Source organism: Schistocerca gregaria, chromosome 8 (assembly GCF_023897955.1).
Source record: "Schistocerca gregaria isolate iqSchGreg1 chromosome 8, iqSchGreg1.2, whole genome shotgun sequence".
Lineage (NCBI taxonomy): Eukaryota > Metazoa > Arthropoda > Insecta > Orthoptera > Acrididae > Schistocerca > Schistocerca gregaria.
Genome location: NC_064927.1, coordinates 302,940,296 through 303,012,384, shown reverse-complemented (window position 1 = coordinate 303,012,384; position 72,089 = coordinate 302,940,296).

Here is a 72,089-nt window from a genome sequence, read left to right as displayed (position 1 = left end):
AGCACTATGGGACTCAACATCTGCAGTCATCAGTCCCATAGAACTTAAAACTACTTAAACCTAACTAACCTAAGGACATCACACACATCCATGCCCGAGGCAGGATTCGAACCTGTGACCGTAGTAGTCGCGCGGTTCCGGACTGAGCGCCTGAACCGCTGGAACACCGCGGCCGGCATTAGTTACGTGGTCTACCCATCTAATCTTCAGCATTCTTCTGTAACACCACATTTCGAAAACTTGTATTTTCTTCTTGTCTAAACTGTTTATCGTCCATGTGTCACTTCCATACACGACAAGACTCCACAAAAAATCTTTCACAAAAGATTTCTTGACACTTCAATCTGTACTCCATGTTAACCGATTTCTCTTCTTCAGAAACGCTTTCCTTGCCATTGCTAGTCTACATTTCACATCCTCGACCATCGTCAGTTATCTTGCTCCTCAAATAACAGAACCCATCTATTACTTTAATTGTCTCATTTCCTAATATAATTCCCTCAGCATCACCTGATTTAATTAGACTACATTCCATTATCCTCGTTTTGCTTTTCTTGATTTTGATCTTATATTCTCCTTTCAAGACACTGTCCATTCCGTTCAACTGCCCTTCTCCATTATCATTCGTTATTTGGTATTGGTGCCGATCCGCAGTTGGGATCGGATCTGTTGTTCATTTGATGAGTGTACTATTGTCTCGTTTTGGTGAGTCCAATAAATTGTTTACGGACTAGCATTTTCGAATTTCTACTCTGCTAGCGCAAATACTTCTTGTTTACCTTTTTTAAATCATTCTTGGATTATTACGTAATTATTATTCTAAGTGGCCTTGTACGCAGCTTCTTTGTATCGCTGGGAAGGTTAACTTCCAATGTTATCTACGGGCTGCTCCCATATTGAAGTTTCAATATTTCAATTTTTAATTGCCCGTATAAATATTACAGTGTATGTTAATAGAATGAAATTTTCACTCTACAGTGGAGCGTGCGCTGATATGAAGCTTCCTGGCAGATTAAAACTGTGTGCCGGACGGAGACTCGAACTCATGACCTTTGCCTTTCGCAGGCAAGTGCTCTACCAACTGAGCTACCCAAGCACGACCCACGTCCCCCCCTCACAGCTTTACTTCTTCCAGTACCTCGTCTCCTACATTCCAAACTTTACAGAAGGTCTCCTGCGAACCTGCAGAACTAGCTCTCCTGAAAGAAAGGATATTGCGGAGAGATGGCTTAGCCACAGCCTGGGGGATGTTTCTAGAATGATTTTTTTTTAATCTGCCAGGAAGTTTCATATCAGCACACACTCCGCTGTAGAGTGTAAATTTCATTATAGAAACATCCCCCAGGTTGTGGCTAACCCATGTCTCAGCAATGCCCTATTTTTTAGAAGTGCTATTTCTGCAGGTTCGCGGGAGATCTTCTGTAAAGTTTGGAAGGTAGGAGACGAGGTACTAGCAGAAGTAAAGCTGTGAGGGCGGGGCGTGAGTCGTGCTTGGGTAGTCAGTTGGTAGAACACTTGCCCACGAAAGGCAAAGGTCCCGAGTTCGAGTCTTGGTCCGGCACACAGTTTTAGTCTACCAGGAAGTTTGAGTGTATGATAACTTCTGTCAAACATGTTTGGCTGTTTGTTGTTTGGTACTGTATATAATGACAGCCTTGTATCGGCAGTGTTTGATGAGTTGCTGTTCTGTGGTCCGCTGCAGGGGTGCGTTTTCCTTCTGCTTCGGCGGGTTCCGATCATCGCAGGAGGCCTAAGTGTTTGCATGTCACACGTGATTCTGCGGATACCCTGTTCCATCCTGGAGCTGAGTAGTTTTCTGTTATTCCTTTGGTGACGTGTCACGGCGGGGATGTCACCAGATTAGGATGTTATTGACTCAGTATATCTGTTATTATAAGGCCCTTGTTGACGTGTGATGTAATTCATGGGGTAAATTGAGCACTGAGTTGGTTGTTTTCTTTAAAAAATTAATAGTTTAATTGTGATTACCATTTCAGTTGTGTTTTAGGGGCCCAGTAGTTTGTGTATGTACTGAAAGTGCTATATGTGGATGAAGCTTGTGGCCAAACAATGAAGTACTACTGTTGCTTCGGTTTTACATGTGGGCAGCCTTTAGGCAGCTTGGTCGTATCTTCTCTATATCAAACCAGAATAGACATTGGATATATTTGCATTTTAATGTTTTTTATTTAATGTTAGTTGAATCTATATTAAAGTCCTAAATTAGATTATCCGACATTTCTGATGTAGTTGCGGGAACAGAGTGCTGCCACAGGTTTATTTGATTAATTAACTAAGAGGTTGTAAAAACCGCTTCAGTTGTAAATTTTTCTTTTATTAACACGACCGGTTTAGGGCTTTCATAAGCGCATCGTCAGGTTTCGCACTGGAAATAACAAGAGGCGGGAGGTAATTTTAACACGCTGTAACACACATAAAAAAAAATATTCATAAAAAAGTTTTAAAAGGACTTTTAAAAAATTATGTCGAAATCGCTGGTCGGGCTAGGTGCTGTGAAACGTATGTCAACGCGAAAGTGACGCCAGACAGGACTACCTGGGTAGGGAAATGTAGCCGGCCAGTGTGGCCGGGCGGCTATAGGCGCTTCAGCCTGGAACCGCGCGACCGCTATGACCGCAGATTCGAATCCTGCCTCGGGCATTGATATGTGTGGGGTCCTTAGGCTAGTTAGGTTTAAGTAGTTCTATGTTGTAGGGGATTGGTGACCTCAGATCTTAAGTCCTATAGTGCTAAGACCCATTTGACCCATTTAGGGAAATATAAAAGCAATAGCAGGACACTTACACTAGGCTGTGGCCCCCGAGCATCGCGGTGGACGTGTACTGGGCGCAGTGTGCTACCTATGAGTGCAGAACAGGGAGTAGAGGATGCGAACGGGGTAGAATATTGGTAAACCAGAGTGGCAAAAGTGCGGCCATCCATCAACGAAGAGAAGAACGCTGGTCCACTAGCCGGACCATTCACAATTTGCGTCATTGGTTTACATTCACACACCAAATAAGTTAAAAAGCGCACATGTTTGCCACTCATGTAAAGGAAAAGTTTCATTGCGCTTTATGTTTTATGTAATAATCTTATATCGCAGCTTCCACTCAGTTTTACCACAGTTCTGTACCGACCTGTTCAATCCGCTCCTTTACTAGACACAATGCACTTTGAACTTATTTCATGTAGTGTTTTTTCTTCATTTTAAATGTAAACTACTTATTCAAACTGTGAACGGTTGAACTCATGGCCCTGCTTTCTTCTCTCCGTCAATAGATGGCAGCACTTTTGCCACTCTGGTCTACCAGTTCGCTACTACCTCTTTCGCATCCGCTACTCCCTGTTCTCCGCTGACAGGTAGTACACCGCGCGTTGTACCCATCTCCACCGCTGTGCTCGGGGGCCACAGCACAGTGTAAGTGTCCTGATATTATTTGTGTATTTCCCGACCCAGGCAGTCGTCCGTAGTACTGTCTGGTGTCACTTTCACATTGACATACGTTTCACAGCACTGAGCCCGACGGGCGGTTTCAAAACGTTTTTGAAAGTTTTTCAAAACATTTTAATGAATTTTTTTTATATGTGTTACGGCGTGTGAAAATTATCTCACGACTCTTGCTGTTTCCAGTGCGACACCCGAGGGTGGGCTAATGAGAGCCCGAAACTGGTCGTGATAGTAAAAGAAATTTCCAACCGAAGCGATATTTTCAAGCTGTGATAATGCTCAGTAGAAGATGTTCTTCCAACAGGATTGTTTGAACTAATTAACTGTTTGTAGTCTGACCTACATTATGTTGCATGGTTGACTTTGTTGACCACTGATCGTAATTTTATGTGTAATACGTACATCTTAATACACTGCCATTTTATTTTAAAGACCTTGATCATTTCTATGCGTTTCGCAAGAACGTTGGTAACTATCAGTTCACTCATGATGAATTGTTGTTGAATATGAATAGTTGTTTGAAAATTAGCCGAGCGGTCTCAGGCGCTGCAGTCATGGACTGTGTTGCTGATCCCAGCGGAGGTTCCAGTCCTCCCTCGGGCATGGGTGTGTGTGTTTGTCCTTAGCATAATTTAGGTAAAGTAGTGTGTAAGCTTAGGGACTGATGATCTTAGCAGTTAAGTCCCATAAGATTTCACACACATTTTACATTTTTTGGTTGGAAATGATAAATCACTCATCAAGCTAAGCCACTCTCCCAAATGTTTTCTTTAAATTGATCACGATCTTTGTTCTTGGTCTCAGATATGTCTTCAGTCGAGCACATATGGGACATCATCGGATGACGACTCCAGAATTGTCCACATATGGCATTAATTTTTCGTGTAGTCACCGACCAGGTGCAGCAGACATGGAACTTGTAATGGTACTTGAATTATGTAACCATTATGGTACCTCACATGAACCTCTGGATACCAGTAATATTCTACTGTATTTCTGTTAAGTAGTTAACATATTTCTGAGACAAAGTTCAGATTTGATTTCACTTTTGATACATCGATATGTTCATATTGCAATGATATTATTCTTATGTGTATTATTTCTTTTGTCACTATGATCTTTGACGTACTTGTAACTCTGATTTTTGGGCGCGTAAGCTATTGTTAGTTAGTTGTTGAGTTGTTAGGGAGTCGGACCTTGAGAAGGTGAAGTCTTGGACGTCATGTTGTAAAGAGGCGTATTGTAGTCCGCTTATAAAATGTGAACTTTAACAGTGACTGTGATAAAGATGTTTTCAAGTATGTTTTGTACTGTGAAGTGATGTTTTGTGTTTACGTGATATTGCAATAAAAACAATTAAAAGGAAGTGTAAATTAACTTCGGAGTGGTGATTATTTTTTTACATCACCATTGTCCAGCAAAAGTGTAATCTTCAAGGATGGTTTGTGAGGCGCATCTACATAACTTTTGAATATAACAAAATAAAACCTAGGCCCTTTAGCATCCGTGCTTGGAATCATAACCACCTAGATTTTCAACGATTGATCCATGATTCTACGACGAGACCAGCGTGGGAAACACAAAAAGATGAGTGCCTAGTTTTTTAATTATTACATGAAATGACTATTAACAGTGCTCTAATGACATTTGCCACATAATATGACTAATGTTGCGCGAAAATACAGTATTTATAAGCGTGAGCAACGCCACAATCGTTATTAAAATTTTGACCTTTGTTGTGGTATCCCACAAACTGACATCCGGCACCTGTACAACACAACAGATTCACGTCAGCACGCTTGCATTCAAAATTCTGATGGTTATACCTGCTAATCACTTAAATATGTTACCTCTACAAATGTATACGTGAAATTTCATTGCTATACATTATGTATTTGTTGGCATTGCGCTTTTTTCCTTCACTGTATTTTAATTACTACTCGTATTGTCTGGGGGTCATCCATTCATAATGTAATATTATTTTTTATGTTCTGTGATAAATCGTACGTCACTTCCCGGTTTTATTAACTTTTCCCGTCAAGAATTCCCGTCTTGGTTAAATGTTTCATAAATTATTAAAGTCAGTCTTACATGCCCCAACAGACTATTAACGCATTGTAGTATGGTGCTGAATGCGTTCCAGGAAAGTGCATACACGGATTAGCTCTTTCTGTCTCTGTCAATAACAGGCCAAATATCCCGTCTGGAAACCACAGATGGAGAAAGCTTCCTACATACGGCCTGACTTGCGCGTAAGGCTTCCTTCTCCGTGTTCAGTATGCTGTAGCCAACAGACATTATTAATGTTGTTCTATCATTATGTGATTCACTTCTTAGTTACGTGAGAAATTCAAAAGAACTTTAAGCAAAGTAGGGAGACTATTTTCACATCATATTCTGTCTCAAACCTGACAGGAATTCATGTCTGATTACTACTACTGGGAATGATAATTTATCTAATTTTCATCTGAAAATTTGTGCAGTGGCTCAAACGTCGAATCTTATATCAATCTCAAAAAGCGAATAAAGTTTTTAAAGACTATTTAGTAGCTCCCGTTTATGTTTAAGATTCTCTGCTCCCGCAACTAAATAATCCAAAACTGATGGTATGGATTATAGATCGTTTCGTTCCACTAAGCGATTTTACATACAATAAAAATTTTATACGTTTAGCTCAAGGAAGGTGTGCTTATGAAAGAGCTACGGGCTTCATGAAAGCAAGTTTTCGTAATTTTAATGCAATCTGTTACCACTCGGTCTCTTAGGAGTCAATTCCGTACCGAGTGATGTATAACCATTAATTACTTATTTCGTAATACTATCGACACAGTACTTCATAGTATGTGGTAGACTACGAGTTTAAAAATTAATGTTCTATAATTCTCCTATGCAGATCGAATTCGAAATAAATGTTCTAGTATTCAGTTAGCATATTAGTGACTGATTATCTGCTTCATAAAACCAAGAATGTTTGCCTTGCTTCTTGTAAGATTTTGTTGACTGTTTATGAGCAATATGGGTACCACGATTTCATGGACGCAAACGCGTATCTGGTAGCTGAAAACGCGTATCAACTAACGTTTGTTAGTTATTTGCTATTTCTCCTAGAGCTTCTCCAGTCAGCAATTTGAAAATCACCGTCTGCCCCTCGCTTTAATTAACACTGAATGTGTTCTATTCTACGACATCAAAACTCCAATAATTAAACAGCGGAATGTCCACATTTCATATTAAATTATTTCAAAGTTACTTTTGACTAATTTGTTTCAATGTGTCACTGACAAAGAGGACTGAGAGCTGCAGGTTTAGTTCACAATTTCACAGAATTTTACTTACTGTATCCATAGGGGTGGGCAACAAAGGAGACTTAACGAATTAACTACCGTATAGAAAGCTTTTATTAACAATTCTAAAATATCTCTGAATCCATTTCATAGGTGTTCGGTGCTATAACCCAATTCATCTATGAAAAAATATGAAAAGTATATTTTATTGTTCCATCACATATGGAATGTCGTGCCTTTTACAATTATGGAAAGTCCATATACGAGAATCCCTTGATTGTAAACATTTAATCCTGTGTAAAAGTAAACACAATTTGACTTAATAAAGTTTTCACAATGTTTAAAATGTTTGGAATTGACTCGTTTAAATGACCGTAGCAGATATAGAGCTAACAGTTTATAAAGCGACTCTTCGTGTCGAAGAGGTTGCATAACATCTAATGTTGATGATTTGTTTAACTATGAAGATTTAACTCTGACTGCCGTAACGCAAATATCCTTTTGTACAAAACTTATTGTAGATGCTTGTAGGAAATCATTTACATTCGGTTTTAACACCACTGTTACACAATCTCCATAGCAGTAATACTTGATTGCAGCAAGCATAACTTCATTTTTCACAGTTCGTAACATTGATCTAAATTAAATGAAGTGCTTCTGTGAAAAGACACGACACTGTCATCGAAAAACTTTTATTTTTCTCATAGCCGTATACCCTAATTTGAAGAAAACGTTGTAAGAATAGTCTTATATGTCATCTTCAATAAGTCAGGGAGAAAAGTGTCTACAGTTAATGTGCATGTTAACATTGATAATAGTGCATTCAGCAAAGAACGTAGGGTCTTTCCGAATAACACAGCAGAAGAATTGGTGACTGTGGAATGTTGAAAGAGGCAAATTCACATTACCACCGATGTTAAATAGTTTCTCTGCAGACACTGAAGTTTTAGATGATGGGCTTCGCTAATCTTTATCACTTTGTACAAACGATCGACTGGCGTGTGGTGCATCATTTTTATTTTTTCAAAAATCATCTGAACCAACCATGCAAATGTTTTCTGTTCAACTTTTCTGTTTTTTCGCAATTTTATGTACATTGCATTGGTTTCTAACGTAGTTTTCGTAGTATGTAATCAATCTTGAAAGTAAATAGTTTCTACATGACACTATAACACGACATATTCATTCCGTCGAACTGACCTCGGGAAAAAGAAATCTGCAGCTCATCAGTATCTTACTTCATTGGCATTCTTGTGTGCCCTTTCCAGTTAGTCTATATCAAATGTTATGCACACATTAGCGATAAGAAATCGATACTATCAACAAATATTGTGGTGATAACGTGTCTTCAAGCTGAGAAAAATCGATTTCCATTGTGAATACTGACTAAGTACTTAGTTTGGGGAAGGTGTATCCAAATATAACTCATAGAAATACGACTATTGGTTTTGCAAGCGCTGTACTTCTCCTCGATATTGAAATATAACGGAACTGTTTCTTTGGCTCAAGAAGAACGTACTTTTCTTATTCAAACTAAATACTTTCAGGTATATTTTAACTACAGCGCAATGCGACATAATAGAAATAATTATAACATTGATGGTTATTCCAACCTACTTACATTAAGGCTGTTAAAGTAGTACGTCCAAGTTTTAGATTAAGTCCCATCGGATCCTATAGTTCTCGCGACTATCACATTTATTATCAAATAATGTTAAATACGATCACCACTCGATCAACCAACAATATTAATTACGGTCACCACTCGATAAAAAAAAGTAAGTTTAGTCGGAATAGTTAAACTTAGTTACATTTTCTTTATGTTCAAACTCAGATCAATATATTTCCCAATCGCAGTTTTCAAGAATGTATAATATCGACGCTGTAATTAAAACAACGCAGGTATTAACTTTCATTAAGGTAACTTAGAATTTTCAAATTTCATACAATCTTAACGAAATTAATCCTTTGCTAGAGCACTGATTCAGTACACATTTCAGCGTTAACAGTCGACGTAGAAAATGTTGAGTCTTATTAGAGAAATCACAAAGAAACAGGTAATATTGAATATCAGCTCTGGAAAGGGATGCTGTTGACGCAACCGTCCTCTTAATTGACAAAAGCTGCTGCAGCACAATGTGGCAAGACTGACTGAACTACATTAATGAATCATTTTCACCGATAGTGGTAATTGAATTATTTACCCTAAAATTTATATAGGTGCGACAACAATTAAACATGATCCAGGTGCAAATTCATGCGGCAAAATTATTTCCTAATGTCTGAAACATTTTAAACTTTTATTTGTTTACTATAACGAAGAAATTTTCCTGCCTAGGCTGTCGTTTCAAATTAAGAGAAACATTTTAATACATAATTTAGCAGTTTGCTGAATTCTCTACATTATGCACAATTAAGATAGTAGATCTGAGCATTTAAAAGTCTATTTATTAATTAACTGACGATTGCATGAATGACTTCATGTGTACTCCGGTAAGTGACTGGCGGTATGTGGCAGAGGGTGCATAGTTCTCCGTTCTCCCGTTTTCTATTCCATTCATGCGTGGAACGCACGAAGTAAATGTAAGGTCATCGCGAAAAGGTAGAAAAGTAAGCCATTAGCACGAGTTTCGATATGAGAAGAGAAGCGAAAGAAATCGACCGCGTCGCTTCAAAGGAATCATCGCAGTATTCAGCTTATGCTATCTAGGGAAATACCTTGAATTCAAAATCTGGATGGCTCTGCGGGTATTCTTCCAGACGTCCTCCCGAATGAGGATGACGAGCCTTACCACATCGTCACCTGGCTCGGTCATTACGTGAAGAACACAGTGATCAGCCACCACATTACGATCACCCACCTAACAGGTGGTATGTCCGCATTTGACATGGTAACAGCGACTACGCGTCGTGGCATGGAAGCAATCAGGCCTTTGTAGCTCGCTGGAGGGAAGTGTCAACACATCTGCTGAGAAGTCACCTAATTCCTGTAAATACTGGGAGGGATTGGGGGGGAGGGGGTGTTACGTGATTTCATGCAACCTTCAATCACATCCCAGGCGTGTCCGACCGGGTTCAGATCTGGTAACCCGGGGGCCAGCATATCAATTGGAACCCGGCATTGTGTTACTGGAACCACTCCAACACACTCCAGCCTTGGCTCATCATCTTGCAGGAAATTGCCAATGCCATCATGAATGGATGTACGTGGTCTGCAACCAATGTACGACACTCCTTGACCGTCATAATATTTTGCATGATCGATGGATGACGACTAGACCATAATAGAGCCGTCGCCAGCTTGTGTCGTTCCAGTACAACACGTGTCAAGGGGCTGTTCCTATAGAAGGCAACGAATTGGCACCCTCCCACCAGAATGATGAAGAGGGTATTTGGATTTATCACATCACGCCCATTTCAGTCGTAGTTACTGATGTGGTGTTAACATTGGCACATGCAGGAGTCGTTGGCTGCGAAGGCCCATTGTTATGACTGTCCGGTACACTACCTGTTCACACACACCTATACTCGGGAGGTCACCCAACACCAAGACGTCTGGACGTGGTGTCAGTTTTACCACCTTTTGAAGACATACACCATAGTACTCCTCGAACACCCGAGATGTCAGCAGTTTCCAATATGCTTGTGCCGAACCTCCGGGCCATCAGTTTGTCCTCAGTGAAGCTCAGATACGTCAATCTCTGTCCCCATTCTACAAGCGGACAGAAACGTCCATTGATACTACATGAATACCTCTTAGCCACAAACAATCCAGAGCTGATAGAGAGCATCATGACTGATACAGGGATTAGTGATCACAAGGTCATTGTAGCTAGGCTCAATGCCATTTCTTCCAAATCCATCAGAAACAAACGCAAAATAATTTTATTTAAAAAAGCAGATAAAGTGCCACTAGAAGCCTTCCTAAAAGACAATTTCCATTCCTTCCGAACTGACTATGCGAATGTAGACGAGATGTGGCTCAAATTCAAAGATATAGTAGCAACAGCAATTGAGATATTCATACCTAATAAATTGGTAAGAGATGGAACGGATCCCCCGTGGTACACAAAAAAGGTCCGAACGCTGTTGCAGAGGCAACGGAAAAAGCATGCGAAGTTCAGAAGAACGTGAAATCCCGAAGATGGGCTAAAATTTAGAGACGCGCGAAATTTGGCACGTACTTCGATGCGAGATGCCTTTAATAGGTTCCACAACGAAACATTGTCTCGAAATTTGGTAGAAAATCCGAAGAAATTCTGGTCGTATGTAAAGTACACAAGCGGCAAGACGCAGTGCCGATGGTACTGTTATCGATTACTGTGCCGCTAAAGCGAAGTTATTGAACGCAGTTTTCCGAAATTCCTTCACCAGGGAAGACGAATGGAATATTCCAGAATTTGAAACACGAACATCTGCTAGCATGAGTTTCTTAGAAGTAGATACCATAGGGGTTGCGAAGCAACTCAAATCGCTTGATACGGGCAAGTCTTCAGGTCCAGATTGTATACCGATTACGTTCCTTTCAGATTACGCTGATACTATAGCTCCCTACTTAGCACTCATATACAACCGCTCGCTCACCGATAGATCTGTACCTACAGATTGGAAAATTGCGAAGGTCGCACCAGTGTTCAAGAAGGGTAGTAGGAGTAATCCATTTAACTACAGACCTATATCATTGACGTCGGTTTGCAGTAGGGTTTTGGAGCATATACTGTATTCAAACATTATGAATCACCTCGAAGGGAACGATCTATTGACACGTAATCAGCATGGCTTCAGAAAACATCGCTCTTGTGCAACGCAGCTAGCTCTTTATTCGCACGAAGAAATGGCCGCTATCGACAGGGGATCTCAAGTTGATTCCATATTTCTAGATTTCCGGAAAGCTTTTGACACCGTTCCTCATAAGCGACTTCTAATCAAGCTGCGGAGCTATGGGGTATCGTCTCAGTTGTGCGACTGGATTCGTGATTTCGTGTCGGGAAGGTCGCAGTTCGTAGTAATAGACGGCAAATCATCGAGTAAAACTGAAGTGATATCAGGTGTTCCCCAGGGAAGCGTCCTGGGACCTCTGCTGTTCCTGATCTATATAAATGACCTGGGTAACAATCTGAGCAGTTCTCTTAGATTTTTCGCAGATGATGCTGTAATTTACCGTCTAGTAAGGTCATCCGAAGACCAGTATCAGTTGCAAAGCGATTTAGAAAAGATTGCTGTATGGTGTGTCAGGTGGCAGTTGACGCTAAATAACGAAAAGTGTGAGATGATCCACATGAGTTCCAAAAGAAATCCGTTGGAATTCGATTACTAAATAAATAGTACAATTCTCAAGGCTGTGAATTCAACTAAGTACCTGGGTGTTAAAATTACGAACAACTTCAGTTGGAAGGACCACATAGATAATATTGTCGGGAAGGCGAGCCAAAGGTTGCGTTTCATTGGCAGGACACTTAGAAGATGCAACAAGTCCACTAAAGAGACAGCTTACACTACACTCGTTCGTCCTGTGTTAGAATATTGCTGCGCGGTGTGGGATCCTTACCAGGTGGGATTGACGGAGGATATCGAAAGGGTTGAAAAAAGGGCAGCTCGTTTTGTATTATCACGTTATAGGGGAGAGGGTGTGGCAGATACGATACACGAGTTGGGATGGAAGTCATTACAGAATAGACGTTTTTCGTCGCGGCGAGAGTTTTTACGAAATTTCAGTCATAAACTTTCTCTTCCGAATGCGAAAATATTTTGTTGAGCCCAACCTACATAGGTAGGAATGATCATCAAAATAAAATAAGAGAAATCAGAGCTCTAACAGAAAGGTTTAGGTGTTCGTTTTTCCCGCTCGCTGTTCGGGAGTGGAATAGTAGAGAGATAGTATGATTGTGGTTCGATGAACCCTCTGCCAAGCACTTAAATGTGAATTGCAGAGTAGTCATGTAGATGTAGATGAATGGTACATGAGTCTGACCAGCTGTCGTTCCTCTCCACGTGTCGCTGCTGTTCACCTGATCGGGTTTCTATCGATAATAGGTCGGTGGTAATAATATTGTGGCCGATCCGTGTATGTTGTAACAAGTAAACCCAGGACTCATTTTAGAGCGTTGCATTTCGGTGTTTCATAAGGAAGCTATTTGCATTGCACAACGTATTTATTGTAACAATCGCCACTGCAGTATGTTGAGCAATCTTGTGGCTCACCCACAATGACGGAAGAAATGAGTGACTAATCCTGCAGCCTGCGGTGATGTAAAAAAGTTCAGATAATTAAACTTATTAGGACCTCTGAATGATTAAAATTACTGAAGGATTTTTCAAAAATGTGTTTTGTAAGAGGTTTAATTCGTGAGTGTATTACGCCTCATTATGAGTATATCAGAGTGTGGCATGTGACGTTCTTATTTCTAGATTATCGGCACCCTCAGTTTTCGACTGCGTCAGATAATATCGCCTCTCTGCCTCGAGAGTAAAGATTCAACTTCGGCTGTTGATCTCACCACCTGAGGGCCAAGCATTAATACCAATGAACCCGTGGCTCGACATTTCTTCAACTCTAGATTGAAAAATCTTTCTGCCCTACATGACAACTGTTACTAGCCATCTCTGTAATGTCTACAGTACGTCAGAATACTTGCTCTGTAAAGGGTCTCGCGAAATTTTTTGCGGTACACCTACTCCTGGCCCCAAAATCCTGTTATGTATTTGCAACATACATTTTATAAAGAAGCTGCTACAATGATAAGCGAAAACATTATGACCACAGGCAGCGGCGACGTTGGATACCGCCTGATGGCCTTGCGGCCACGTGACGCTGTAACAGAAGTATGTAAGCGGAACACACAGGGAAGGAGAATCACCCTCATAGAGATATGGGCTACAAATGGGGAAATGCATTGAGATAAGTGACTCTGACCAAGGGCAGATTATTATCTTACACAGCCTGAGAACGGGCACCTCGGAAACGGCGAAGCTGGTCGAATGTTCACGTGCTATTATTGTGAGCGTCTACGGAAAGACTGTAAAGTCGGTTCTAGGCCCGCAGTCCGGAACCGTGCGACTGCTACTGTCGCAGGTTCGAATCCTGCCTCGGGCATGGATGTGTGTGATGTCCTTAGTTAGTTAGGTTTAAGTAGTTTTACGTTCTAGGGGACTGATGACCACAGCAGTTGAGTCCCATAGTGCTCAGAGCCATTTGAACCTTTTTTTTTTGTCTGTAAAGTAGGATAGACGGTAATTTTTAGCAAATCTACCGAAAGGGAACACTGCAAGTGCACGCACAAGTGTTTCGGAGCAAGAGATTTATCGTGCATTCCTGAACGTGAAACTCCGCCGCAAACCACTCATACGTATTCGCATACTGACCCAACTACATCTTCAATTACAGTTTCAGTGGGCATGGGACCTTGGGATTCATCTGTCGGTCAAAGGAAATATATGGTCTCTTCGGGCGACTCGCATTGTGGTCCCCATAGGTTGACGGTCTTCTCCACGATCGCCGTCATCGCAGTGCCCGACGACTCGAAACGTACAGCACTCTACGGACGCTGGCTGGTTAGAGCAGTATTGTGCTATGAGAGACATTCTCCTGCTCTTGCATGTGAACTGTGGTAGTAATCGAAGACACTCTGATAGCTGCGAACCTTCTGCTTGCCATCATGCTTAAATGCCTTCGGCGGTATAATTGTCCGTGTCTCGGAGCCAGAAGCGTGCTGCAGTGGTGGGAGGAGCATTATATTGAACTCACGTTGAGGTCTCGGCTACGAAATTCGCCTGATGTAAATTTCACGGAATCCGTCTGGGTAGCTGTCGGGCGCCATCACAGCGCACGCAAATCAGCGCCCACATATTTACGTGAATTACATAACCTGTACGTAGACATGTAATGCCATATGCATCCATAAAGCTGCTAACATACTGCATAATTCCCTATACGTAGAATTAGTGGTTTATTTCGTCCCAGAGATGAACCAACAAGCTATGAAGCAGTCATCAGCATATTTTAATGTGGTAATGGAACAGAAGATTATAAAAAGGAATAGATCATTTCATTAGATGTTAGAACATGGATGTTTCCAGATATTATAGAATGTATAACCGAACTCTAACATCAACACATCCACGTTTGCTTCATGACACCTGAGACGTGATATCTGTAAGTTAAGAGAAATACAAAGCAGTATTGATGAGTTACCAGTGTAGAATTGGTCAGTAAGCTCCTTCTGTATGGGTTCATTGAAAGCTGTGGAACGGTGCAACGGTGCAACGCCCCAATGTCGTACTGTTCCCAAAGGGTGTTTCTTTTCTGGCTTTTCGCATTAACCTGTTTTTTGTAGTATACACCTCCTTCACTGTAGGTGCAACCATAATTCGGATATCTGTGGTGTGTCTGTGGAGAGGGAAGAATATTCCGTGGGTTCTGTAGAGCGACAATGGTCTAGCCAGTGGTTGAACGGGCAATACTTTTGTCGACTGACTGTTCTAGCCTTGTATCATTAGCCAAAATGGACTTGGTGTCATGGTACTGTGAATGACTGAAAATAAGGTGAAACTACAGCCACTTTTCTTCGTGAGGGCATGCTGCTCTACTGTACGTCTTAGTGATAATGTAATCGTCTTGGGTAAAACGTTTCTGTCATTCACATCTTAGGGCGGCGATGTCGTCATCAGGGAAAAAACCGATAATCTATGTGTCGAGAGGTCTAGAGAATTTAAAAGCAAACTGTATTCGTTGGAGTTAGATATAAAGGGGATTAGTGAAGACCAGTGGCGGGATGAAATAAATTTCAGGTCAGGTGAGCACAGAGTTGTAAATAATAAATCTATTAGTGGAAATGCAGAAGAAGGTGTAATAATGAATGAGAAAATAGTATAATGTACTCATTGTCGATGCCAAGACAGACACGAGGCCAACAACCACCACTGTAGTAGAGCTTTATTTTCCTACTAGTTCTGCAGAAGATGAACAGATAATGTATGAGTTAATCTGTGTGAAGATTAGAGAAATTATTGAGGCAGTTAAGGAACATGTCAGACTGCTTATCTAATGGTAAGAAAGAGATTTCCAGTGGCAGATACGTACCCTCACGATAGTTTATTAGTGGATAACTGGAGATTAAAAATATTGAAACTGCAAAAAGATAAAACATTAAACAGATGTGGCCTGGATAAATGTAAGGAACAGAGATTTTGAAGAGTTTTTGGTGGAGCATTAGACAACGACTAATTAAAACGGAAGAAATATGAATTAGTGAAGGTGGCAGATGATAAAATAGGTGAAAAGACAAAAAAAATGGTTCAAATGGCTCTGAGCACTATGGGACTTCACATCTGTGGTGATCTGTCCTCTATAACTTAGAACTACTTAAACCTAACTAACCTAAGGACATCACACACATCCATGCCCGAGGCAGGACTCGAAACTGCGACCGTAGCAGTCGCGCGGTTCTGGACTGAGCGCCTAGAACCGCTAGACCAACGCGGCCGGTGTGAACAGACAAGACCTAGGAGGAGTTCCTGTACAACAGGGGAGACATTGTATTTAACTGGAAAACGGAAAAAGTACAAAAATGCAGCAAACGAAGAAGACTAAAAGAAATATAGACGTATAGAAGTAAGGATAGAATGATCAGAACGATTTTGCAGAAGCTGCTGGAGAACAAATTCTAAGCTGCAGAAGTATGCATCACAAGGGGAATGGTAGCCGCCGTCTGTAGAAAAATTATGAGAACTTCAGAGGATAGAGAAGTAGCTTTACGAATAGCAGTTGTTCAGGTTTCAAGTGAAAGGAAGGGTAAGCTGAAAGTTGGAAACAATATATAGTGTCCGTATAAGGGAAACAAACGTGGTACAACATTAGCAAGAGAGAAGAAAGACTTAACAAAGACTACATTGGAGGGGGATGATGCTGCAATGGAAGTTGACAGATCACTAACGACCTAAGTGGAAGCAAGGCCATTGGAGAAGACAGCATTGTTTCAGACAAACTGATTGTGGTGTCACCGCCAGACACCACACTTGCCGTGGTCCGCTAGTATACTTCGGACCCGCGTGTCGCCACTATCAGTGATTGCAGACCGAACGCCGCCACACGGCAGGTCTAGAGGGACTTCCTAGCACTCGCCCCAGATGTACAGCCGCCTTTGCTAGCGATGGTTCACTGACAAAATACGCTCTCATTTGCCGAGACGATAGTTCAGAATAGCCTTCAGCTACATCATTTGCTACAACCTAGCAAGGATTAAAGTTAAGTATTCCACCAGCTACGTCCGTTTTTCTAAATTCTAATTTCCTTGTCCTGTTCCAGACCTCATGCCAGCATGCGTGAGCTACAACGCGTGCACTTCGGCCTCCTGTAGTAACACGGTGTTGGCTCTCCTGCCAACCACAACATTGGCAACGAGGCAGAACCGCGTTATTCTCTAAACTGGCCTGATTTACTTGTGTAATGGCTTCGCCACAATCTCCAGATGTACAGTCCGAATTTTATCGCTTACAGTAGCAGCAGGCGCAGGCATTACTGGGTGCCCTTGGACAGCTCGTCGAGGGTAACGTGCAACGCTAAACGATGCGGCAGCCGCCGCTCCACCGCTAACGCAGCCACAACATACTGTTGCACCAACTTTTCGACCTTTTGATGCCGCACTGGAAAGCTGTACGGAGTGGTCCCGCCAATTTGGATTCCATCTCGCCGCCTACAGAATTCCAGGTAACGAGCGGCAGCCTTTTTTGTTATCTTCAGTCGGGGTGAACACATACCATGTGATGGTCAAATTATTTCCCAGACGCGAGGTAGCAACTCTGTCCTAGGAAGAAATTTTTTCTGCATTAGATGCATATTTCAAAGAATCACTCAATGTAGTTGCGAAACGGTATACCTTCTTTCGTACAAAACGTACGGCAGGTCAGACTAATCGGGAGTGGGTTGCAACCTTGCAAGGCCTTACCAGGGATTTTGCTTTTGAGTGTCAATGTGGACTCACTTATTCAGATGTTATGGTACGAGATACAATTGCGCAGAACTTTCCTGATGTTAGTATAAGGAAACAGATTTTGAAACTAAGCAATACCTCCCTTCAACAAGTGATGGACATATTGGATCGGCAGGACACACTTGACTATGCTCAGGAATCATTTGAAACTTCACCAGCCGTTTGTCAGGTTAACCGGCCCGCCGGGTGAGCTGCGTGGAGCAGTAAACACCCCTCGCGCCCGGCCGCGCCGCTGCCGCCAGGCTCTCAGCCATGTGTGCCGCGCCGGCAAGCAAATGCTGTGCTCAAATCCTGCCCGCGGTGCGCTAATAGACATTCGCGTTAGAATTGCCCGTCACACCAAGCTATTTGCTTTTATTGTAATAAAAAAGGACATGTTCAGAGTGTTTTCCAGAAAAAGCTCAGATCGGAAGCTCAAAACCATTCCAGGCCCTTTGCTTGGAGCCGGAATCGGAATCGAACCATGGATACTCAGGATCGCGAAGCTTCACCCTTGGAAATTCATGTAGTTCATTCCACTCCGCCCAGTGCCACTCTCTCTAACAGTGACTGTGTTCGTCCCACAAATAGTGTGCGTCGACATCGCCGGAACTCCCGTCATGTCGCAAGTGATTATGTACCAGTGTCAGTTCACGTTGCACGAGACAGTCACTCTTGTCATCAGCAGGACAATAAACTTTTTGTGGACTTGGACATTAACGGCAAAGTGATCCCATCCCTGATCAATACCGGGGCTGCAGTTTCACTGATCAATCAAGAGACTTACAAACTGCTTGGCACACCTCCGTTGCGTGCCGCAAATGTTAAGTTAACTACCTATTCTGGTAACGATATCCCTGTGTTAGGACAGTGTAGTCTTCTTGCAACATACAAAGGACAAACAAAACTTGTGTCATTTTACGTCCTTCGTTCTTCTTCTGCAGTGAACTTGTTTGGTTTCGATTTATTTCAATTGTTTAACTGGTCTACAGTCAATCAGGTCCTATCAGTGAACCAGACGGTGCCTTCAGACAGTTTTCTCGTCTATGTGAAGTATTTGCAGACATTTTTGCACTGGGCCTCGGTTGCGCTAAGAACTATAAAGCACATTCGGAACTGAAAGTAAACGCGCAACCGAAATTTTTCAGAGTGCGCAATGTCCCCCACGCATTGCGTGATGAGGTCGCAAAAACATTACACGATTTGGAATCACAAGGTGTAAATGAACATGTGCAGGCTTCTCTCTGGGCATCACCCTTAGTAATTTTGCCAAAACCTTCCGGAAAATTGAGACTTTGTGTGGACTTCAAGCCAATAGTGAATCCACAACTAGTGACTGCAACGTTTCCTTTACCCCGCCCGGAAGATCTTTCTGACCAATTGTGCCCAGGTAAACGTTTTTCGAAGTTGGGCCTAGCAGATGCGTACTTGCAAATACCGGTGGACGAAGAATCCCAGCGCGTTTTGGTGGTTAACACGCATCTTGGTTTGTATCGAATTAAATGACTGCCATTCGGGTGTGCATCCATGCCTGCATCATTTCAGCAATATCTACAAACTGTTTGTACGTCGGTCCCTACTGCACCAAACTATCTGGACGATATTGTGATCTCCGGAAAGACGGAAGAAGGACATTTAGCCAAACTCAGAACATTATTTCAGGTCTTGAGACAAAATGGTCTTTGATTGCGGAAGGACAGGTGTGTGTTTTTTGCTCGTGACTTGCCATACCTGGGACATTTACTCAATGCCCAAGGCATACATCCCAGTCCTGAGCACCTCCGTGCCATACAACACTTGCATTCGCCGCATAATTTGAAGCAGCTACAGAGTGTGCTGGGAAAATTCTACTATTATCAACGATATGTTCCACACGACTATTCCATTTCAGCTCCGCTTCATCGCTTACGCCGTAAAGTTGTTCCGTTCGTCTGGACGACGGAAGGCGAGCGTGCCTTTCGTCAATTTAAATCGGCGCTGCTTTCCAATACTTGCCTTACGCCATTCGATCCCCAGAAGCCCCTTTTATTGATGGTGGATGCATCGGATTTAGGGGTGGGTTTTGTGCTTGCGAACAAAGATGGTTCGCGCGATCGCCCTATTGCCTTTGCGTCGAAGTTACTCACGTCTGCGCAAAGAAATTATTCACAGATCGAGAAAGAAGCATTGGCTCTCGTATTTGGTGTTACAAAGTTTCATGATTTCTTGTATGGTCGTCACTTTACCATAATCACAGACCACAAACCTTTTCATCCGAGCAAGCCTGTACCTCCACGTACAGCGCAAAAATTCTTTCGCTTGTCTATTTTCCTCTTGCAGTACGCTACGATATCTTGTATCGGTCCACTGTTAAGCACGGAAACGCCGATGCGTTGTCTCGCTTGCCTGTTGCTGAGGGTAGGGCATTCGATTCCTTGCTTGCATGGTCATTGATGCGGAAACCGATGACGTGGTCGAATCGATTCCGATTGATTTCCGTCGTGTAGCTACAGCCTCAGCTGCCGACCCTGACGTTGCTACCGTCCTGCGTTTTGTTGCTACGCAATGGTCCTTGTCAAAGACACGGATCGCGGACCCGTTGGTTCGCAGATATTTTGCTCACAAGAAGGGACTTTTTGTTCGACGTGGTGTTATGCTGTTGCGTTCTGGTAAAATATCAGTCCAGGGTCGTGGTCCCACGTTCGTTACAATCCTCTGTCTTTCAGTTTCTCCACCAAGGACATTGGGATACAGTGAGAACGAAACAACTTGCTCATCAGCACTGTACTTGGTTCGGAATCGATGCCGCGATTACGAATATGTGCTCTTCTTGGAGGGTGTGTGCTGAACAACAATCAGCACCACCGCGGAAATTCTTTGCATGGCCAAAAGCTACTTCCCCTTGGCAACTCTTACACATCGAGTTTGCTGGTCCATTCTGGAATGCTCGATGGTTGGTTGTGGTAGATTCATTTAGTAATTTTCCTTTTGTTGTCCGGATGTCTTCCACGACGTCATCTGCCACCATCAAACCGTTATCTGCTGTCTTTTGCGTTGAAGGTCTTCACCAGACTATTGTTTACGACAATGGCCCACAATTCATATCCGCAGAATTTCAGTCATTCAGCAAGGCCAATGGTATTCAACATCTGAGGTCCGCGCCGTGTTCGCCACAGTCAAACGGTGCCGCTGAACGATTGGTCAGGACTTTCAAGTCACAGATGTTGAAGTTGAAAGAGTCGCATTCTCGTGAGGATGCGTTATTGCTCTTTTTGTCCTCGTATCGCTCTCAGCCCCGAGATGGTCGCTCGCCGGCTGATTTTCTCCACGTCGCCCTCATCGAACCTTGATGTCTTTGCTAAATCCGCCGCATCAGGTTCCTGTGCAGCGGCAGACACCTGCTTTCGCTCCAGGCGACGTTGTCTACTATCGCCACTATCGAGGTTCACGGCGTTGGCTCGAAGTGCGCATTCTTCGCTGCCTCGGCCGCGCAATGTATCTGGTTTTGGGGGCCTCTGGTGAGGTGGGTCGGCCTCTCAATCAGCTGCGCCTCTGTCGTCTCACGGGATCTGCCGCTCCCCGTCTGCTATCAGCGACAGTGCCGTCCGGTCAGCTCCCTGGGGACCCATCTACTGGCTCGCCTCATCCCCAGTTGTTACCGACGCTGCCTTATATTTTGCCCCATGGCGACGCGCCGCCGCCGCCGCCGACAACGACGACGACGCCGCCTGTTCTCCCGCCGGCGACGCCCGCAGTGGACGCGTCGCTGCAACCGCAGGGCACCTCCCTGGGTCACGCGCAGCCGATCGCTTCCCGTGACCAGTTGTCCTCCGACATTGAACTCTTGCCCGCTCCGGACCATATGTCGTCTTCGCCCGTCGGGTGCCCCGGCCCGATGGAGGTCGACCCTTCGGCCCCTCCTGCCTCTCTACGGGCGCATGCACCGCACGTTGGCGTGCACCCTGGAGCAGGTTTACAGGCGTTTCCTAGCTCCCCGCGGTCCGAATGGCAGGGTGCGGCTGGCACAGCTTCCCTTGTTGTTAGGCCCCCCCACCTCGTCGCGTACGTCAACATGGGATCCTCCCCACGGCGGGCGGAAGCCTTATGCCACCACGGTACGCCGATTTCCGGGGGAGGAATGTGGTGTCAAAGCCAGACACCACACTTGCTAGGTGGTAGCCTTTAAATCGGCCGCGGTCTGTTAGTATACGTCGGACCCGCGTGTCGCCACTATCAGTCATTGCAGACCGAGCGTCGCCACACGGCAGGTCTAGAGAGACTTGCTAGCACTCGTCCCAGTTGTACAACCAACTTTGCTAGCTATGGTTCACTGACTTCTACGATCTCATTTGCCGAGACGATAGTTTAGAATAGCTTTCAGCTACGTCATTTGCTACGACCTAGCAATGCGCCACATGCAGTTACCATTGATATTGTGAATCATGTACCGTCAAGAGCGACGTTCATCATTAATGGATTAGAGTTAAGTATTCCACCATCTACGTCCGTTTTCCTAAATTCTAATTTAATTGTCCTGTTCCAGACCTCACGCCAGCCTGAGTGAGCTAAAACGCGTGCATTTCGGCCTCCTCTAGTAACACGGTGTTGACTCTCCTGCCAACCACAACACTGATATCATTAAATTATTTTACTTGCTGTGCAAGATGTATGTGACTGGTGGAATACTCTCACAATGCATTGAGAACGCAGTAATCTCTCTCGCTAAGGAGGCAGCTGCTGACGTGATATCACAGTTCTTCTCCAAATGAAGATAACTGCTGCAGACAGCTGATTACGTGAGTTAACTATCTGACCATCAGTTTAAGAACCCATAGTTGTGAAATACTGACACTACGAATTTTCCTAGAAGATATGTTCAAGAATTACATTTATAGCGTTCGTAGATGTAGAGAAAGCTTTTGAGAATGTTGACTGTAATACGTTTTTTTTTTAAATTTTGAACGTAGCGCGCGATCAAAATACTGCACAGAAACGAGAATGCAGTTATAAAAGCTGAAAAACATAAAAGGGAAGCTATGGTAAAGACGAGAATAGAGAGTTTTATTCTCTTATTCCAGATTTTATCCATTCTGTGCATTGAGAAAGTCGTGAAAGTAATCAACAAGGAATTCGGAAATGTTCCAAAGTTCTGGGAGAAAAAATAAAAACTTTTTGGTTCGCTATTGACATGGTAATTGTCTGAGGGCAAAGGAACTGGAAGGTCAGAGAAATAAATGTATCGGGTCTTCAAAAAAGATTATAACATAAATACTAAAGAAAGTAAAACAAGGGCAATGTAATGTAAACGAGTTAAATAAGGGAGTGCTGAAGGTATTAGATCAGGAGATGAAATACTAGAAGTATTCCATGAATTTGCTATTTAGGAAGCAGAATGACAGACAATAGCCAAAGTAGAGAGTACTGACACGTTCCATGACCTTGGAGATTTGCTCCTCAATTTGGTCCTGTGGAACTGGACGTGGAAAATAAAATAAAAAATTCTGGCATAGCAAGAAAAGCTTTTCTGGAAAGGAGGAATCTGTTTACATCGAATACATAAAGAAATATTTCGAAATGTTGTCGTTTGCAGAACCAAAGCATGGACAACAAGCAGTCCAGATAAGAAGAAAATAGTATGTACACATGCAGACTGACGCTATGAATGAAATTTTGTATGAAGGCCAGCATCCGGAGCCATGCATCGTACGCACTAGGGGGATCCGCTAACCAATAGCCACCCTGGCAGAGTGACTTGGCACAGCTGCACCGATTGCTCTAGTGAAAGTTTACCGTCTTACCTCCTTGCCTAGGGGCGCCAGACGAAAGTTGATGTCAAGCCCTGAATCAAAATTACGCAACGGATAATTGGGTAGACGAGCTTGAGGGCGCTACGTAGAGAGCGTGTTCTTTCTGTACGTTACCAGGCAAGGGGCTGGAGGGCTCACACGCTGATGTGTGGGTCCCTGCATTCTACTACTTTTATTTTAAATAAATTCCTTTAACTTGACTTCTTTGTAATTTTTGAGGTATGTTAAAGACTGATGACAGTTGATTTTCTATTCATTTTAAGCATTGTCACACGAGTTTACACTCAAAGCAGCAATTGTTTCAGTTTACAGCTATTACAAATTTTTAACTTATAGCTCGGGTATATTATATACTAATCTGCACGCACATTTCTACAGGTAAACGGAATTGCGTTGGCCAAATATATATCAGCAAAGTCTCCCAACATTTTACATAGGACATCCACTATGTGAGGAGGATAACGGGCAAACTGGGGACCAGATACATTAATACTGGGGGTCAAATTACCTAAATTAACGAGATCATTCATTTCCTTACACAATCCGAAGCTGGAAATAAAAGAATTAGTACAAATATTGAAATACCTGTTTTCAATGCTTGAACATTGGGACAGACTTACTGAGGGCACGTCTGCTCACTTACCCGTCTTCTGTAACCCTCCTAGACCATGGCGGGCACCCGGAGGTCTTCCTGGGCCCCGGTGGAGGGGGTGGTTGAACCACGTGGCCGTGACCAAACTCTCCACCCCAAATCTTGGGACACTGGAAAGTATTTGACTTTTACCGGCCACGCTTTACGGAAAGGTGTGAGGAGGATTAGGAAAGTTCATGTGCAGATTCACATCCACCTACAAGAAATGCATAATACACGACACATATAAATACGTATTATGAAGCGTGACACATTTCTTTCCAGCAGGCCACATGGGTTCTGTTGCATCCGCGGCCGGCCGCGTCGTGTAATAAAATTGGCTGCGGAGCCGCCTCTGTTTCTATTTCCCGCTGCGAGCGAGCAGCGAAACCTGCTGCTTGTAGAGCGGAAACTACTGTACCGTTTCACTAGCATACCTCCTTTCTAAATCTGAACTCTCATTCACTTCTCAGCCCACTTGGTATTGTCCCCTAAACTCGAATAGAAATGGAGTTCCTCTATGATGCTGTTAGAGCTTAGGGGGAATATTAAATGGACTGAGAAGTAAATGGGGTTTTGGACTTATGAGAGACGTGTGCTACGGTATTCTGCTCAACCACCGTACCACTGAGGCGCAGTGATTAGTTCATCTGCCTAGTGACCAGGAGACACAGGTTAGAATCCAGCCCTTGCTACAAATTTTCATTTACCGCTTCAGTTTGCTCATACACATCATACATGCCTGAAACTTGTAAAGGTCTCTGAAAGCATATTCTTTCATTTGAAGAGAACAGAGGCTTTTGGGCTGGCCGCGGTGGTCTCGCGGTTAAGGCGCTCAGTCCGGAACCGCGCGACTGCTACGGTTGCAGGTTCGAATCCTGCCTCGGGCATGGATGTGTGTGATGTCCTTAGGTTAGTTAGGTTTAAGTAGTTCTAAGTTCTTGGGGACTGATGACCACAGATGTTAAGTCCCATGGTACTCAGAGCCATTTGAACCATTTTTGAGAGGCTTTTGGAGTGTGGTGCCATGGGTAAACGATGGAGTTTCGATGGAGGTAGATTGAATAACAAATCAGGAAGTACGGGATAGAATTGGGGAAAAAGGGATTTATGGCACAGTTTGAGTAAAATAACGTCTCAGTTGATAGGATACATTCTGAGACTTCAAGGAATTGTCATCCGGTGGTGTGGGGATCTGTAGGGAGTAAAAATTATAGAGGGAGAACACGTTTTTGGTTGGTTAATGTAGTTATGCAGAGACGAAGAGGCTTGCACAAGATAGAGAGGCGTGGAGAGCTGGATCAAACTAGTATTCAGAGTGAAAACTGAAACTATGACAACTGTCTAAGAAAGCAACTAAAATGTATTTGCATTACAACTTTGTAACGAAGCTGCGAGAAACATCTGTTTCTTCCACCAGACTACTCCCTGAAACGCTTCAGAAATTTTCTGGATGGTGTTCACCTCGTGTTATAATGGCGCCTCTTAGCACAAACATACTAACATTTAGTTCTTTAGGAATTCTGTCTTTGGTTGCAGTGCTTACTTATATACCACCCAAGTTGGCAGCATAAACCGAACTCAGTTCATTACCGGCCCTTTGGCTTTTTCCATTGCCCTCTGTCTATGGTCTCGTTCTTGCCTCCTCCCATTGCCACCATGTCTTTCTTGACTCCATACATCCACTTCACCTCAGTTTTTCTCTACCACGTGGTCTAGGGGTTCGTTCGTTGCAGCTTTAAGTTTGGCACCGTTCCTCACAAGCATTTGCTCTCTCCTCGGTATGTGTTCCACTCGGCTCTTCTGCTCGTTATTACAGCTGCATTGTGTGGATTTCTGTTGTCTTCGATCTCCTAAAAACTCCATTTTCTGACCCAAGCCTAAAGATTCGTCTTAATACACTCCTGGAAATTGAAATAAGAACACCGTGAATTCATTGTCCCAGGAAGGGGAAACTTTATTGACACATTCCTGGGGTCAGATACATCACATGATCACACTGACAGAACCACAGGCACATAGACACAGGCAACAGAGCATGCACAATGTTGGCACTAGTACAGTGTATATCCACCTTTCGCAGCAATGCAGGCTGCTATTCTCCCATGGAGACGACCGTAGAGATGCTGGATGTAGTCCTGTGGAACGGCTTGCCATGCCATTTCCACATGGCGCCTCCACGTCTCCATTCGTCCCTCCATTCACGCCTGTCGCGACACCACTGGAGGCGGGCTGCACGATGTTGGGGCGTGAGCGGAAGACGGCCTAACGGTGTGCAGGACCGTAGCCCAGCTTCATGGAGACGGTTGCGAATGGTCCTCGCCGATACCCCAGGAGCAACAGTGTCCCTAATTTGCTGCGAAGTGGCGGTGCGGTTCCCTACGGCACTGCGTAGGATCCTACGGTCTTGGCGTGCATCCGTGCGTCTCTGCGGTCCGGTCCCAGGTCGACGGGCACGTGCACCTTCCGCCGACCACTGGCGACAACATCGATGTACTGTGGAGACCTCACGCCCCACGTGTTGAGCAATTCGGCGGTACGTCCACCCGGCCTCCCGCATGCCCACTATATGCCCTCGCTCAAAGTCCGTCAACTGCACATACGGTTCACGTCCACGCTGTCGCGGCATGCTACCAGTGTTAAAGACTGCGATGGAGCTCCGTATGCCACGGCAAACTGGCTGATACTGACGGCGGCGGTGCACAAATGCTGCGCAGCTAGCGCCATTCGACGGCCAACACCGCGATTCCTGGTGTGTCCGCTGTGCCGTGCGTGTGATCATTGCTTGTACAGCCCTCTCGCAGTGTCCGGAGCAAGTATGGTGGGTCTGACACACCGGTGTCAATGTGTTCTTTTTTCCATTTCCAGGAGTGTATGTTGCTTCCGAAAGTCAATAGTAAATGTCCATATTTAAACCTCATATATTAACACAGAAAACACAAATGTCTTGCATATGTGGAGTTTTATTATTAATGTTAGTATTTTGGTTCTACTATTTTGCCCCTTGAGAATAGACACGTCCCTGTGGATTTTATCCAGTCTCCTGCTCCGTGTAGTTGTTCCCATTGCCCACACTCCATGGAGATTTAAAGAACCTACTCTTCTTAAATTCCATGTCTTCGACTGCCAGTGATCCATTCCTTTCCTCTTCCTTCATTCTTGTTACAATAACACACTCTATTTTATCCTGACGACACTCAAACTAACTTTCTGTTCCTCCTTCATTTTAAATTAAAACTGAAATTTTTCCTGTTAGTGCATCTTCCTCATTCGTGATTTCATCGGCAAGAGCTAACAGTTTCACTTGGCCACTTACTTACACAGCTTCCGATCGATTACACTGGTTTTAGATCCTTTTTTCAATACCATGTTGAACAGCTTACGGGAGATACAACCTCGCCCTCTGTCTCCACACTGAAACTTTCCGACTTTTGCCTCCAAACCTTACTTTACATTTAGGTTCCTCATTGCACATTCTGGTTAGTCTCCGTAGTTTCGAAGATATCCGTGATTCTTCCATTGCCACGTTTATGTTTTATCTATCGACACTGTTATACGGTTTGTTGGTGTATAATCCTGCCTTGACGTAAATATGTGGGGTCTAGGAAACTTGCCTTCTCCGATCGCTAGGAAACATTCAAACAAACCGCATTAATGAGTTTTATTATGAGATAAACAATGGCAATACTTAACTTTGACAATAACACAGAAGTGTCGCAAGCCAAGGGCGACATCCAAATAAGAAATCTCTTCACCATATACAATTCCTGTGTCGCTGGTCTTGAAGTGCCTAACCTTGACGCTGCTATAGGAGTGGGCAGCGACCAGTCGGTGTGGCGCTGATGTCCTCTTCGCATAGAGGCCGCTGCTGTCACGTTGTCGTCCTGGAGATGGGTTGGTCAGCGTGCAATTGGCTGATGTCTTCTTCACGGCCTTCTCTGCTCTAACGTTCTTTACTGGAGTGACAGCGCTTGATTTTACGCCGGAACACTTGATATCTGTCAACAGATACCTTGTTATCAGATCATCACATCTTTGCAATTGATTGTCTGAAAATGAATATCTGGTCCGTCGTTGACACTCTTTTTCGAAATCCGACCAGGAACTCTTCAAGTTTTCCTCTGTGCGTGGTAACAGCCTTGGTAATGGAATGTGTGCAAATATCCTCTATGTGCTATATAATAATGATATATCCCTGTAATTCTCATATTTCGTCCTTATTTCCATCTTTGGGAACTGTACAAACTACTGCTTGTTGTCATCCTATGGTTATCTTTTCATATCTCCAGAAACATGGTATAATGTAAGATGGCGGCCACTGAGTGACGCGCGTTGCTTCGGCTCGCGAGTTTTTTCCGCTCATTGAAGGTGTTACTGAGAAGTGCGGCAGTCCACAACGTGTGCATCCGACTAAACAAGTGTTACCTGACGTCGTGTATTGTTCTCGATTGATTACCACAAGTAATAAGTGATAAGTGAGTGAAAAATGGGAAGAGCACGAGTAAGCGGCAGGAGGCGAGGCTACAGGGGCGCAGGCAGCGTGGGCGCCCCGTCTCCGGCGGCAGGTGAGGCCTTGCTGCGCGACATCGGGGAGCTCGTCTGGTCCCAGGTGAGTGCGGCGCTGCACAGTAAAGACACGCTAGACGTAATCGTGCAATCCATCACGGACTCTGTGACGGCCGCGGTCATGGACAAACTGCAAGAGTCTTTCGGGCGCAACAGCACCGAAATCCAGTCTCTTAGGAAGTCCCTGGCCGCACAAGAGAAAAAAAGCCGCCGAACTAGAAGCTAAATTGTCTGCGGTCACCGATGAAATTGAGCAGTATCAGCGAAGGAACAGCTTGCGCTTGTTCGGGGTAGCTGAAAATGATCGTGAAAACACCGACGACCTGGCCATTAGCCTCGTGCGTGAGAAACTTGGCGTGCAGATCGACGTGGCCGATATTGACAGAAGCCACCGTGCTGGGCGCAGGATACCAGGTGCCATGAAACCCAGGCCCATAATAATTAAATTTATGTCATACCGAAAAAGAGGTGAAGTGTTTGCTCAGAAAAGAAAACTCGCCAAGACTGTGGTTACCCTGAGGGAAGATCTGACGCGCGACAGACTGAAAGTTAGGCCTTCAAAATGTATGGACCCAGGATGGCAGGATCGTAGTCAAGACGGAAGAAGGGAGGAAAACGGTGACGAACATGTTCGAACTGAAAGACTGAGCGAAATCTCATGAGACACAGTCTCATATTGTACTCTGTCTAAAATAAGTTAATTTTTATTCTTTATTTTCATTTTTTCGCTTAATCATTGCTCCGTTATTTCTTTAAGTACTATAAGTACTCTATTTAAAATCAGTCAATTGTTTCACATAAATATTGCTTCTTTATTTGTCTATCGTAAGTGCTCATGTATATTGATATTGTCAGTCAAACGGGAATTAACATTCTCCATTAACAGGAATCTCCTTACAACCGCCTTTCTGTATCTGCTATTTCATTCTCGTCACTACCACTACTACCACTATTATATTTTTCGTAACCACTACTGCCACTTTCCACCTTCCTTTTCGTTCCCTTTTCCGATACTTCCAGTCTGTTGTTCACCTTTGGCCACAGACGCTTGAGTCAGTCTCTACCTTGGGCACACCTGTAAATATGTCTTCCCCCACGAAATCCAGCTTTTGTCCCTCTTCCGGCCAGCAGGTAAACGGAGCGCGCTCGGTCCTACAATAGGCCACAATGGGACGGACCGGTTCCGGCGGCGGGCTCTTTGTGGCCCATGCGAACGCGCAGTCGCTAACGGCTCACTTCGACGAGTTCTGTGACCTGTTCTGCCAATCGCTGTTCCATATTATCCTCGTCACTGAAACTTGGTTGAAACCAAACATTTCTTCCTGGTTACTCTCTTCTCTCCTAAGGGCAGACAGTGAAAAACGACGCGGGGGTGGTGTGGGTGCCTATGTTCGCTCTGATCTGACACCTACTGTACTGTGCACATCGGATGCAAAGGGCGAAGGAGAAGCAGAGTTCTTGTTTTTTGAAATAAATACATCAGATCAGAAACTGCTAATTGGAGTAATCTATAAACCTCCAAACGTCGGTGCCATGTCCTTCTTTCTGTCTGCCCTGTCCTCACTCGTGACACAGTATGAACACATAATCATTATGGGCGACACAGATATCGACTTACAGTTAAAATCTCCCTATTCCGAAAAACTAAGGCGGCTTTCCACTCCAATGATATGAGTTTAACACCACTGGACCCAACTCATCACACGCCACACAGCCATACACTCATAGATATAATAGTAACAAAGCGACCAGATCAGCTCTGGGACTCTCTCCTCATGACCTGATATTCTTAAATTACTCAATGCACACTACCAAAGAAAAATCTCACCTGGTAACATACAGAAACTTAAAAAATGTTAACCATGACGCTCTTCAAAAGGATTGCTCAAACATTCCTTGGCATGATATAAGCAATGAACCGACTTTAGACGGAAAAATTCGGGAATTATGTCGCAAAATTATTGCACTGTATGATAAACGTGCTCCTCAACGCATTGTCAAGGTAAAGAGAGCTCCCGCTCAGCGGCTCACCACTGCATTACGTCAGTTAATGAATAAACGTGATGCTGCACATAGGGCCTTCAAGCGTAACCTAACTCCTGAGGCGTACGAAGCTTATAGGAAACTCCGAAACAGAACCAAGCATAGCGTGAGGAATGCCAAAATCAGACATGTCCGCTCTGTCGTATGCGGCATATCAAAACCTGCTGCACTGTGGAAAAAGCTGCGCAGTTTCGGTATAGGGAAGCGAAGATCTGACGCTGTTTATCAAACGTCTGCAGAAGAATTAAACGATTTCTTCTCAACAGCTGTAAACTGCCACGCAGCGACAAATTACCAGCCCCAAGATATCAATCTCTCGAGAGACAAGTTTTTCTTAAAACATGTCACTACCAGCACAGTACACAAGGCAATTATGAGAATCTCTTCCGAGGCAGTAGGAAATAATGGAGTGAGCATTGGCATGATCAAGAACGTCGTAGACACTATTAATCCAGTTATCACAGACATCTTCAACCTATCTCTTGTCAGTAGTACATACCCTACTGAGTGGAAGCAAAGTTTAAGTCAACCTATACCCAAGACTGACAACCCTAATTCGCCAGGTGACTACAGGCCGATCAGTATACTACCTGCCGTATCTAAAGCCCAAGAATATAACATCCATGACAAATATCAGTCAGGCTTTTGAAAGCACCATAGGACAGCAACTGCATTAATCAAAGTAACTGATGACATTGAACATGCTATGGACAGACGTGAAGCTACTATCCTAACACTGCTTGACTTTAGCAAGGTTTTTGACACAGTTGACTTTGATATATTACTAATTAAAATGAAACAGCTGAATTTCTCAAACAGCGCAGTACACTGGTTCGACAGCTACCTCAAAAACAAAAGTCAACAAGTCATTTGGAGGCCGGAAAAGTCATCAGGGAAAAACGTGCGCTCTGGAGTTTCCCAAGGCTCCGTTCTTGGTCCATTACTCTTCTCACTGTACATTAATGATTTTTCTTCAGTGATTCATTCCTACAGCTACCATCTATATGCCGACGACATCCAACTGTACGTAAGTGCAAGCCCCAAGAACATTGCTGACGTAGTAGCGAGTATGAACGCAGATCTTGGCTCTGTTTCTCAATGAGCACAGAACATAGGTGTGAAACTAAACCCCAAGTAATCCCAGGTCATAGTTATATCTCATCCAAAGTTAATCAGCCAGTACTTTCGCGAAACAGTCCCTCAAATACTCATCAATGGTACCCAAATACCATACTAAAAAACAGTAAAAGACCTTGGAATAATCTTGGATGAACACCTAAACTGGGAAGAATAAGCAGTCACAGCTTGCCGGGAACCGCTTTCCTCCCTACATGCAATTAAAAAATTTAGAAAAATATTTCCAACCCATGTTCAACAAAAATTAGTCTAAACACTAGTCTTGCCTAATCTTTATTACTGTGATGTAGTTAAACACGGCGCAAACAGTGAAAATTCGAGATGCCTCGAGCTAGTGATGAACGCTTGCGTCAGATACGTGTGCAATATTCGGTTGTATGATCAAATCAGTCCTTCATACTACCAGCTAGGTTGGATACGCCTATATAAGGCAAGCGATGTGCTTACTTCATCGATTTCTTAATCACTGGTGCCCCCAATACTTATCTTCTCACATTAAATACCTATCATCATTCCGCAACTGCAATACCAGATCGGATACCTATAGCATCTTGGCTGTACCTTTACATAACACAAAATCTTTCTCCGTGTCATTCTCCATCTCAGCAATACACCTATGGAACGCGCTCCCCTGTGATCTGCGTCTTACCCAGAACCACTCAACATTCAAAAGGGAACTCAAAACTTACTTATTAGGAATGGTATAGCCACCATTGTTGTGCCCCTCTCATCACTTTCTTTCTCCTCTCCATCACAGCTTCGAATTTTACCATTATATTTCTCTTCTTCTAACCTATCTACCTCTTCTACGTCTCCTTCACCCCATTCTATCGTCTTATGTTTTTGCCGAAGAGAATAACTCACAACATAACGAGAAAATTCCGTGCTAGCAATAGGACTGACATTCCTAAAAGAAAAATATGTTTACTTTCATAAATATAGTCATTATTATTATTATTATTATTATTATTATTATTATTATTATTCTTGATTGTTATAACTATTTTTTGATTGTTATAATTATCATTCTACTACAGTTTTAGTATCATTTATTTCTTTAACATTAATACTGTATAACACGTTATATATCCTTAATGTTCTGTAGAAACTATAATTCGTTCAGTCTGAGTATGCCTGTTTAGATGTAAGAGAGGGCCTGAAGGCCCTAATCTTGCCAGGTAAAATAAATGCATAAATAAAATAAAATAAATAATAATTCTGTACAGTGCTTTCGTATGTGTTTGTCCACCTTGTTTCAGCGTTTATATTGCTATGCCATTGGTTCCAGGAACTTATTTTACTTCACATTTCCGAGAACTACATCCATGTTCCTCACTCTACACTTTTGGTTGGGGTGCTTCATTGCTGTTCCCACGGTAACCTCTTTTCCTACGTGAAAAGTCAACAATAATTTGAAATATTCCTTCCATAAGTTCATGCTTTCTTCTTCGTCTGCTACCAAGGCATCTTAATGGTATTTGATGGCTGTAACCTATGGCTGCAATATTTCAGAAACTTCTTCATATAAACTTTTTATTGCGTGGTGAGAATGGTCCAGAGTTTAATGAGAAGTCATATATTTTTCATAAACTGTTAAATGATATTTACACCAATATATGCATGAATCTAGGTATTGTAGTGTAGAACAATGTATTTTATTGTTTTTAAAAAGTTATAATTCAAACCGTTTCTACTAACAGGTTATTTACGGCAAACGTTTTTCAAAAATGCGCATATTTGTCTTATCATTTAGTACACATGAATAAAAACCCGAAAATGTACACACATGATAATGCCTTCTTGCTACAAAAAAGGTCTGAGAGTCTAGAGAAGAAACCGCTGATGTAGATAGGCATTATGTTCCAAATGTTTTTGTTGGTGTCCTAATAGCTGATGGGCCTGGGGAAATACTTTTCCTAATGTGTGGATTTTTCAAGAGAGTAAACAACTCCATAATTGCCATTTTGTTTGACAACGCTATGAAGGTACGTTGACCAAATGGTGTGAATAAGAGACAAATTTTTGCTGCTACTAACAGATGGTGCTTCATACATGGCTTCAGTAGCAGTATGATGAATGCACCTGGCTGGCACATGCGTTACACAGAGTTGCAAAAGACGCGCGATCAAAATTACCCTGATGTGGACAAAATAAATTTTTTGTGGAAAGAGAATCTATGTGAATTCTGCGATAAGGGGGCAAAAATTCAAGAAAGAAGCACTTACAGTGCCCCTTGTCTTCGGCCTATTCCTACAAAATGCGGTTCTTGGCTTAATGCTGCTGAGTATTACTGCACCAACTGTATAAAATTGGAGACAAAAGTTAGTGAGGTTCATAGCGATGAATCAAGGGCTATCAATACAGTGAAAGAGGTCTTTACAGATACATTGTCTGGGAACTTCGCACACATTAACGCCACTATTTCAATTGTATAAAAAGTCATCACACGACTGGAAGCCGTTGGTACTCAGCTGTGTGACGCTCTGGATACTATGCAACTTGCGCAGAGTGAGCTCGGTCGCGCTCGTGGTCATGTGGCTAACAAAGTGAACAATACATTACAGAGCGTACTCCAGCAGAATCCTGCATATTCTACAATGTGCAAAATCTGTGACAGTCTTTTTTGCAACCACACAACATTTGAAGACATTGAACCTAAGCTAGCCTGCAATGACCTCTGCGCCTAAATACGGTCCTGTAACGTCCTCTGATGTGAAGAGGAGCTTTCGCTGGTATAAAAGTATTCTCCACTTCAACGGTCGATCTTTGAAAATGGATAACTTGAAAATGCTACTTGTGACCAGTGAAACTCTGGAGGAACTGACAATGGACAGGACGTATCTAATTACGAATACTTTAAACAAGTGGTATGCAGTGGTAAAATAATACACGGTTTTATTGTTTAGATAGCTGTTGTTCTTGTCACTACAGTACTTGTTTTCTTTTCCAAACACATGCAGGCATTTACGAAATAAATGCTACTTAGTTTCGGACACTGCTAAGAAAACGTAATACAGTCACAACTTGTTCAGAAGCGAGTTTAGTATTCCATGATACATAAATAACTCCAGAAGAATGTTTTAAATGAAATGAAATGAAATGAATTCACATTTGATTTTTAAAGTGACATTTGAGTAAGTTTTGGGTCTTAAATGCTTGCTTATTTCGCTTCTTTCAGGTTATTAAAATCCGGGCCGTAGTGATGTGTCACATCGTTCGGAGTGCGATACGTCAACAGTTTATCCGAGAACGCGTCATGAGCTGCGCGGTGCTGCCTACTCACAGGCGCTCTAGTCGCCCGCCAAACTGGCTCCACCTGAAACGCGGTGGCGGGTGGGCGTAACAGGGGCGCTAACAAGGCGGCCGTTGTGTGCGTGAGGCGGCAGGCAGAGCACAGGGGCTCATTAAGAAAGCCGCAGCGCCTCTCCGACATCAAAGCGCCGCCTAATGGACGCAGGTGGGCGGTGGCAGAGGCGGCGAAAGATGCGATCCGGTGAGCGGCTTTTAAAAGAGCCCGATACACGGGCTCGCTGAGCGGGTGCTCCAGTCGCCAAAACGCGTTTTATGGGAATCTGTTGCGAGGAAAGTGGCGTGTTCCGGTAATGCAGAAAACCCACTCGCTTAAGTAGTTAATGAAGGATGGCTGCGACTTAAAAATGCACTGACGTTAATGTAAGGTATTTATTTTAAACCTACTGCTTCAACGGACTTCAGAATGATATGTGCAGAATATATAATATACAAAACAACATAATATTCATTTATCTGATATGATAAATTTAGGACTATCATGACCCCTCTTATAACCTGCTTTCCACATATTGTAGATGGCTCGTAAGCACGTTAAAAAATACGCTCAATATTGAATGCAACAAAAATTATTATTGTTCAGAAAAAACGCACAGTTTACATTCGTTCATAAGAAGTGAAACAATATTTGCAAATTACAGGAAGGTAGATTTCAATTATGCGCGCTTACAGCTATGCACACGAGAGAAACAGTGGAGAAAGTACCGAATGAGGAACATCAGAAAGTGCCGCTGCAGAGGTTGACGTAAAATTTATTGAAGTGGCTGATTGAGAAAATCAGAGAGAAAGAAGTGTAACTGGAAAAAATTCTGAGCATTTACTTTAGTGTTCTACAGATGGAAAACTGTCCACATATGTAAATTTTTTGGTTAAGCTTGTGAGACTGACAGGTAGAAATTCAACATCTTAAAAGCAACAGGTCAGCTTGCTTAAGAGGCGAACAGCTGCAACAAAAAATGAATTCGCCAATGTTTCTGTTTTATGGGTTGGTGCAGCTAGGTCACTAGGTATGGAAATTTCTGTGATTAGATTTCTATAGGGTACTTAATCCCTGATAATATGTATTGTACGTGTATAAGCACTGAGGAGCCTAGGAAGTAACGTATCGTTTGACAGTAACGTAATTTGCCTGGCCACAGGAGAATTTGCAGGAGATGATACAACAAAAATGACCCGAATATGCTTGTCGGAGTTAATTTTCGACGCAACTGTAATCACCTCAGCTCATCTGCAGATATTTGGGTGCCAGACAAAACCTTCCTCTACACTAAAATGTCATCACGTGGCTCTGGGTAAATGTAACTGATTTGTTTGCAAACCTCTCCAATATGTTCAATAGAGTATGCATACGTGACATCGCTAATAATCCACCCTCTTGACAGGTGGTATTCGTAAACTGCTGCGGTGATAGTAATTTACTCGTTGAACTGTATTTAGAGCAAAGATAGAGGAATCCTTAATGTTTATGTCTCTCTCACCCCAACTCTCTCATCAGCATACTCTATAACCCATTCCAATCCAGTTGTAAGCCAAATATGAGATGTGTTTTCTACAGGCGCAAGCAAGTGCAAATGGTGAAGCTCAGTTTCAGCAACTCAAATAAATAAATTGCTTCTTGAATTACGAAGCTGAGAAATACTGTATTGTGACGTCTGTATTTGACTCAAACCATTCTGAAAAAGAAATAAAAGGCAAGGCTCTATTTTGTAAGTGAGTGAACTCGTTCACTAGAAACTGTACAAACACAGTTCGTGGAATTACTTTCAAATAACATATTTACCTAACATTCAAGTTAATCCTTATAAAATTTTCGAGAACTGTCAGTCGAGGGTTAAAGAAATTTTAATCGCGCTCTATGACGTATATTACTAATACTAAGCCTGTCTAAAACCGAAGAGGCAAAAAAGTCTTACTTCATCCATTAAGAAATTATTAATTTCTACGAAATTGCTAAACGATACTGAAATGAATGAAACCGTAGTTCTGCTAAACATTTATTAATTCGTCATACGATACTGAAATGAATGAAACCGTAGTTCTGCTAAACATTTATTAATTCGTCATATATGAAAGAAACCTGGTATATAACACCTATTTCGAAGTCCACTGTTATCGCCGTTGCTTCAACATTGCGAATGAACATATAACTGAAAGCAAAAATTGAGAAAAGGCGGTGGGAGCACACTAGTAACGTTTTAACCCTTCGCTGGTATACTAAAATGGATGTGTTTCCTAGATGTATAAATTGACCATGATGAACCAAGACAATTTAAAAAACAAATTAGGGTTTTAAGAAGTTAACTGCGATAAATTATCTACATGTTGTTAAAAGATATTATGAATACATATTACAGTGCAGATCTGTATTTTATTTTTATTTTATTTAGACCATGCTTTATCCGTGATAAAATACAGCTAAATCACTGATTTTCCCTAGCGACTCAGTGTATTTCTGTATTACATAGCTGATGAAAGCAGTCATAATAAAAAAATATTAATTATATACTGACTGTGTTTTACAACGTTACAGGTAAAAATCAGAGTGCTACTGGCAAAAATTAAAAGATCGACAGTTGAAAAGAGTGATTCGGCAGAGAAAACTGGGAATTCTGAGCAATGACGGTTGTGGTGCAGCTATGAAGGATATGTGCTTCGATATAGCGGCGATATAGTGGCTTTTGACACAGACAGATGACAGAAATAATGGCTGTATAGTTATTGCAGTTATTTTAACAGGTTGGGTATCAGCCAATACTGTAGAGAGAAAATACAAGGGATGAAATAAAAAAGAGGTTTCATTCACACAGCATGCCTGTGCAACTCATGTGATATTCCTCATGAGTAGAGCCGTGTAGAGGCTACTGGTTGCAAGCGAAGCACACATCCAACATGTTACCGACTCCGTTAATCTTTCGCTTTATTGTAGTACATTTGTTCAAAGTGTTACGAACATGTTGAATGCAACATGAGATCGCCAGATGTTGGCCAGCGGTACAGGCTAGGTGTCTGCAGGTACTGCGCTCTGGTGTCTTTGTTTTCAAGAATACTTTTTCAAAGAGGGACAATAACAAAATAATTATGGTATTGACGCTATTGTTATCGTGGCGAAGGGTAATAGTAGAATAACTTAGATTCCTTATGAAATGTACATTATATTTATAGATCTAAAAATTGATCCAGATTTTTTAATGTTGTCAGAGTGGAGTTCTGCACTAATGATCCCTTCTCGCCGTTCGAAGACTAACGGTATCGGTGGTGGTATATGCCATAAAAGCATGTCAAAAGCTGTATAGGCGTATCAAGCCCGTTTTATGGATGTAATTTTTTTTAAATTTTTAATAGTGATTGCGGGAAACAAACCGGATTAATGTTTAAAACGAGTGACCGTTAAGAAATAATTTTTTATGTAAACAATGAGCCCTTTAAGATAGGTGCAAATACCGGAGCTGACAATTGCGGCGGTACCAGAGAGTTAAGAGTAACGAAGTAACTATGAGATATTATTTCCCACTAGGTCTGTGACAATGTGGAAGTATTCTTGAATCGCTTCAGGGTATTTTTGATTTGGTGATAAAAATATAAATCACAAGGGAGATACAGCTCGGTATGACTTCATTGTGACATACTTTTGAATGTATCGGTGAATGTACTCACTTAAGTTACACCTCACCATGAATGATATTACTATTATAATTATTATTATCACTTTCCTTAGAAACAGAATTGAACATGTCGATATTAGCGTTTGGTGTGTGATTACCAGAAGAAAAGTAAGAATAACTGTACAGATAGACTTCAAACCCCTCGCCTCATCCACTTCCGCTAACTCCACTGTGCGTCGGTCTCCTATTGAACAAAACGTGCTGGGAAAACTTTTAACTCAGAGTTCTTGAAAATGTCTGAGAAGCTCCTCGTAGTGGGGCAACATTTGCAATATCTAAGTGTGTACTATAATCGTGCTAAATATGAGTAAAATAGGTGAACCATCCGTCGTAAGCGACCTTCCCTATAATATTGTAAATCTATTTATAGAGGTTCCTAATTCTGATTCTATTAGACAAGTACAGGATGTACCTAAAAGAACTTTACAAATTTGTAATTTCTTTCAAATATATCATGCGACCTACAAACCTGATGCTTTTTAGGAAAATAAGTCCAGTTTTCACTTGCGCAGTACGCTAGTACCAAATCAGAAAACTACAAGCGCTAACGACATTTTGAGCAAAGATGGGTGCCTTCCCTGGTCCCAAGGAGCTTCCTGATTGGCGTCGGTGTTTTGATGAAACTTAGTGCCCTGTAAGCCATAAAATCTCCTCGATGTAGGTGTGTCTGTTGACGTCGTTGAGCAAGTAAAGCAAACATTTGTCAACACTCCTTCGAAAGCAACGAGGAGTGCTTCTAGCAAATTGGCCGTCCCACACGTGAGTGTTAAGAATACATTTGCATCTCAAGCCATATAAATTAACAATGAGAAATAATGAAAGTAAGTGATTCGAGGTCTCGTGAGGACATTTGTAAGGAAATTATGCTTCAGTTGAAAAAAAATACGAAAATTTCATTGGAAATATTATCATAATGAGACGACTTCTCATTAAACTGATAAAGTTAATAAATATAGTCATAGATTTGCAGGCGGTGAAAATTGACGACATACGTTGGACCATGGTCGTGAAGCCCTAAAGTTAAGGTCATCTGGGAATTGAACAAGAATAAAGAATACGACATTTAATTTTTTTTCAACAGAAAACAATCAACGGAACAATGTACTTAGATATGCTGCACTACAATTTAAACTCCCTGATCGACAGGTGAACGAGATCGCAGTGTGTATCTCATGCATATTGGCGCACTGCGCAATTACGTCACATACGTCTGCCATTATCTACAATCTTTCCATGTAATCTGATGGGTGGAGATGCGTCAGTTGCGCTCAACAGGCATGACGTCTCTTCATTCTCGTTTTGTGGGGCTTCATCAAGGTCACATGTTCTACCTCCCTTACAGGTTGTTTAGCAAAGCTCAGAACAATAATCAATTACGCAACAGAACATGTTTTGCCTGACACTCTCAGTGACTTTATCTGAGATGGGACATGTGGCCCATAACCACTGGATTTCACTCTGAGCGTTCTTAGCTACATTGTACGTTTCTTGTTGTAGCTTGCTAAAAAGTTATAATGAATTCTTAAAGCTGTACAGGATTACCGTTTTAACTCTGCCACTTCATAATTTCGGTTCACGCAGCTTCCATCTCTCTGTAATCTCTGAAACATATCTGACGGTAGGAGAAACTAGAGAAGGCTTTCACAATTTACGACTTTTGAATTTTGAAGACGCAGTGTTAACGGCTCCCTTTCTGTCATTAGCGTATCTGCTAATATTTATCGTTAGCTACATGCTCCCACTAATTTGAAGTTAAGCATCATTTGTCTATTCAGAAATAAAACGTTGTACGTGGGTATATTTTTGCGAAATCTTGCCTCGACTCTGGGATTATTGCCACAGGCATGGAAATAGTTGTCAATAGATATTCAGAAACGGAAACATTTATTCAAAAGATGGTAATATTAAAAATAGGAAATCAAGTAATCAGGTTGATAATGCACTAATACACATTGAGAACCAATTTAGAAAATAAAATAGTAATTTAAGTAAATTTTGGAGCACATTCTCACAATTGTCGCATGGATAAAAGTTATTTGGCATTGTAGTCAATAATTCATGAACGCACCTTTTACATTCAGTACACGAGATACATATTTCTTTACAGTGAACAACAATCCTGTCTGGTCCCTTGGTGAAATTTGTTTTATATGCCTTAACCATGGTCCGAGGGTTACTCCTGGTCTACTCACTGAAGTAACGCCCGTTTCGTCCTTGTTGTAAGTATCATGAAGCTGAAAATTATTTCTTCCGAGAACTGTTGTCAAATTATTAAAATAAGGTTTCACATGTATTCTTCTGAAGCTAGAAGATCATGCTTAGCTGGTCCCCTCTAGTTTTGTATGTAGAAGAGTTTGATATGTTCTTAAAAGTATCAAGGAACCAGCTTCTGCACAGCCATTACCCTGTTACTATTTCAGGCATTTAATAAAATTTGGTAAGCAAACAACTTTACGGAAAGTTTTCATTTCTTTTGGCGTTGAACCATAACAGACATGGCTTGCTTAAGGTAACATATTGCTATATTTCCTTCTCGTCATTAGAAAAACTTTGTAGTTTGTGGATAGCCGAAATACCTTCACATCGGCAGTTCCATCTTGGGAAATATTCTTAAAATACCTTGCTAAAGTTCAGTAGCTGATTTGGAAATCGGCTGCTGATTTTAGAATTGATCATGTTTCCTTTTTCACTTACCTTACTAACGCAAGCATGCTGCCTGGAGAAACTTCTCCTCAAATTGTCTTCTATTAGTATTTATTGGTGTCATTACCTGAAACAAGTGAGTAAGTTACTAGATATCTTGCTAGGACAAGTTGTCAAATACGATAACATTCTCAGAAACCAACTCCGAACAATCATTATAGACAGAAACTGAGCTGGAGAAAAAGACAGCGAGCATAACCTCAGTGTTGAGACGTAATATCGTAATGAAACACTTAAACGTAATAGCACATAGCTGGGATTCAGACATTACCGAATATAGAGCGAATAACGAGAATTTTATTAAAAAAATCTTAGAGCTAGAAAAGCGAAAAAACGTCAGCAAAATACAATAAAAAGCCCCATTAACTAAAAACGGCATTCAGTCTACACAGAATACTGTGGTAGCAGTCTGATTTCCTTTCGACTACTAGTAAGTAGCAATGACTGACAAGGGACACTTTTATCAGCTTCTACCACAAGTGACATTTTAGTACAGAGAAACAAATTAGGAACACATCAGCACCATGGCAGGGAAATTATTCGTATTTCAGTCAGTGTATCGTCACATTTTCAATCCATAGTATCAAAAATCATTTGCTTGAAGTAATTATAATAATGCTCTACACAGATATCCTGCCCACCTGATAGCGCTTAGATTTGTCCTCATACAGCATATGTAGGATTTCGGCTAAGTTGTTTAAACAAAATCGAAGAGAGCAATGTGCACACCTCACTAATGTCATGTTTTTGCATTAAAAATCAGTTTCGCATTCAAGCAGTCCAGTATCGAAAGTCACACTAATTACATTTTCAAATTATGATTTAGACATGTAAATGTTATAACCTGATTTTTCCCAAGGATATTTGCAATACAGGGGTATACTTTGCTGCAGATTTATTGTAAATCACAAAGTGAGGTTTCATGATGAACTAATGGTCATCTACCCCCACTAGTGGTTTGGCACATTGTAGTCTTACAAAATCAGCAGTCCGTCTGATGTAGAGCTTATATTGCCGAAGATGTATAGATCAAAGGCTTGACAGTATTTTGTAGTGTTTGAAGATAATATCTTCCGCATAACATCTTTGTGGAAAACTGGCATCTACAAGGTACGATCTGTATGACCTAACCGTGAATCACACAGGAATAGACGCTTTTGCTTGTTTCATGCTCACCAAGGACTGAACATGGAAGACGTTTCGCGTGTTCTTTAGTCATTTTTTCCAATTTTGCTTACCTCCAGATGTTTCGTGGGCAATTTGTTTCGAGTATCTTCGGAATATTTGGGCCAAAAGTGCCTTTTGCCTCTTGAAAACCGATGGACAACTTCTTGCTTGCTATACTTCCTGACCCTGATAAAGTAAAGCCAGCTTGTAGGTTTGGGTAGAGCCATGTACAGACTGCAACACACTAGCTGTAGTTTCTGTCTTTGTGAGAGGGTATTGATGATGAATACATTTCACACTGGAATTTTTTTGCCACTGTTCCAAATATTTTTCTCCAAACATTGCTCTATGATAAATACGTTTACTTCATCCACTCACTATTGTGCTTTCTGACGTATAAAGTTATCGTCTTCTATTATCTTACGTGTCTCAAATACAGTAATATGCCTGAATTAAATACAGAATTCAGCCTTAAGATTGTCGCTAAGAGGAACCGAGCCTTCGAATTTTGCAAGTCAATATTTTAGAAGCTTCTAGTTTACATATTTGCAGATGCCAAAAGTGACCTGTAGATCCATACAACCTTGCTCTATCAAATCGCGATGTTAAATGTCTTTTTATATTTGGTGATTGCGACAGTGTTTTTCATTTGAGACGCACTTCTGCTCGCCTTTTGCTAGACATATGATTTAGAATTTATCTGAAATCTGATTTCATGCACTTATAGCCCGTCATTAGTTTTATATGGGAACTGAAGCCTCGATTGTAATAGTCTCCATGCAAGTTCTCGCTCCTGTCTGCAAGGGCCATCGAACGTTTTCATGTGGTAACTGCACTAACAAGCGGAGTTGAGTGAATGATACAGCTGCTGTCATCAGTATCATCTAATACACTACGCCTCGACTATTTGGGTGGAGACAGTTCATACTCACTTTGACTGCTATGTTCCTGTTCCTGTGGAAATGAACGTCGTGTATTAACTGAACAGCCAACTTCAGGTTCAGGTTCTACCTGTCCTTCAGTGTATCTGTCCAGCGTAAGGCCGTGTACTTCTGTGTCGTTCCCCTTAAGTTTCTGAATTATGTTATACCGGCGAACTCTCTATCCGCGACCCTGATTTCATTCCCATATTCAACATGTTGTTACATTGTCCTTAGTATTTGGACCACATTCGTTGGATAAATTCTCTCCATGATATCACCATACGCAGCTTACAACGCAACAACTGTGCTAAAACTCCAAGAGGCACATTCGTACTGCAGCAATAGCATTGGCGCAAGTTGGGCACTTCTTAGTACAGCTACCACACACACTACCGTATGATGGCCCTGGCAGACAAGAGCGGAGTTTCACGTGAAAATGACAAAGACCACCACCATTTTTAAGAGCGTGAAATATCATTGAAAGCCTCAGGGTAAGGAACCAACTAAAGAGATGTGAGGAAGGTGCAGGATATTTATCACAAGTCATTTGTTACTGCACAAAAGTCCAGAGATCTTTTATTGCACAGATAACAGAAACACTAATAAAATGCAGATGATTCAAGAAGTTACTGCAAAATTTCTTCAGTCGAATCAGTTTCTGGTTAAGCAATTAATTTAACCGAATAAAGTACTCCAATTTATAAAGGACTGACAAACAAGTAGTACATTCAAACAGAACGCAAATACGCGCTTAGCACTGGACAAACAACGACATAAATGGAGCTAAAATTACAGTTCCAAACTTTGGCTGGCCAAAGGAGGTGCCTGAAATTTATGAATATAATTTACGAGAAGTATAGTAAAATAAAATTACACAAGTCTGGTATGAACAAAAATATCCAATATTTGATCAATCAGAGAAGCCTCTTCGGCATAGACAAGATATTGACGTGGAAAAAATTTAAAATACCGTTTAACAAATTGAGCACTTCAGCAATATCAAAAAAGTTACGTTAAAACCAAACTTCAAACGGGTAAAACATTGAAGAGGAATGTACGGCAGGCCAGATCTGAATTAGATGGTTTAGATTAACTGGCACTACTGGTTAAATTAACGGCCCATCGCTACGAGATAGAATCTCAACTTAATCACCTAAATTAGCCAAGATTCACTGGGCCGGTAGTCTCTGCTTACAAAGGCAATCTTCCAATAGAAATAAGACTCAATCGCTACCCCAGTGGTCACTAAATACAAGTGGCGGCCTAGAACATATCGCACAATTTTTTTCACGCTGGAGTGCCAGATAAGCAAATATGAACAAGTTACAATTAAAGGAAATTTTAAAATCCTCACACACGGCACTCAAATAATTTCAAATAGAGGCACCACTACGTAAATATAACACTTGAATTAGATCGAGAGCCACAGGCAATCCAACGTAGCGAGAGCAACTTCAACACGGAAGCACATGTGTCAGTCACTTAACGAGTAACTTACCCCAAAAGAGAAAACAGACGGCACCAGAAAATTAACAGCAACTATGCACCCCTAAACCAGGGTAAAGCGGCTTCGTCGATATTAGGCACAAGTACAGCCGACCAACCCAACTCTACCGACCAGCGGGCACTTAGATAATCGTGTGCCCTTAAGCTCCGTGAGTAACTCACCGTACGTCACATGTGCCTTTATCCCTCTCTCCCCCTGACTGTGAGCGGCTGCCTGCGCATGTGGTCAACAAACTGCTCCAAAATATCTGCAAATGAAGACTCAACTAACAGGCGACCGATGCGCCATGTGGCGACTACACAGAGACGGATCGCGCCAGAGGGCGAAGCCGTAAAACATAGAACGGGCGACAAGGCTCAATCGAGTGTTAGCATGGTTTCCAGCAGTTTCGAGGGCTGCAGCTCAAAAGTGTCCTTTATGAGACCTGAGAGTAACGACAGCCTATTCGTGTGAAAAACTGCCACGGTGTCACTACATGGGAGCAAGCATCAGCTATCACAGTATGTGGTCGCATTCCCGATGCTGCTCCAGAGCAGCGTGGGGAGTACTCGCTTCTGGCAGACGACCGGGGCGAGGCGTCGTGTCACAGCCGGAGGTTCGCCGTGACGGCAGGCAATTACGTGGGCGCAGCTCGCGGCAGACAGCGTCGCGTTACAAGCCGGGGGCCGCGCTCTGTACCCTCCACACAGTACACTGTGCGCTGTACTCTGTGACGTCGCCGCCGTCTGTCTCCATTAGCCGGGCTGACACGCTCTATCCCAGGGCGCTGCCGGAAGCCGCCCGTCAATTGCGGGCCGGTGCGAGTACAGTGATTCCAGCTCGCGTGTACCCAGCAACAAACACCTGTCGTACTGCACTCTGTTCGGCAGTCTCTACAGCCGTCATGAATCTATTTCTACTCTTTTCTGCCCCATTCTCGGCTCTTCCCAGAAAATATGTAAACCTGATGCACTTCCTGAGAAAGTACAGTCCGGAAATGAAAGGGCATATACGACAAAAAACTCGATTCCCTGAAAAGGACTGACAAACCGCTCGTGGTGAAGCAGCATTTGCATTATCTAAGTGGTCCTACTATCGTACTAAATGTGAGCAAAATTGGTAAACCATTCGGGGAATGCTTGCCTTCCTTATCAGATTGTAAATTTCTTACTACAACTTGGTAATTACAATTGTATTAGACAAGTACATGATCTACTTAAGGACTTTAGTACTTCGTTCAAACGGCTCTGATCACGAAGGGACCTGCCATCTGAAATAATCAGTCCTCTAGAACTTAGAACTACTTAAACATAACTAACCTAAGGACATCACACACATCCATTCCCGAAGCAGGATTCGAACCTAGAACCGATCGGCCATCGTGGACGGGCTTAGTGCTTCCTAAGATTGTACAAATGTATTTGTGCGAATATTGGAGGAGTTTTATATGAAAATGGTTCCAGTTCTCACTTACGCAATACGCTAGTACCGAACAAAAAACCTGCAATCTCTGGCGACAGTTGGAGCAAAGATGGCTCCCTTCCCAGGCCACGAGCGCTATCGCTGATTAGTGTATGTGTTTTGTTGAAACTTGGAAGTCCGGGAAGCCATTAAATTTGGTAGCTGTCGGGTGTGTACGATAACGTCGATGAGCAAGTGAGGCAAAATTTCGTCAGCACTCCCTTAAAATCAATCGGTCGTGCTTCTCGCAACTGGGCATCCCTCAAGAGACTTCCGTACGTTAATAAGACTGAGACGCCCGCGAAATCACGCAGGGCTAACAAGTACACTATTGGCTATTAAAATTGCTACACCACGAAGATAAAGTGCTACATACGGGAAATTTAACCGACACACACACACACACACACACACACACACACACACACACACACACACACAGAAAGCCGACTCATGAACGATCGGTGTTGCAAGATCCACCAAGAACGTGGCCCGACTCAAGTGATGCGTGGCGGTAATGATCGGGCGAGCCATGCCGAAGCAGACCTCACTGCTACTCCAACCCGACTGCACTAGTGCTGCATTGCAACTCCCCGACTTGCAGGTGCGGACAGCGCTCCAGACGAATTCCAACTGACCGGCAGCCCGAACTCCCTATCCGAACTGCTCTTACGACAGACAACGACCGGGAAGTAACGGCAGTCGAGCGAAGATACTATGAGAGGGGATGTATCTGTATGCGCTGCTAACGCCGCTCACGGCCAGGCAAAGCAGCAACTGAGTGGCTGTAGTAATTTATATTAACGCAGTGAGGTGGACGTACGTTAAAAACAGGGTGTAAAATACATGATGGCGGGAACACGAGCCACGCACGGCTCAAAGACATTTGTATGTCAAACGATATAAATTAACAATGATGCGAGAAATATACGATTCCTCGTGATCCGATTTTTCGTGAAGACGTCTGCGAGGAAACTATTCATTAATTGAAAAAATACCAAAATTTCACTGGAAACGTTGAGAGAGGACAAGTCTCTCTCTCATCCGTTTCTGGCATAAGGAAAATTTATAAAGATTTCATTACAAACTGACGCACCTTCAGCGACACTCTAGAAAGTTAACGGCCTGAGAAAACGTTGATAGAGCCTGGTAGGGCGTTAAAAGCATGAGGTATTTATTTGATTCTCAGCTCATCGAAACGGCTTGTTTGGGGATGAATCCAATTGTCGCCTAGCCTGTCTCCTTGTAAATCTTTCCAGACAGGCCAGCGCCTCGTTGGTACAGGTCTCCAGCAGAACAATGCCACACTACGTGCCACAGTGTCTGCAGGAGCCTGGGCTGAGGCGACGGTCTGAAGGAACACGTCTACACAGTGGAGTCGTAAACCGATCATTGTGTGCAGACCCCAGCTTAATAAAAGTTAACGTGTCCTTTTGTGAACCACTTCCATCGGGTGCCTCTGTGGTATAAGAAACTCCACCTTCTGAGATACGTTCTGGGGTAGAATCTTTATTACATCTCATAACTAGGACTAACAAGAACCAAGGCACAGGCGATTTACATAAAGATCTTGGAGACTGTATCTGCCATGTTGCCATGGGAAAAGACACGAATTCTGAAGAAAATTACATTCTCCCTCTGTGAAAACTTAAAAAAGTCCAGTAATTTGCTGTTTCTGTTTATTTTAGAGACGCAGATTTCTTAACTCTTGTTTGCCCTGGTTTGATTTCAGTTTGTGCTGTCGAGAGGGAGGGGAGATATAGCGCCTCTAGAGCTCTGTGATTGGCTCAAGACGGTGTGAATGAGGTGTCGTTCGCGCACTTTGCGGGAAAGGGGGAATTTGTGTCTGGAATGGTGCGAAGCACTGGGGTGCAGGGTTTGGTCTGATAAGCATTTCTGGTCGAAGCTCTGGCATGCGTGGTTGGTACTTGGGAGGGTCCTGAGACTGTCTTCACTTATGAGTAGTTTGGAATGGGGAATCTGTGGTGAAGTTCTTACTGTACCGACAGTGAGAATACAAACTTCCCAGACTACTCGTTTGCCGACGGCCCACTTATTCGTTTTTGGTTTATCAAAGTTTGGTATCTTTGAGCACTCAGTCGTATAAGTGAGCCAAATTGGTCCTTTGTATGAATGGGCGTGTCACACACTGAAAGCTAGTGTGATTTCAGGGCTCTGATAGTGAGTAAATTGCGATCCGTCTGCCTGAGATGTCACAAAGAAAAACAAACCATCGGAAAGAGTAACATGGGGCATTTCACAGACTTAACAATCCTCCATCAAAACATGCAATCAATAAAAAATAAAATACAAGCATTAGAAGTTGAGCTCCAATCTTTGAACTGCACAGTAGTTTGTATTACTGAGCACTGGTGTAGGGACACAGAAATCCAACATGTAGTATTATCATTGTATGAAAGGGCAAACTCTTACTGCAGAACTACTTCAAGGGGTGGAGGATCATGCATTTATATCAGAAAAGGAACACAGTTCAAATCTAGACATGACCTCAGTACAGTAAGTGAAGACAAACACATTGAAATATCAGCTATTGAATTATCAGGGCTCGATATCACCAAGAAATTAATCATTTTGTGTGTGTATAGATCTCCCAGTGGTAGTGTGGACACTTTTTTCAATAAATTAACAGAAGTTCTAGATAAAGTCTCAAGTACAAAGGTCAACATAATTCTGTGTGGGGACATAAACATCAACACTAATATCATAAATGAATCCAGCAGCACCTTCATAAATATCCTTCAAAGTTTTGGCATGTCCCTATTGGTCAATAGTGCAACAAGGGTTACTACAATGACTGCATCAGTAATTGACCATGTGGCCACAAATATAGACAGGGAAAAATGTGATGTTGCTGTAAAAGATCTCGGACTATCAGACCATCTCTGTCAAATAACAACAGTAAAATCAGGCATCGAATCATTACCTAAACTACAAGCCTATGAACGACATCTATCAGAAATCAAAATAAAAGATTTTTCAAAAGAACTAGAAAAACAAAGCTGGGATGAAGTGTATAAGGAAACCAATGTGAATATGAAATTCTCCAAATTCTCCACATTGTTTAAATTGAACTTTGAAACAGCATTTCCAAAAGTATGCATGACTGTATCAACACGTCACAAAAACAGATGGATAACAGCAGGTATTAAGAAGTCCTCCCAAACACTTAAACACCTCAGTTCCATGAAAAAGATTCACAATAATCCAGAATTCTTAAATTTCTATCATAGATACAAAAAGATTTATAGGAAGGTGCTGATTGCTGCAAAAAAGTCATTTAATGACAAAATAATATATAATGCATAGAATAAAAGCAAAGCAGTCTGGGATGTTATAAAAAAGGAAACGGGGAGAGGCAAACAAACGCAGAATAACATACTGCTAAGGGAGGGGGATAAGGTAATAAATGATCCACAACACTTAGCAAACTATGTAAACGAGCATTTTTCAAGTATTGCAGAGAAGTTACAGCAAAAATTCCCCAAAACAAATATAACACCTGCAAAAATTGTTGCACTAGATACAATGATGTTACTTCCAACCACAGAGACTGAAGTCAATAAAACTGTTCAAAAGCTAAAAAATAAAAAGTCAGAAGGCTTAGATGATGTACCAATGTGTGTACTGAAACAATGCATAGGGATTATACAAGGCCCATTAACAAATATAATAAATGAATCCTTCACATCAGGGACATTTCCAGAACAGCTAAAACAGGCAAGAGTTGTACCTTTGCTTAAGAAAGGTAATGCAGAAGACATAGAAAATTACCGGCCCATTTCCCTGCTGTCAGCATTCTCAAAAATAATAGAAGCAATTATGAAAGACAGATTAATGAATTATCTGAATAAATACAATCTTTTAAGCAAATCACAGTTTGGTTTTCGAAGTGGCAAAAATACGGAGTCAGCCATAGTAGAATTCACAAAAGTTGTACTTAACGCTCTTGATAAAGATGAGTGTGTCACAGGCATATTTTTGGATCTTTCTAAGGCTTTTGATACAGTCGACCACAAGATTCTATTAAATAAATTAGAAGCATTAGGAATAAGAGGAGTAGCTAATGACTGGTTTCGATCATACCTAACAGATAGGGTACAAAGAGTAGAGATAACACATACTTCAAATAGATCTAAACATTTAGTAAAATACTTATCAGAACCAAAACATATTAATATAGGGGGTTCCACAAGGTAGCATATTAGGACCAATACTATTCCTGATATACATCAATGACTTTCCCAGTAGTGTTACTCATGGTGAGAAAATTCTCTTCGCTGATGACAGCAATATTATAGTTACTGAGAGAACAAGAGAACTCCTTACCGAGAAAGCAAATGAAACTCTCAAGGAAGTTTACGATTGGTCAATAAGCAACAAATTGACATTAAACATAAAGAAAACTAATGCCATGAACTTCAGTTTGAAGAGGAAAAATGACAATGTTAAATTAAATGTAGATGGCACCTCTATAGACTGTGTAACAAATGCAAAATTTCTAGGAATGAATGTTGACTCTCAGCTGAAGTGGTGCGAACACACAAAGGTACTTGCAAACACAATGTCATCAGCATGTTATGCCCTTAGAATTCTATCATCTGTGTGTAACATGCAGTGTCTTTTAGTTACATATTATTCATATGTACACTCAATTCTTAGCTATGGCATTCTTTTTTGGGGAACAAATCCACAAAATATGAACACAATTTTCAAACTCCAGAAAAGAGCGATAAGAATAATAACCAGAAATAGTAGTCGAGCTCATTGTAAAGATCTGTTCAAAACACTGGGAATTTTAACTGCTCCATGTGAACACATTTACCAGTCAGTTGTACACATCAAAAGTAACATTGGCAATTACTGCACAAACAGCTCTGTCCATGACCATGCAACAAGAGATAGACTCAACTTACATTTACCAAGAAAAAATAAACATAAAACTCAAAACAGCATTTTCTACCAAGGAATAAAACTGTACAATAAATTACCAAAAGAGATTAAAGAAATTTCAAAAATACACTTATTTAAGAAGGCAGCTAAAAAGTACCTGTTATGCAATACATTTTATACATTGAAGGATTACTTAGATAAAGCAGAGTAGGGGTTTGATAAAAAAATGTTATACAAACAAATAATAATAATAATGATGATTATAAAACATCCAATATTCCACATAACACCTTCACTTTATAATTTTTCTTCTTTTTTCCTTTCTAGAGACACTCTCCCCTCAAGCTATGCATAGCACAATACTAACACCTCTTCCTCTTTCTGAGCTCAACATCTCACTCATTATGAAGGGATGCTGACTCAGTTTTTCAGGATAGCAAATGGGAACTTGCAGTACAGAAAATGGCCCAAGGATCATCTCTGTGTGTGTGTGTGTGTGTGTGTGTGTGTGTGTGTGTGTGTGTGTGTGTGTGTGTGTGTGTGTGTATGTAGTGAGTGAAGTGTTATGAAACAATGTGTGTAAAGTGTGTGCAGTGACTGATAGTGAAATATGAGTGAATAGTGTGGCATTACATTATTTAATGAGTTATTTGTAAATAAATTATTGTATACCAGGAGTAAAATCTAATGATTGTCTCTAACTAGAAGTCTGTGAATATATGTGTATACGAATTAGCTTATTGTAAATTGATCTAAGCTTGTAAATACTTTGACATGTCCTATATCCTTGTAAAAAGTGATCTACGGATGAATAAAACTACTACTACTACTACTACTACTACTACTACTGATTGCTAGACTGTCAGATTTTTGCATTTCTTTCGTGGCCGCGATGGATTCACAGGTGCCGCTTCCGCATCTCATCTCCGCCGCACACATCTCGCCAGCTGCAAGTTACTTTACCTCATGAAGTGTACAGTGTAACGTACTGCGGCTCAGGCATTGTCAGGGCGTACAGATCTCTAACAACACTTGCTCTCAGCTGCACCTATGTAAAGAAACGTCAGTAGATTTGATTAGTCAAAATCTGCTCAGCGTCAGATCGATTCAGCTTGCGTTATCCACATTTTTAAGGGGCTGAGTAATTGACTCACTGATCACCTAGTTGAATTGTCTCTGCCTCCCAGGATCCCTGTCCAGTGTAGTCTAAAACCACCTGTTAGTTGTTTAGTATAATTTATGTCCGTTTCTGGGAAAATAAACGTTGTTAGTAAACTAAAGTTCTCCTATATTCTCAATTTTTAAATAGTCCCACCAAAGTTCCCTTTCAAGGTTATCTTCTGTAATGAGTTGACTGTTCATTGAAGTGGTAAAGTTAATAGGTGTTGCTTTACATTACATAATCCGAAAGCTACCAAACAGACACGCTAGAATTTCCATACTTCTGGAATAAGTTGAATGAAAGTTCGTGTCTAAGCAGCCTTATTTTAAATACACAGCAATCCATCCCCAGAGATGTGGAGGTGTCACCACATTGCGGTTACTGGGAATGTCTGAAATAACGGTATACTCTCATATGTGTATCAAAACTCGGCGTTCCCGGATGACGCATACGTGCAGCTTACCACCGTGTTCCGGGCATTGACAAACATCGAATGATTGTCTTAGATATGGGACACCACTCAGACAGATCAAAGAGCACTGTCTGCAGTTCATTGACTACAAAACGTAGGGTGACGAATTGAAGAAAGTGGTTTATATGGCCAAGTAGTTTATATGGCATAGCGAATTCCGGAAGGACCGTACCTATTTCCCTTTCTACAGGGAAAGGCATATAAAGCACGTGGCCGCGTTTCCTGTATGCGTTTCCATGTAGACTGAGATGCGATCACTATGATACGATCCGTTTTGGAACCATCCACTATATTGGAATCTGGCTGTTTTTTATCCGTGACATATCATCTTTTATTAGTGTCTTCTTTTGACAGACAACGAATGTTCTGAGCTTTTCCACTCTAATGTTGTAATCGTATGTCACCTGAATTCGTGCGTTTTAGAGCTGTAGCGGTTAGTAATACCCAAGATCATTCTGACACCTACTTTGGCCAGGGACCTCCCGAACGCAAACATCAGAACGGTTAATAAAGAAAATTATTAAAGAGAAGAATCTGGATTACAGGGAAAGGTGTCTGCAGAACTCTCACAACTGAGACTGACTGAACACACTGCAAAAAAGTCAAAAGTCTTTGTTTTGCTAGACATAGAATATGATTATGATATGTGGAAGGAGAACGACTTCAGTAAAATTCTATAGATCAATGATATAGCGGATTATTATACACGACTCAAAGGCACCTTTCTTCAAAACAGACGTTTCTCAGTTCACATGGAAGGTGACAGATATTGTTACTAGACATTCGTGTGAGTGATTCCAAAGCGAGTCCTTCTTCCAAGCATGTTGACATTTGTCAGCTACAGGAATGTGCGCTGTTTGAAGCATAGGAACATAAGACTGAGAATGTCATGGAAGAACACATGAGTCAACATTAGAGACACTGGTCAGCAGGATTTTTCATAGGCATATCTAGTCCTCATGTCCACAACTCATAACACGTGATACACTTTTTATTCTTGGGTAGAAGCACATAGACGGATGTTGTCTCCACAAAACGATAACAAAGTGACTGTTCAGACACAACTATTCGTTGTCATTTAGCGTCCTTTTGCACCGATAGCTCATACGGATGCGTGAAACCAGCATGTGTTCACGTCTCCTGAAAACCACCAGGACGCGGCACACGTACTGCAAAGACATTAATATTTCATCCTAATATTTTAAACGACTTTTCAGTCATATAGCGCAAACCATGAACATATCCGGTAACGAGCACCATCCATTTATCGCCTTCTATAGTCGTAAACGGAAAGTTTCGGAGGGAGACGGGCTAAGTATTAGCTTAGTAAGAATTGTGTGTGCATTCAACCGGGGACCTAGAGACGACGTCGCAGAGTCTTCGTCCTGCCGTGGCCCTCAGTGGTTCAAAACCTTGCAACACCCCCCCCCCCCCTCCCCTCCCAGGAATGTCTCACAGCAAACGAGTGTACCCCAAATGTTTGGGTCGTAGAGTAATTATGGTGTACGCGTACGTAAAGACAGTGTTTGCGCAGAAATGGCTGACGTAAGCTCACTGAGGCGGAATACGGGGAACCAGCTCGCAATTGCCAAGGCAGACGGAAAACCACCTAAAAACCAACCACAGGCTGGCCGGCACACCGGATCTCGACATTAATTCGCCGGCGGATTCGTACCGGAGATCGACACACCTTCCCGTTCAGGAAGCAGCGCGTTAGACCGCTCGCTAGCCGGGCGAGCTCCGTAAGAATTAGTTCAGTCACTTTATCTGTAGTGGTATCAAATGAACTATATGCTGGCAGCAAGTAATTCCACACGTAAAGCCAAAAAAATGTAGTGTGTTATATGAACTGCTGTCTTTTATTGTAGTTCAGTTCTTGTATTTCAGTTTAACGAAGCACACTGTATGGAGTAACTCAAAATGTGCTCGTTTGTGTTAGCAGTTTTTTCCACCGGCCACTTTCATCCTAGTTCAGCAGTTACATCCGCGCTGCCTGAGGACAAATATGAGCAAGAAGCAGCACTTTTACCACAAGCTTTAACGCTGCTTTCAGTCATGATAACGAAGTTGTAGCGTGCGTCACTATACGTATTCCGAAGTTCTGCCAACTTCACATGACTGTCACGTTGAATTTTTTATGACTACCATATTCTTTGAACGAAATCTAAACTGTTATCCTAATTTCGACGTCGTCCCCAGCACTCTGCTGGTGTTAATAGGGATGTTTCCCGCAGCCGTGAAGTTGCAGTTGAACGCGGTCGTGGGCTGGCGCTGTCATGAAGTCTCGGCGAGGCGCAACGCAGCGCACACACAGCTCGTAATGTACGGCTCCGCAATGTAAATTACTTGTGCGGCCGGGCAGCGTACGCTATATATATATGCGCTTTATCTCCGCCAGCCCATCCGGTGTGCGCCGCAGCGCCCCGCTCCTCCTTACAGGAAGGAAGAAAGGAAATGGAAGCGAGATTAAAAAGAAAGGGACGCAGGGAAAAAGGAAAGCACGGACAACGCGCCGTCGCAGGGCTGCCAACTTTCTAGCCCCGCAGAGCCGTCGTCTGCGGTGCAATTACACGAGCCGCACAGTGAGAGCTCGAGAAATTGTGAGATGCGGAGATGGGCAAATGGAGTGCCATCAGGGCTAATTCTCTCTGTTCCGAGAGCGACGTATAGCATCGAAATCTTAGCCGAACATCTTCAAGGAGATCGGAATGCCGAATCTATTCTTCGGAAGAATCAATCTTCGGTGCTTCAGGATATCCTGACAGAGATTTGCTACCAAGAAAGTTAAACTGCTAAAAAGCACCTCAAACTTAACAGTAACAAACAACTATGGGAGAAACAAATTCAAACTTTACTTGAGATGTATCAATACTTAACTAATACAGCAAATTTTTTCATTCTTCGTCCACATCTACATCGCAATCTAATACATACTCTACAAAACACCCTACAGTGTATTGGCTGAGTGTTCCTTTAACGACTATTAGTCTTTCCTTTCCTGATCCACTCACAAATAGTGCAACGGAGAAGTGACCCTCTATATCCCTCCATATCTTGCCTAATTTCTTTTATCATCTGGATAACTTATGTGTAATTTACATTGGTCTAAGTAGAATCATTCAGCAGTCAGCTCCATATGTCGGGTTTCTAAATATTCTCAAAAGTATTCTTTGAAAAAATCAACGTCTCTCCTCCGTGCATTCCGGTTAGCGTTCCCGCATCACCTCTGTATTACGTGCATGTTGTTCGAACCTACCAATAAGAAATCTAGCACCTCGCCTCTGAACTCACTCGATCTGGTACGGATACCAAAAACTCGAGCAGTAATCAAGAATGAGTCTTACTAGTATCCTACATGTAGTCTCGTCTACAGATGACCCACACTTTCTCAAAATTCTCCCAATAAGCCAAACACGACAATTCTCCTTCTCCACTACAGTTCTCACATGCTCCTTCCGTTTCATATCGATTTTCGGCGTCACACTTATATATCTAATCGAAGTGATTGTGCCAAGTAGTTCATTACCAGCGCTCTAATCAAACATTACGGGATGGTTTTTCCTGCTCACCAGCATTAACTTACATTTTTGCACATTTGGAGCAAGATGCCATTCATCACACCAAGTGCAAATTTTGTCTAAGTCGTCTTGTAGCCTTCTACAGGCACTGACCGACGACACATAACCTACCACCACGGGATCATCAGCAAACAGCTACAGATTTTTACTCACCCTGTCCCTCAGATTATTTAGTTATATAGAGAAAAAGAACAGTTCTGTCACAAATCCATGAGCCACTCTCAGAAGCACAGATTTTTTATGAAAGCTCAGAAAAACAGCGGTTCTGTCACACTTCTCTGAGGCACACTCACCGAGGCCCTTAGGTCGCCGTCGAAGACATCGTGCCCCATTCCGTTACTTAAAACGTTGTCAAGCCACTTACATATCTCGGAACCCGATACTTCAGCTCGTACCTTCTTTAGCAGTCTGCAGTGGGGCGCCGTATCAGATGCATTTCAGAAATCTAGTATCTCTGGGATTATTCTTTTTCGACAGTGCCTACAGATGGTGAGCATGAGAGACCTTTACTTTTTCAAAAATCCATACCAACGAAATGTAGTTGCCTATTTGTTTCACACTTTAACATTTTAATATAGTATCTGTGGAAGTTTTTTTCTTTACGGTTTACGGTGACTCAATACGTGTTCCTTGAGTCACAAAACAAGTGTCGCCACAATATTCTTATTCTTTTCCAACATTGTACGACATTTCGGTGGTGATGGACTATGCCACAGCTGTCGTTTGCTCCTAACGCTGTTGCAAAGATTGTGACTGTGGTGGAACAAACGCTGTTTTTCATATTACCTCATAAAAATTACAAGTGGTTAAATGTGATGAGAGTGGTGGATATCTGTATCACACGTCATCATAACCATCTGTACGATCGAGCCGTCGTCAACGAGGCTGTATGTTCAGCCACGTGGAAGTGAGGAGGTGCACCACTTTCTGGCAAGTTCAAGTTGTTGAAGTCTCCATGCTGCTGTGGCAGAAGCCGGAAAAGAAAGTATGTTGAGACAGTAAACGCCGCTGTAGCTCTTATCACTCGTCACTGTGCAGAATACATTCAGCTCTGGTGAGCATCGTTCATGTTTCATGGAAAAACCGAGGATTTCTGTTCCCCAAATATTAACACAGTGCCAGCTTACTTTGAAATTAGTGTGAAACATTGCTTATTAACTAAAAGCCAACCTTTTTGAACTGCCTATATCATTGACCATCATAAAGATCATCTCACAATGAGACCACCCAGCAGTCGGATTACGCAATTTTTTATATTTATGGAACGTCAAGTTGAGAACTTAAATATCAATCAAAAACAGTTCGATGTAACTCTCAAAAGTTCTGGAGAAAATCGATTAACGAGGAACGTGAGGCACCTTAATTCCGTAAAATGAACGATATTTAAGCGACAGGCACAGTTGAACACTGAACAGGTTTGAAGAGTGACAGTCAGTTAACGAATGCGACGTTCATTCGCGGCCCGCTATGGCCTATTTTGTTTTATTTCTTTTCGCCCATATATATATATATGGAAATTAACACGTACATAGTAATTTTTTTAATGCGATTTTTATTTTCTCTAATTACGTATCGCTAGCTATATTCTAGTTTTCATTGCAAATATAAATTCTTTATTATCATAATAAACAGTGTTTCAATTTAAAAAAATCATTAATTTATTTGCAGTCTTTCATAAAATATCGATCAGAGAAAAATAATTACCTGGCAGTCAGTTGCATCTGATACGTAATTGTTGCATCTGATACGTAATTAGATAAGAGGACGTGCATTTCCATAAAAATTAATATTAGATGAGTGTTAATTTCAATATATATTTGATTAATTTTATATTACGTGGGTATTGCAAAGTAACCATGAAAATGTAATGAAGGAAAAGAAAGACGAGAGCGGAATTCGAACCAACGCTCCACTGACTTCTACCTGATTACCATTTTCCAACATTACGGAGTTAACCAAACTGCCTGTTGTGAAGAAACGCCTTCTTTTAGCGTTTTAGATTTCCTCAAGTTCCTTAGAAAACTCCAAATTCGATTTTTCTTCAGAACCTTTCAAACCGCGTCGAACTGTTTCGGAATACGGATATTTGCGTTCTGGACTTGACATATCGTAAATATAAAATATTACACATTTCCGATTGCTGAGTGGTGCCCTTGTCACTGCAGAAGTCAGATCGCGCAGCATAATCTCCTGGACTGACTGTCCAGACCGACTTCTATCTGTTCCATTTCATGGGCAGGCTCTTACGCAGGCTTTACAGAAACTGTTGTTTATGGGATTTAAAGTTAAAACTTGCTCGACGTGTTGATTTCACTCGGCTTCTCTGTAAACCTGATTACAGATGACGCAGGAAGGCGACGACAAATTTTGCCTCTACAAATGCAGGCCTTCCCTTCAAACTGTGTTTGGCGTAAATGAAGACTCTTCTGGGTGCTTCCTACTGACCAAGTGTGAGTGAAATGTTAGATGAACAACAGTTACCGACTCCATTTTTTCTAAATGAAGAACACACTAGTGGTTCTTTTGTTCTGATGTTGTTGCCATTTTATACACCACCTCCCTTAGGCGCTGGCATATGATTGACTGATCTGGGCTTGTAACACTAACCAAAACGGTCTTGCTGTGCTGGTACTGCGAACGGCTGAAAGCAAGGGGAAACTACAGCCACAATTTTTCCCGAGGGCATGCAGCTTTACTGTATGGTTAAATGATGATGGCGTCCTTTTGGGTAAAATATTCCGGAGGTAAAATAGTCCCCTATTCGGATCTCCGGGCGGCGACTACTCAAGAGGATGTCATTATCAGGAGAAAGAAAACTGAGGTTCTACGGATCGGCGCGTGGAAAGTCAGATCCCTTAATCGGGCAGGTAGGTTAGAAAATCTTAAAAGGGAAATGGATAGGTTAAAGTTAGATATAGTGGGAATTAATGAAGTTCGGTGGCAGGAGGAACAAGACTTTTGGTCAGGCGAATACAAAATCAAATAGGGGTAATGCAGGAGTAGGTTTAATAATAAATAAAAAATAGGAATGCTGTTAAGCTACTACAAACAGCATAGTGAACGCATTATTGTGGCCAAGATAGATATGAAAGATATGAAGCCCACGCCTACTATAGTAGTACAAGTTTATATGCCAACTGGCTCTGCAGACGACGAAGAAATTGAAGAAATCTATGACGAAATAAAAGAAATTTTTCAGATAGTGAAGGGTGACGAAAATTTAATAGTCATGGGTGACTGGAATTCGGTAGTAGGATTTACGCAGATGTTCAACCACCAGTGATTACTCAAGACCAATGTAGTGTATAAACGTATTAAAGACACAGCGCTAAAAGTCAGACCGTCGCCGTAGGAAAGCCTTTCAGGGAACGCAATCTTCAACTGGTCACAAATCCAAGATTTTGGTACTTTTTTGGTAGCCCAGTAGAAAGTTGGCACCCTGGAATCAGAAATGAAAAGCAGAACTGCCCAGGAAGACGCGTATATTTGCTGGGAGCGATAATCGCCATCAAATGATAAGGGCGAGGTAACAGAAGTTCAGCGCTCTGGAACCGCAATAAGGGGATGTCGATCAAAATCGCCGAGCCATGGAGTGGAAAAGAACCTTGGCATCTGAACGTCGTTTTGACACATTCTGTGTCGAAGAATTTGCCCTGATCCGATACCACATCGATTTCTGTCCATTGCATACTGTACTAATTCCCATTGTACTTTAGGTTGGAATTGATTCCAGTCTAACGCTCATTTTCTCCAACATTCGACTTTATTCCGATCTTGATGCCGGTCTTCCGACTCATACTGGTGGTGCTTCGGCAGTCTGGTTCCCTACTGATTAGAGTTTTGACTCTTCCGCCTACGAGTCATTCCCATGATCATCCTCATACCGTTCAATTTCGGTTCTGTTCAGTTGCTGTTTTACCCTACTTCGCAGACAACATTGTACTACGTGAACGGCGAAGGGGCCCGACCGAGTTGAATCAGCCGTCGGATGAGGGTCTCAATCCCCCTTGCGCGCGTACGAGGAATGAGTCGTTCAGTTGAGGACAGCTGTCAATGATCTGCCACGCGCTGAGCCCTCGCCCCTATGCGTCAGAGACCGCAGACCAAAAGACGCAACAACACACGCCATGGCTCACTGATATCCAACTTTCGCTGTCTGCAGGCAGTAGATTAGACTGGATTAGATTAAATTCAGTTTTTGTTCCACAGACCCAAAAATTAGATGATTGTCTTCGATGTGGAACATGTCAGAAAGTATAATATAAAAACGTAGAACATGTGAATACCTTACAGTAAACCGGAACTGCTAACACTTACAGTATTAATACACTATCAGAATGAAACATAGTCATCCATTTTTAGCAAATGTATCACACACAAAGAACCTAATTTGACTGTTGTACCAAGTGCTATTAAAAGTGAAATCCAACAGACATTTTTACTTACGCTGTAGTAACAGACACTGTTAAAATATTCATCTATAGGGTAGTTGCTTACCAAACAGTCGATGAAATTCTGCTTTAAGTGTGCTTTATATAAACACATATTTTTAATGGTTGATAGGAAGTATCACTCAGACTCAGATCACAATATAGTAGCGATGAAGAGTAGGCTGAAGTTCAAGACATTAGTCAGGAAGAATCAATACGCTAAGAAGTGGGATATGGAAGTTCTAAGGAATGACGAGATACGTTTGAAGTTCTCTAACGCTATAGATACAGCAATAAGGAATAGCGCAGTAGGCAACACAGCTGAAGAGGAATGGACGTCTCTAAAAAGGGCCATCACAGAAGTTGGGAAGGAAAACATAGGTACAAAGAAGGTAGCTGCGAAGAAACCATGGGTAACAGAAGAAATACTTCAGTTGATTGATGAAAGGAGGAAGTACAAACATGTTCCGGGAAAATCAGGAATACAGAAATACAAGTCGCTGAGGAATGAAATAAATAGGAAGTGCAGAGAAGCTAAGACGAAATGGCTTCAGGAAATATGTGAAGACATCGAAAAAGATATGATCTTCGGAAGGACAGACTCAGCTTACAGGAAAGTCAAAACAACCTTTGGTGACATTAGAAGCAACGGTTGTAACATTGAGAGTGCAACGAGAATTCCACTGTTAAATGCAGAGGAGAGAGCAGATAGGTTGAAAGAATATATTGAAAGCCTCTATGAGGGTGAAGATTTGTCTGATGTGATAGAAGAAGAAACAGGAGTCGATTTAGAAGAGATAGGGGATCTAGTATTAGAATCGGAATTTAAAAGAGCTTTGGAGGACTTACGGTCAAATAAGGCAGAAGGGATAGATAACATTCCATCAGAGTTTCTAAAATCATTAGGGGAAGTGGCAACAAAACGACTATTCACGTTGGTGTGTAGAATGTATGAGTCAGGCGACATACCATCTGACTTTCGGAAAAGCATTATCCACACAATTCCGAAGACGGCAAGAGCTGACAAGTGCGAGAATTATCGCACAATCAGCTTACCAGCTCATGCGTCGAAGCTCCTTACAAGAATAATATACAGAAGAATGGAAAAGAAAATTGAGAATGCGCTAGGTGACGATCAGTTTGGCTTTAGGAAAAGTAAAGGCACGAGACAGGCAATTCTAACGTTACGGCTAATAATGGAAGCAAGGCTAAAGAAAAATCAAGACACGTTCATTGGATTTGTCGACCTGGAAAAAGCGTTCGACAGTATAAAATGGTGCAAGCTGTTCAAGATTCTGAAAAAAGTTGGGGTAAGCTATAGGGAGAGACGGGTCATATAAAATATGTACAACAACCAAAGGGGAATAATAAGAGTGGTCGATCAAGAACGAAGTGCTCATATTAAGAAGGGAGTAAGACAAGGCTGTAGCCTTTCGCCCCTACTCTTCAATCTGTACATCGAGGAAGCAATGATGGAAATAAAAGAAAGGTTCAGAAGTGGAATTAAAATACAAGTGAAAGGATATCAATGATTCGATTCGCTGATGACATTGCTATCCTGAGTGAAAGTGAAGAAGAATTAAATGATCTGCTGAACGGAATGTACAGTTTAATGAGTGCACAGTATGGTTTGAGAGTAAATCGGAGAAAGACGAAGGTAATGAGAAGTAGTAGAAATGAGAACAGCGAGAAACTTAACATCAGGATTGATGGTCACGAAGTCAATGAAGTTAAGGAATTCTGTTACCTAGGCACTAAAATAACCAATGGCAGACGGAGCAAGAAGGACATCAAAAGCAGACTCACTATGGCAAAAAAGGCATTTCTGGCCAAGAGAAGTCTACTAATATTAAATACCGGCCTTAATTTGAGGAAGAAATTTCTGAGGATGTACGTCTGGAGTACAGCATTGTATGGTAGTGAAACATGGACTGTGGGAAAACCGGAACAGAAGAGAATCGAAGCATTTGAGATGTGGTGCTATAGACGAATGTTGAAAATTTGGTGGGCTGATGAGGTAAGGAATGAGGAGGTTCTACGCAGAATCGGAGAGGAAAGTAATATGTGGAAAACACTGATAAGGAGAAGGGACAGGATGATAGGACATCTGCTAAGACATGAGGGAATGACTTCCATGGTACTAGAGGGAGCTGTAGAGGGCAAAAACTGTAGAAGAAGACAGAGATTGGAATACGTCAAGGAAATAATTGAGGACGTAGGTTGCAAGTGCTACTCTGAGATGAAGGTGTTAGCACAGGAAAGGAATTCGTGGCGGGCCGCATCAAACCAGTCGGTAGACTGATGAAAAAAAAAAAGAAAGTATTGAAAATATTTGTTCCTGCCTAAAGCAAACATTTTTCGATCAAAGCAAGTGATTTATTCTTCCTTGGGGATATTTGTTACTCCTAGTACAGATACACTGTATAGAGCTTTCGCTTGGAAATAGAGACATATTATTTGCAACATATTTCGTTAAGGAATAAATGTACTAAGAAGCTGTGGTTAGAATATCCAGTACCTCGAATATGTTTCTACATGATTTTATTGAATTTATACGACAAATGAGTCTCACTACAAGGTTTTTCACCCTAAAATCTTTAGCTCAGCTTGACGAGTTAACCCAAAATATGATCCCATATGACATAACAGAACGAAAGAAAGTGAAGTATGCAAGTTTTCTTGTATTTATATCTCCTAAATCTGACATCATTCGCGTTGAAAATATAGACTTGTTTAGGAACTTCAGCAGTTCAGTGATATGCCCATACCAACTGAACTTATTATTGAGTTAAATCCCAGAAATTTTCCACTATCAATATTTTTTTATCTACATGTCTCCATATGTTAGGCACATCCTGGACGGAAATCTGCTACACGTTCTGAACAGTATATAGTAGTTCTCTCCTAAGTCTGATGACTGTTAACTGAATTGAAACCATTCATTAATGTCAACGAAAAATTGATTAGCTGTGTTTTCTAAACCTGTGCTTCACTTGCTATTTATTGTAATATTTCTACCATCTGCAAACAAAACTAAATTATTATCTAGCAATGTTATGGACAAGAAGTCATTAATCTGCTCAAGAAAAATCGACGCAAAATGTGACCTATAATTCCCAATGAGATGAAGAATCATTACTCATTTCACAGGTATTTCACAGTGACGACCTGTGTTTCCTGTTGGTTAGGTAATAACTGAACCATTTTGCGGTCACTGTCAGTAAAACCATAATACTCTAATTTACTTAAGAGGGTGCTGTGATTATCTCAGTCAAAGTCTATAGCGTCTAATTTATTATTGTTATGTTAATGAGCTATGTACATTCTCAATGCATGTGTGAAGAAACTAGAGCTGTGACTTGTGCAAGATATTATTTGCAGTCAGATCTTTAAGAAGACCTCCTGGACGCAACCTTTTCGAATACTTATCACAAGCCGTCAAAAGCGAAACTTCTCGATAGTTTGACGAAATCTCTTTACTCCCTTCTTGCGAAGAGGCTTAAATATTCAGCTGATAAGAGATCGATTACATAATTAAGACAGAACTCACCTCACATGAACAATCGTTGCTTAACATTGTTGATATGTTAACCACTATAACCATTTAATTTTAGGGATTTTATGACGGTTGCTACTTATTTGTGGGGAGGGAGGGAAGTATTACATAAGCGACATTTGGGTCGACTGATGACCATCATATATCTCAGCGTATTTTCATTTTACCACATTTTTAACGCCCGGCATGGAGTATGATATAGCAGCAGGGGTATGGATCCCCTTGTTCTGATGCCACTTCGACGGCTTGCGAGTATTTTTCTCCCCTTCTTTAGTTGAAGCAGCTTCTCATTCTGCCTAGTGCGAGTAGGAGACTTTACTGCATTAAAAATTTTGTCAAGGTAAGTATCTACAACATCTACATCAGTATCAGTAACGCTGGTGATTTTGTTTTAGCGTATGGCAATCATTAGCAATTACTGTCGCTTTTGCCCCTGTGGCCTAAGTGAACGTCAATAGCTGTCTAATCCGGGGACTTTATTGAATAGTCCTCATTTAAGTGTATTACTAAAAAGGCTAAGCAATTAAATCGTTATTGCTATGAGCAACTACTTCCCATTACACACATATCTACGTGCTAATAACTAGAAAACCTACTTTTCTCAATGTTTTTGAACTTTTATTTTGTCTAAACAGGTGTAACAACTCCTCCTTTCCCCATATTAGCTCTCCACTATAGATGAGAAGTTTCTCCCTCAGGACTTTTAAAATATTTTTATTTCAACAATTTTGTTTTGACTAAAATTAATTTCCATTTTTATTGAATGCGTTGGACAGTCATCTGTTCACTTTTTCAGTATTATGTATAGTGTCTTTGATTACGAAGATATCCTTCATCCTGCCTATCAAATATCTCTGCAAGCAAAGATATCTGTTTAGGGCTGACTGAGTGCCATTCCTCTCAAACGTGTGCGATAATCTGGTATTGGCTTCAAGGACGATGTTCTTTGAAGACTGTATCCTATAGTCTGGCCCAGTGTTGTTTTACAGGGCTTAGGTCTGCTCCTTGTTTCAGTTTTAGCGTGGCAGAAACTACCAGGCATTAGCCTTTCACAAAATCCCTGACGATTAAGAATGTTTGCTTCTGACAGCATGGGTTTTGTTGGTTGGACATAAGCATGTTGTTCCCAGGACTGTCTACGAACAAATTGCTATACAGTGTCCTACCGATGGTCTGTTGCTTTTGCTGAAAGCCCTCTGAGAAATTCAGACGTTCATATTCACGAATGTAGAAGCCAATTTCAGTTTCAACAGGTGCCGGATTTAGTTTTTAGTGTTTGGTATGAGTTTAGTTGGTCGCCCAACACTGTTTCTGTTACTAACATCACCATCGCCTCCATTAACACAAAGTATAACGGTTTTTCTATCAATACACATCGTTTAAGCATTTTTATCGTTAAACATTTTGCTGGCATGAAATCCCTGGATCTGGGAATGCTTATTTTCATGTTTTTGGCCCCAGTTATTAACGATGACACCCTTAAAAATTATGAAAGTTACGAAGAACCACTGAGCAGAACACAAACAAAGTTCAAAAAGAGTTTAGAGAAGCAGAAAATGAAACATTTACAACCCTGTGAATTTTTTATCTCCCTAATCATTACTTTGTGATAGGCTGATTGTTTTTTCTGTTCCTTCATTATTCGAAATCACAAGAATACCTAAAAAATTATCGAACGACAAATTTCTGCTTAGAGGAAGATCACCACAATAACAACACTTGACAGAAGTAGCCAATCAACAAACTCATAAGTCTATTATTCAATTTTCAACACATTACACATTGGTAAAAAATTAAAATGTGCGCCAGCATAAATAGTGAAAAAACACGGATGTGATATTTGGGTTTTCCCATCGTTGGCAAGCTCATTATAATCTGGTGAGTAATTTTTTAGAGGTCACGTTACACAGTCTTAAAGGTTAGGATCAGTCAGTTTATTTGTACAGTTAGATTTCATTGATTCGATCACTGAAAACGCGGCCCCACCAAATGAGTGGATCCAGAATATCGATAAACTAGCCAGAGAGAGTTTTTACAATCACTAAGCTCCAAAATTTATCTCCATTGTACTAGAAAATTTCGTAGTCCTCAAATCCCTAGTGCCTCGGGCATAAATGCGTATGATATCCTAATGTTAGTTTAAGTAGTTCTAAGCTCTAGGGGACTGATGGCCTCAGAAGTTAAGTCCTATAGTGCTCAGAGCCATTAACTTTCTAACGACAACCGCTTCCAATTCAGTGTCTTCATGAACTGTCCTAAAATGGCTTTTAGTATTTTCTTTTTTTTTAACTCTGGCTAAAGTAACTTGTCATTACATATAAACGTCTTCATACTTTGTAACGAATGTATGTTCTACTCATGGTAATGGTAATGGTATGTATCTCTGTGTACGGCGGCGTGGTCAACTGGTCGATTGCGATCGAGTGGTTAAGCACCTCTGTGGCAGAGTGTAATCTTTCATATTTAATGTCTTGAACCCTGTAGTTATGTGGTGCTCCAATAGCCAAAGGGTGGCTAACTTATCAGAGATACATAAATTTTCAAAACCGCCAAGATGTTTTTCTATCTTATTACTCAATCCTTTAATAAACCTATGGAATAAACTAGCCTTACGTTTCTGTGCAATCTCAAATCTTTTGTGTGGCTTCTCTACTGTTCTGACCCATTTCATAACAGGGTACCTGAATTTTGATTTAAGTCACAAAGGTGGCTCTCTGATACCAAGGGTAGGCCGTGTTCGTATGTCCCCACCTCCCATTTCTAACAATAGTGATTTAACACACTTGCCACTTTAAAGTAGCTTTTCGAACGTCATTGTGCACCTGTATATTGTACTACCACTTAGAGCTTGTACTGTACCTCATGGGCCGTTCTGGAGTCTTGCCAGACACCTCGATGATCCATTGTAGGTGTCCTACTTTCCATTGTAAGTGGACAGTCTCGTTGACTGGATAACCCAAGGAACTGTTACCAGAAAATGAACTTACGAATTCACACGAAGACATTTCTCTGCAACCTGCTCGCTCACACACGTGACTTGTACTTGAGTAGTACTACCATTTACATTCTACATCAGTTTGTGTCTCACGGCTGATCGATCTGTAACTACACTAAAACCGTCTGTGCACCACACAAACTAGTAAATGTGTAATATGAAAACAGGAATATCCAGTATTAAGCAACTGAAGTTACTCATAATGAGAGAGGATATGAGGGAATGTCGGATAGATTTTATACTGAATGCGCTGCAGAATCTCCATGTCTGTGTTTAACGAGAATCTCTAGTGGAGCGGACAGTTCCATCTAATATAAAAGTAGTGCAGGTCGCTAACAAATATCAAGAGAATTAAAGAAGTTAAACAGTTTACTATAGACAAGTATTTGTCAAGCCAGACTGTTGCAGGTATCTATATGTTAGTTTACGAATTTGACATTCCTGGCGGAAAGAACATTCCTCCCAAATATAATCATGGATAGGATATACATCTCGGGTGAAAGACACATTACGAGAGGTTTGTAACTCTCACTAGACCCTCATTACAGAGGACCCAGGTTCGCATCCGCATCCGGCTATTCAGATTTGAGGCCTCCATTTTGTTTCTCCGTTTTGGTTCAAGAATGGTTCCTTTAAAAGTATTTGACCACTTTTTTCTCCAATCTTAGACTGCGATTGGTCTCTAATTAGGCAATCCATAATCATCCGTCCTTCCTCTGCATTTAACAGAATTTGAATTTTCTTTTACGGTATCTTGCAAACAGTAATGGCATGCAGGTGGACTCCGAGAGCCTAGGTCTTAGAAAGGCGTACTGCAGTGTTGCGAGAAAACCGAAATGTAATGAATGGAGTAGTCTCTTGAATGTGTGATTGGCTAAATGGAATTTTGTCTCCTGAGGTCAGCTGGGGTACCAGAATCATAATTTTACAAGGTGACCGCATAATTTGTAAGTTATATTCGTCCAAGGGAGCCTGCAAAATTATATTATGGTTGAAAAACACTTCTTTTTGCACAGCATGCCATCTTCATCATAATTCACTTGGATTTGGTTTCTTTACTCAATTGAAGCAAAAAAGGAAATAATAGTGTGCCCACTTTCTCCTTGAAATGGGATAAAGCAACCCCAAGGGCCTTCGTATATTTGAGCCTTTTTTTATTGTAAACTGCGTTAAGGAAGCTGTTGGCAAACGTGCAAATCCTATCAAAATGGCAAGAGTTTTTTTAAATACCACAGTAGAGTTTCTGCCATTGCAGGAAAAATTCTGCATTATGGTTTGGTGACAAAGTATTCATATATAGAAGTAAGTGTGCTTTCATTAAGAAACAAGAGGAAAATTAGAATAAATTTTTTTTAAAATATCTTTTTATCTAGAAAAACGGTTTTTAGTAATTTTTGACAGCTAATTAATTGTTTGGCAATGTAGGATACTTATTTTGTGGTCGCTGCTTGGAAATGACGATTGAGAAACATAACATCATAGCCGGCGTTTCTTCAGTTCATCACTTTTCCTGTGAACTGCCTGAAACTGGAACAATTCTGACGATCTATAAACTTTTAAAACACAATACACACCCACTTATTTCGTTTTCATGTCGTGTTCATCTACTTGGTGATCAGAATGTCTCAAAAATTTACACATACTTTTCTCACATGACGACTAAGCAATTAACTGTGGCGTTATCAGCAGTAAAACGTTGCTTTCATTTAAATTTTTGCGTCAGTTTGTGTCCTGTCCTTAAGGTTGAGGGATAAATATGGCACTCTTTAAAGTTTATAACCAAAACGACTACACATTTCGGCAGTAACATTCTAGGATTACCCAAGTTCATAATGAACATACCTACATAATATAAATATCAACAAGCCACCACATTGTTACGCATATTTCGCCTGACAGTACTGGAAAAAATGTCTCGCGAAAGCCAAAACAATTATAGCCGTTAGACCGATTGTCGGAAGTCTTTCACGACTGCCAACAGCTTGAAGTGAAATTATCCCTGTATGGTTTGCGGAAGGAAAAACCATGTTTAGATAGTCCTATGTCCTAGAAAGGCCAACTGATTTTGCATTTTTCTCGAAGAAACGTACACAATAAAGAAACGGAAAAATACTTAATTAGGTAATTACAGTGGCACTCCCCGTCTATTGCTCTTAGGGAACTAGTCCTCTCTGATTATGAGGAAAATTGTAAATTTGTGGTAAGGTCATATGGGACCACACTACTTTGGTCATTGGTCCATAAGCCTACACACTACTTAATCTAACTTAAACTAACTTACGCTATGGACAACACACACCCACACAGCCATGCATGAGGGAGTACTCGAACCTCTGATGGGGCAGCCGCATGGATCCTGATAAGGCGCCCTTAGACCAGGTGGCTACCCCGCGGGGCTGATTATGAGGAAATTAAGTGATAATATTTCAATTTTCTCAATGCTCCTTCTTTGCATTTTTCCTCCCAAAAAGATCCATATGTCCTTGCTAACGTCAGCTGCATGATTCTGAAATTTAGAATGGTAAACAAAAAATATTTCATAAGCAAATAAGGATGAGTAAAATGTCGGATTACGCCGGAACTCATTATGAGTGATGTACTGTGATTAAAGACCGTTCCTTTTTTAAGTATTCAAAGGGAGAGGTTCACGATGATTATCTTCCCATGACTGCCTTAGGCTTCCACGCAGTCTTATGGTTATGTATGTCTCTGTAAGGTAAAGGCATTCAGCTGGGTGACTACACTCACTGACGCTATAGGCAGCAGCGTCGACGCTCCCCTTTTAATTGCTGGTAAGGAGTAACGAACGGAAGCGAAGCATGACGCGGAGGAAGAACCAGTAATGAGGACTGGGGTGAGGAGGTGGCAGAAATGAGTAGCGAGGGCCGATGGGGAGGGGGATGGGCAGAGGAGGGGGGGGGGGGGGCGATGGAGCGGTAAATGCAATTATGGAGGCGGCGGACAGGAAGGCAGTTCACAAAACTCCGGCACACTTGCCACCTTTGTACTGAATCACTTACCGTACAGGCCAGCAAAAGCTTTGCAGCTCCTCTATTTGCTTCGCGGGGTGACGGCACAAAGAGCTTTACCAGCCACAAATTTTATGGGCGGGCCAAACTGACATAAAACGGTATCTGGACGTCAGCGGGAATTCCAGCTGACGTTCATGTTGAGTGTCAGTACACGAATTTTACAATTCTGGGACGGAAAGACAATTAGCATCATATAGCGAACTTACATTAGGAAATTCTATGCGTAATTTTTTTTTTCCTTAGACTGCATCCCGTTAAGCGAAGCTTGGAAAGAGGAAGTTTATAGTTTAGTTAACGGTAGTAATTCCTCTTAGACACGATGGAGAGAAAAACGTCGTAGCCAAATTGCATCACTATCGACTAGTTCATCCGTCAGTGCGGAATGTCGCAAAGGGGAAACTGTTTGAAGAAAACAGTCGAGTACATTTCACATAACAGTGTCGATATGTGAAAGAGCATTACTGAATGATGGGGATTGTAGCACAGGACGAGGAGAAATGAATTTATAAATTTACCCACTAGTTACTTCCTGACTCACAACCGAAGAAAAAATAATACTGTTATTAACTCTGTTAGTAACAATCTAAAACAAGGCAAGAGTTAGTGAGTACCGAGGAACAATTCAAGTAAGTGTAGTTAAACACTGAAGAAAAGATTGCACGAGAAGAAAAGTATGAAGCTGAAAACGCGAAATCATGCAGTTATGATACTAGGAGTACAAAGAAAACCAAGTCTAATTCTAAGTCTAGATTATTATTGACACTCAGTGACAATTAATGAGTTACACACACACACACACACACACACACACACACACACACACATACCGGCATGACCATTCGAGTTTTCCGTATACAACATATTCCCTAAAGTTCTAGTAAACATCAAAAGTAACATTTTTTTCCATACCGTATTTAATGACCAGCAAGCACGTATGGACAAGAACCATGTATTTCAGTAACTGAGAGTTCTGTTGGAGTAGGTTTATAATTAATGAACATGCAAATAAGATCCATAAATTCAACAAGGCGTTTGTGGTGTCAATTACAGTGTCTACTCCTGCTGCTGGATTGTGGGACTTGGCACCCTTATCGAATGTTCAAATGTGTGTGAAATCTTATGGTACTTAACTGCTAAGGTAGTAAGTCCCTGAGCTTACACACTACTTAACCTAAACTGTCCTAAGGACAAACACACACACCCATGCCCGAGGGAGGACTCGAGCCTCCGCCAGGACCAGCCGCACAGTCCACGACTGCGGCGCCTAAGACTGCGCGACTAATCTCGCGTGGCGCACTCTAATCGTGAATAGAAGGATAACTCTTTTTACCGTTATTGCCATATACGGGTGAGTATTCAACTGCCATTCAACTATTA